This window comes from Panthera uncia, unplaced genomic scaffold (assembly GCF_023721935.1).
Source record: "Panthera uncia isolate 11264 unplaced genomic scaffold, Puncia_PCG_1.0 HiC_scaffold_1541, whole genome shotgun sequence".
NCBI lineage: Eukaryota > Metazoa > Chordata > Mammalia > Carnivora > Felidae > Panthera > Panthera uncia.
The window spans coordinates 1-55,725 of NW_026058186.1; the positions used below are offsets into that span (position 1 = coordinate 1).

Genomic DNA, 55,725 nt, shown 5'->3' on the forward strand with positions numbered 1-55,725 from the left:
CCACTGAATACTTAGGTAATCTCCACCTCCATTTAATTCCACAAAAAATTTGATGGTTTGTAAATTTGTAAAGAAAATATTTGTTAAATGTTTGGTTAGATATTAAGTGCACATGGTATACAATTTCAAAGGCACAGAGTGTGCAATGAAGTCTTTTCCATCCCCAACCCATTTCCCTCTTCAAAGGTAACCACTGTTATACTATATAAGCTCATTGTTCTTCTGTCTTTGATAATTTATCTCAAGCAGATTTCAATGGCTAGCAGTGTAACTGGCATGTGAAGGGCATAAGCAGTAAGTAGTAACCCTATTAACTGTCAGGGTTTGTAGTCACTTCTTACCTTCATTAGATAGGTGAATGCATGTCAGCCCAGGTGATGTTAGAATTCAAGAACAAATGACTTAAAGAAGGTTTGATTTCTTGCTCATATTCTGTGTCCTTGTGGGCTCTATCTTTGGCCTTTGCCTCTGGAATGGAGGCTGAGCTGCTTTTGGGGACTGCTGATGTGGCAGAGGCAAAGAAGACTGGTGGAACCCCACAGTGCCTTTTAAAGCTTCTGCTTGGAAGTAAGCTTCTATGTTACTTCCATTCGTGTTTCATTACATGGCTGTCAGTGGAGTGGGAAGTCTCATCTTTCTAAAGGAGCAGAACCAGTAGGGATTGGCCTGATAGGGAGGAGCAACAAGTATTTGACATTAGACAGTCTATCTCAGTGTTTGTTGAAGGATCACAATTGTGATCCCTGAGAATTGATCTACACCAAGACACTTGTAGCCACTGATTTGATAAACCAGAACGCCAATATTTTTTCCCTTGCAGTCAATAATAGATCTACCCTGAGTACTAGGAATAAGAGCTTGTATGAGGCAAACTTTTCTTGGTGGCAAATTTGCTCAAAAGAATGAATTCTAAGTTCACAGGTTATATAAAGAACACAAAACAGGGGCACCTGGGTGGCTCAGTCAGTTGAGCATCTGACTCTTGATTTCAGCTCAGGTCATGATCTCAGGGTCATGGGATCAAGCCCTGCATCAGGCTCCACACTGAGAATGGAGCCTGCCTAAGATTTTCGCTCTCTCTGCCCCTCTCTCCAACTTGTTCATGCATACTCTCTAAAATAAACACACACACACACACCAAAATTTGGGTGTAATTTGGGTGTTACCAAAAGATTATATCAATGGTTTTGAATCCAGTTCTCCTTTCGGAACTGTTATTGTCCAAAGTCCGAGAATGAACTAGAATGAGGGCAATGTATCCTAGACAAGACTGAGATCATGGACAGATTCTTGCTTTTCCTTTTATCTTTTTTGCTTGTTAACAGCTAATTGTTTTCTTGTCAACAACTAATTGCATCATCTAATGATTTGTTATAATTATTCTTTTTAATGCTGTCTGCTTCTTGAATAATGAGAATTTATTATCATAATTAAAGTATCTTCAAATCACAGTGTAGGATCTGTTAACCAATTCTGCCCATTGTTGGTTAATTGTCGCTACATTGGTTTCATAGTAATTTTTACTATCTTTGACCCATGATTTTAAGGGTTCAGGTCACTTTTTCTGCTTATAGCTATGCATCTCTTGTCTACTTGGGTAATACAATATGATGTAATAATGTCCAAAAACAATCTATTACAAAAAGTAAATTTAAAATTAAAGAGGGGTGCCTGGGTGGCTCAGTTGGTTAGGTGACTGACTTTGGCTCAGGTCATGATCTCGCAGTTTGTGAGTTCGAGCCCCATGTCAGGCTCTATGCTGACAGCTCAGAGCCTGGAGCCTGCTTTGGATTCTGTGTCTCCCCCGTCTCTGCCGCTCCCCTGCTCATGCTCTGTGTCTCTCTGTCTTTCAATAATAAATAAATGTTAAAAAAAAATAAAAAAAATAATAAAATAAAGATATATTTCTAAGTCAATAAAAAAGAAATTTTGCTTAGCTATATCGTTTGTTGAAAAATGGAATAAATTGAGAGTTTTGATTTGTAGCATCATAACTTTGCAAAATAGGAGGAAAGATTGTATTTTAAAAGTAAATAGCAGCAAGCATAGAAAGAAAAGGAAAGCATTTTTTTTAAATCAGCATAATTCTGATACCAACATTTAATATAGATGGCAAACAAAACTACAGACCAACTTCACTCAAGCTTATTGATTCCCAAACTCTAAACAGTTTTTAAGGAATGCAGGAAGTGCTCAGGATCACTCCCTCGGTATTTTTTTTTTTTTTTTTTTTTAATTTTGAGAGAGAGAGAGAGCACGCGAGCGAGTTCTGGGGAGGGGCAGAGAGAGAGGGAGACACAGAATCCAAAGCAGGCTCCAGGCTCTAAGCTGTCAGCACAGAGCCCGACATGGGGCTTGAACTCACAGACCACGAGATCATGACCTGAGCTGAATTCGGATGCTTAACTGACTGAGCCACCCAGGCACCCCCCTATTGGTATAATTTATCGCCACACTAGTTTAAAGGAATTCTGTGTAGCTGTTCAAATGTAAGATGTATTTACATGTGTGGATATAGAAACAAATCACCCATTTGTATGATTAATTTAAGAATGCAAGGTTTAGAACTAGATACAGTATGTTCCTGTTTGTGTAAGAAAATGTTTTCTCTTATGTGTAGAAACATAGGTGTTTGTGTCTGAGCATACACATAGTTAAGCTGCTTGTGTAAAGAACATTTCTGTAAGGATAAAAGCAACTCTTACAGTGGTTGGCTCTAGAAAAGGAAACAAAGGACTAAGGTGGAGGGAAGATACTCTTTTTAAAATATTCTTTTTTACTGTGTCAATTTTTTAATCATGTGCATGCAATCCTTTTAAAATAAATTAGCTTTAAAATGGCAGTTCTGTGTGAGAATAAGCTCTCAAAGATTTTGGCAATTAGTTCTCCTATTCTGTTATACTACTTTATTGTACTGATTATTAAAGGTACATATAAGGCAAATGTAGGTGGAGGGCACAGTGGGGCCAAGAGCTCTTGAGGGACACTCTTAACTCTTAATGGCAGTTATATTGTGGTTAATGTCAGTTTGTCCAGTCATTAGGAACCATTGACAGAAATAAATAATTCCAGGAGGAGTACAGACTATGATATTTAGAACTAACTTGTGGAGATTTTTTTTTTAAGTATGTAATGTCTAATTTTAAAATTATAAAATAAAATAAACTTTTAAAGGATTCACTGTTTTTTTAATGTTTATTTATTTTTGAGAGAGAGAGAGAGAGAGAGAGCGAGCGAGCGAGCATGAGTGGGGGAGGGGCAGAGAGAGAGGGAGACACAGAATCTGAAGCAGGCTCTAGGCTCTGAGCTGTCAGCACAGGGCCTGACACGAGGCTTGAACTCACAAGTTGTGAGATCCTGACCTGAGCCAAAGTCAGAGGCTTAACTCACTGAGCCACCCAGGTGCCCCTATGTATAGTTGACCTGCAACATTACATTAGTTTCAGGTGTTCAGAACATGGTGATTCAGCTTCTCTGTACTTAATGCTTACCACATAGCTACCATCTGTCACAATACAATACTATTACAGTATCATTGACTATATTCTCTATGCTGTGCCTTTTATCCCTGTGACTTACTCATTTTGTAACTGGAAGCCTATATCTCCCTCTCCCCTTCATTCATTTTGCCCATCCCCCTACTTTCTTTCCTCTGGAAACCATCAGTTTGTTCTCTGTATTTGCAGGTCTTATTCTACTTTTTGTTTGTTCATTCATTGGTTTTTAGATTCACATATGAGTGTAATCATATGGCATTTGTCTTTCTCAGTCTGACTTATTTAGTTTAGTATAATACCTTTTGGGTTCATTCTAGTTGTCACAGATGGCATGATCTCATCCATTTTTATGGCTGCATAATATTCTTCTGTGTGTGTGTGTGTGTGTGTGTGTGTGTGTGTGTGTGTGTATACCACATCTTCTTTACCCTTTAGTATTCATCTATTGATGGATACTTAGATTGCTTCCATATCTTTGCTAAGCATTTATTATATTTAACCCTTTTCCTACTAGAAATCTAAGTGACGATGTTAAGGGATAAATGTTGGAATTATTTATTCATAACTTTTAAATTTCTTTAATCAGGTTTTACAATTCATAATACATCTAATTATAATTTAGTTAATAAACTGTAGGTTTTCTTTATGTGTATATTCTCTGAAGGCATTTAAAGCAAAGGGATTATTTATTCCCGATTTTAATGTACAGCTGTCATATTTTCTCTGAGCCCAAGTCATTCTATTTAAATGAGAAAGGAACTGAAGTTTCTTTTTGCTCCTGCCAGATCACTTTATTATCAGCAGGCATTCCTTATTATTGTCTAGACTGTATGTATGGTCTTGTTGTCAAACTAGAAATGAAAAATAGAGATAGAAAAAGTAATACACCAGATCTCATGGGGCTTGGTGAAAATTTTCACATTTGTACTAGATAATTGAAAGTATTCTATGTATTCATCATCTTCTTTTTTTTTTTTTTTTGGTTTATTTATTTATTTTGAGAGAGAGAGAGAGAGAGTGCACAGAAGGGGCAGAGAGAGAGGGAGAGAGAGAGAATCCCAAGCAGTTTCTGAACCATCAGTGTGGAGCCTGATGTGGGCTCGAACTCACATGCCTTGAGATAGAGACCTGAGCCAAAGTCAGACGCTTAACTGACTAAGCCACCCAGGTGCCCCTGTATTGTCTTCTTAATTTAAAGTCTAAATAAATGACCTATCAGTAGATTTTCATCAAAATATTAGAATTAAAGATATCAATGCCTGAAGTATAGGAGTGAACTAACATGCTGTTTTGATTGTTGCAGGCAGGTCAGATCCTGAGACACATCATGTCCAATTTTGAAGATGCTGACACGGAAGAGACAATAACTTGTCTCCAGATAACTGTTTACCATCCCGTCCAGCTGCAAAGTGGAATATTCCAATCCATAAGGTTTTATAACCGAGAAAAACTTCCCTCCAGTGAAGTGGTGAAATTTGGCCGAAATTCCAATATCTGTCATTATACCTTTCAGGACAAACAAGTTTCCCGAGTTCAGTTTTCTCTGCAGCTGTTTAAAAAGTTTGATAGTTCAGTTCTCTCTTTTGAAATAAAAAATATGAGTAAGAAGACCAGTCTGCTTGTGGACAACAAGGAGCTGTGCTACTTAAATAAAATAGACCTGCCTGACAAGTGCATGGTCAGATTTGGTGACTATCAGCTCCTGATAGAGAAGGAAGATGGAGAGTCATTAGAATTTTTTGAGACTCAATTTATTTTGTCTCCAACATCACTCTTGCAAGAAAACAACTGGCCACTACAGAAGCCCATACCTGAGGATGGCTGTTACTCATCCTGTTCTACCCAAGACACTTTTCCTACAGAAATGGATGAAAATGAATTGTGAACACAGAGGGCTAAGAGGAGAATCATGAAGGATGAAGAAATCTGTAGACATTTTATAGATATTTCACAGTTTATTAGTATATTACTGTTATCTGTTATCAAATTTGGGATCTCTTCTTATCATTTTGAAGTCTGTAAATTGTATTAGTCATTGATTTAGTCGTCTGTTGCATTCCTAGATGTATGAAGAATTCTTAAGTGTATTTAAGTGTACCTCTGTGAGCATTAATGTACAAAAAGCATCCTTGGTGATGAAGGAATAGTGTTCTCAAAATAGTTATATTATTTTCTTTATATGCTTGATTTTAGCCCTATGTTTTGCAAGGAACCACCTCTTAGTTTGGTCATATTATTTCACAAGCAGCTCTTTGTTTTCAGTGTCAAGGCCATGGTTGAGTTGCTCCTAGTGGTGTAGCCTGTTGGTACTTGCAGTGCTAGAGTACTGCATGCAACACAGCATGATGTGTTTTGGAGCAGTGTCTATGCGTCATTGTGGTTTTATTATAGGAAGCCTTATTTGAGCAATAATACCTTTTCTATGATTTCCTTTTTGTAGAATTGTGGTGTTTATTTCCAAAAATACTTCTCCGTATCTATATTCAGTATCTAAAACCAATATTTTAGACATTTTAATAAACTATTGCTATGTTTAGAATTCTTGTTTTCTTACCAAATATTACATTGATTTTTATGTACTACACACTTAAAAAAAATTTTTTTTTAACATTTATTCATTATTGAGAGAGAGAGACTGAGCATGAGCCGGGGAGGGGCAGAGAGAGAGGGAGACACAGAATCTGAAGCAGGCTCCAGGCTCTGAGCTGTCAGCACACAGCCCGAAGTGGGGCTCCAACTCACAAACCGCGAGATCATGACCTGACCCGAAGTCGGACGCTCAACTGACTGAGCCACCCAGGCGCCTCTACTACACACTTTTAAATTGCACGAATTCAAAATTTTAACAGCATCCATGCAATAATAAAGTTGAAGTTTAGGGGCACCTAACCGATTCCTCGGTTAAGCATCAGATCTTAATTTCAAGGTCAAGATTATCACGGTCATGAGGTTGAGCCCCGTGTCGGCTCTGCACTGAGTGTGGAGCCTGTTTAAAATTCTCTCACCCTCTGCCCCTCCTCCATTCTCTCTTTCTCTCTCTCTCTCTAAAAAACAAGGTCTAAGTTTAATTCTAAACATTTTTTTGAAACGTTTGAGATTTTTTTGAAATTCTTTCTGAAGACAGAACTGTTCTTAGACTGCTTGCTGTAAGGGAGGAGTGCTGTAGGCCTCAGGCAGAGGAGGCTGTGGCTGGGGATTAAGTCACCACCATCTGCCCCTCAGTGCCTATTGGTTCCAATTCTCGTCTTCCTCACTTCACATGGTGGCACACGGCCACTAGTAGTTCCTGTGACACCACATTCTTTGGTTTCCTATATTCTTGTGTTTGCTTCTGATGGCTGTTTTTCTACCCCTGTTCTCTAAATATCAATAGTTGGGCTTCTCTGCCTATATGCTTCCCCAGGGTGATCTTACCTAGTGTAATGACTTCAAATACCATTTACCTACTTATGACTCCTAAACTTGTACCTTGACCTCTTCTCTGAGCTGCAGACATATATCCCATCACCTTCTTGAGACCTTCATTCAGATTTCTCATAAACATCTCAAATTTAATTTCCCAAAACAGAACTCTTAATTTCCTCTACCTTCCTAAATCTATTCCTGCCACTGCATTCATTAAGTTAGAAACCAAAAAACTATTGACAAGCATAGTTGCAGCTCTTAGGTTGGCTGTCACACTTCCCTAGATTTAGCCAGCAGGGAGACAATGAGCTCAAATAGACTTAGTCTATTACTTACACAGATAGCAAAAGGAAGATCAGCATGGAGTCAGTGTCCCACATCCCTGGTCCCTACGGATGTCTGTAGGACACTGGACCCCAGAGGCTAAATGACACATAAATGGAGGGTAGCTCTGTTGTTGAAAAAGCCGTCTCTAATGAACTCCAGCCAAACAGTTTTATTAGCCTACATCTGTAGTGAATGGGGGTGAGGTGGAAATCCCATGCTTCACTAGAACCAAGGAGTTGGGTGAGAAATTGCCTCATCACGGCCTTCTGCAAGACAGGGAAGCAGATGATAAATGGCTTTGTCACAGCTCCTCTAAGACTGCCTATCTTGCCATGTTCCAGGAAGGATCATAGGGCTTTGTCAAGACAGGCTAGACTGGGGTTGAGTGTTGCTAGGTAGATATGCAGTGAGCAAGGTCACCAGGTCACCGTGCTGGAAGCACTATCCTACAGTTATCTTGGATTCCACTCCTTTTTTGCCCCCATATCTAACCCATTAGAAAATCTTGTTAATTCTTCCTCTAAAGTTTATCAGCTCTGCATTGGTATCATCATTATCAACCCAAGTCACACCATGTCCCATTGCAGGTATCACTCTTGCCCTCTTATAACCCATTCTCTATACGGCAGCTAGGGGAATTTTTAAAAAATGCAACCCTAATCACTCTACACTCTAGCTTACAAGAAGTCAGTGGCTTTATACGTCAAATAAAATGAATTCTTAACCATAGTCTATAAGGCCTTACATGATCTGGCCCTAAATACCCTTCAGATATCATCTCATATTACTCTACCTCACAATGCTTCAGTCCCAGTGGTCTTTTCATTCTCAGAACATACCAAACATTCTCCTTCACCTCAGGAACTTTATATTTGCTGTTCCTTTTGCTTATAACCTGTGTCACCAGGCTTTTTACATGGGCTGGTTCCTGCTCAGCAATTAGGTCTCAGCTCAAATGTCCTCTCCTCAGAGAAGGCTCGCTTGACCTACCAAAAGTAATCCCCTCGTCTCCAGCTATCCTGCATCCTCTCGTCTTATATGTTTCCTAATTGTGATCTGTGGTTTTCTTGTTTAGATGTTTACTTGTTACTGTCTTGTCTCTCTCATCAGAATGTAGGCAAAAGAGCTTGGACATTTTATGTCTTTTTACCACGATATCCCTAATACCCTATCAGACACAGATTCTCTAATATCTGCTGAATAAATAAATGCTATTTCTAGTGTTTTTTATAAATATATAAAACAAGAAAATTTATATCCTCTTCTTAGCAGTTAAAACAAACATTTTAAAATTTAGTTCCACCCTGCTTTCCTAATTCACTCCTTTTTGTCTTCACAGCAGATTTAGTAAAATAATTATGCCCTAGGAGTCAGAATTATTGCGTTTTTATAGAGTAAAACTAGTAATAATCAAATAATTTATTATTTTTAAATGTAAAAATGTGTTTATTCACAATCCTTGAGAAGTTACCATTCCTTCAAAAAATTTTTTATGAACAAAATGCCAAGAAAAATTACAATAGTAGCTTATGCCAAACCAAAAATATACATCTGATGTATACAAACTTTAAAAAGCGTAACACAGGCAATGTGAATATAGATTACTTTTAAAATATTTCCAGTGACAAAGCTACAACTTAAATTATGTTCAGACAATCATAAATAACAGCATTACCTAATATATTTACATATTTAAAGTATCATATTTATTTCTATGAGATTAAAAAAGATGAAACTATAGATGTCATTGCCTAGCAGTTCAAATATTGAAAGGGCCACATGATTTTGTTTTAAGTACAGCAAGAACTTTAAGTTACTATTTATATCTGGACCTTCCTATATTTTTGAGAACATGCACTGTCATTGCTGCAAGGAAAAAAAAAAACACACTAAGGAAAAATCAGAAAACAGTCTGCTTACTAAAATCATACTCAATCCTCAGCAAAATTAAGACAAACAATTAGGGAGTGCTTATATCCTTGGCCTTTCAAATTGATACATAAACTTTGGGGAAAAGAAGAGCTCAATGCATAAAACAAAATGCATTTTTATATATTGATATGCTTAGTTCCATCCCATTAAAGCACCTTGTATTACAAGGCAAAGGAAAGCTTAATAAAATCAATGGATCCTTTCACACCAGAAAGGATTTTACTTTGAAATACCCGTATTGCCTTTTTAGGTTTTCCTTTCTTAATAAATCATGCACAAAGAATATGTCCTGTGTAAAATCTTTCTAAGACCATTCATTGGAAATATAGAATTTTTTAAAAATGACACTTAGAAATTTAATATATCAATTAACTTAAAGTCAATATTCATTTATACTGGCAGCATGTAAAAGGAAGAGAAAAACCTAAATATGTATTTTTTCTTCAATATTATTTTTAATTACCAGCTTCAAGTGTCCAAACTCAGAGTTTATTGTAACATATTATCCTTTGTTCAGACTGAATCAACATTATTATACTAGGATATGCAGTAAGTGTAGAAAGAAACGGATACTTCAGCATTTCCTTAGGGTCATCTACTCAATTGTGCTTACTATTAGATAATAAAATTTAAGTAAGTCATAGGAGTAAATAATGCTGGAAACGGGAACACTATTATATATCTGATCTGGCAGTCCCTCCTCATGCTCCCTTCACATCTGCTGAGAATTAACACAAAATGCCCTAATATTTCACAGAGACCTACTGAAATAGGTTTGAGAAGCATCCAAAGTAAAATTAATGAAATTATTTTTAAAAGTGAAAATCTACAAATAGTAAACAGGAATGCTATAAAGATGAGTTAAAATAAATCTAATAACATGACAGAACCATTAAATTGTTTTTGAAAAGCAGAAGGCAGATGATGAAATTGCACTTAATTCTGAAGCAACTCAGATATAGCCTATCATTTCTATTCCTTTCTAATAAGCATTTACAACATGGTTTCTTATCTCCCTCTTACAAAACGGCTCAGCACAACCATCTATACATTCTAGTTGGTTTTTAAAATTTGGTCACAACTGATAAACCGGGTCACACGATTTTACCCTATCGTTTCTGTTGATCTGCATCAGATTGCTTTATGCCAGAATCAGACAGTTCTAATACAGGATTTACAAATCCAGAATACTCAGAATTGCCATTGCCGTCCATTTCGGCACTAACAAAATCATTCTCCCACTCCAGCCCGTTGGAATCCTCAGAGGCTGATGTAGGGTTACTTCCAGTCTTCTTGCTGCTGTACTTAAGTGCTGCTCGGAGAATGTCTTCCTCTGTTTTGGAACGCTCTCTCATCGGAAGCATGCGATTCATTCCTATTATTTGGAGAGTTGTTACAAATCTCAGTGAAAATTTAAGAAGCTGTGTCAAAAGACTTACCAGTTAGTAATACAGTTTTTATTTAACAATCAGACTTGGTTTGTTAATTAACTTCAAGAGTCAGTCCTATGGAGGCCTTGTTAAGGAAAGGTTTCTAGTTGGCTCTCTCTCCTACCTGGTCTAGTTTAGTAACTAACTGTGTTAATGACTAGAATAATAACCTCAAAAGTCATATTATCTACAAATCTGATTAGCATACAGTGTGGATGACAGACTCTGGAACTGAAAGACCTCACAGGCTTTAAATCAAACTTAAAAAGATGCTACAATAAAAATAAATTTAAAGTCTGCTGCTTGGGACCCAGATACAAAATAACAGAAGTACAGGACTGTGGAAAGTGTTTAGCTGAGAAGACGACTTAATTACGTAAGTTAAAGCAATCTTTGGTAAAGTCATTCAAGTCCCTTGTACCTTTGTTTGTTTCTTGATAAAAGAAATGGCTTGACTAGAGGACTAAGGTCCATTGCATCTCAAAATTCTGTAAAATAGTTAATGCTTACTATTCTTCTAAAGTCCTACATTCTATAATTGGTTCTTCCTTTTTGCGGATTACCTAGTTCCTAAAATGAAAATGAAAATGAAAACTTGAGCCTTATTCTGTGAAATAGCCTTTAAAAACCTCCCATGTTTTAGCTACAATTTTGAGTACTTAGTATGTGCTATACTCTGTAGTGGGTATTTTATATACATTTTATTTCATCCTCACAACATTCATATGTTCATTTGTTCAAATATTTATGGACTGCTCATTGTGTGCCTCATTTCATTTCATTTCATTTCATTTCATTTCATTTCATTTATTTATTTTGTGCCAGGCATTTTAGACACTGTGTATACAATGGTGAATAGTCATCCTTTAAAATAGGTTTATTATTCCCTTTTTATGATGAACAAACTGAAGCTGTAAAGAGATTAAGAAATCTCCTGAAAGTACTAGAGCTAGGAAAACATACCAGCTAAAATTCAAACCCATGTCCATGTTACTTACAGCTTTTGAACTACACAAAAAAAACCCTACCATTTATAATGAACCAAAAGATAATAAAATTTTGGCTTTACGTAGACCACAAGGGGGCAGTAATTCTTCTTATTAAGTACTATAGGTTCATTAACATTTATTTTCTAAAGCGCAAGAAACACTAAGAATTAAGTAACTTTCTAAACCATTTATCAACAGATGATAATCACTAATATAGTAAGAGACTAAGAAATTTTTGTACTGATTTTTCATGGTCTTGCACTCATTTCAGTTTAAAGTAAAATACCAAGTAGATTTCTATAAATTAACACAGATTAAAATTTTCAGGTATAATTGTGAATATAAAATACCTTCTTCATCTTCCCACTCTAGATCTAGGGAAGTGCTGTCATCATTTCCACTGGTTGATTTAGTTTTGGTCATTAAATCACAACTGCTTTCTGTATTTGGTGTCAAAACTGTGGCATCTGATGAGAGTCCTAGAATATACATTAAATATAATGTGGTCATTTATATTCTTTTATCACAACCATTTATTTTGTAATATTACCTTTCTCCAAGTATTATTACTTTTAACATCATAAGAAACAATTATTGAGATCATCACGTTGGTTAAGTTTCTATTGGGAACAATATAAGGCTTTTCCCCTTTGTTTCTTTTTATTTTTTTACCATGTAGCATGATAAACATGAAAATTTAAATGAATTATATAGGGGCGCCTGGGTGGCTCAGTCGGTTGAGCGGCGCACTTCAGCTCAGGTCATGATCTCGCGGTCCGTGAGTTCGAGCCCTGTGTCGGGCTCTGTGCTGACAGCTCAGAGCCTGGAGTCTGTTTCAGATTCTGTGTCTCCCTCTCTCTGACCCTCCCCCATTCATGCTCTGTCTCTCTCTGTCTCAAAAATAAATAAACGTAGGGGCGCCTGGGTGGCTTGGTCGGTTAAGCGTCCGACTTCGGCTCAGGTCATGATCTCACAGGCCGTGAGTTCGAGCCCCGCATCGGGCTCTGTGCCTGTTTCAGATTCTGTGTCTCCCTCTCTCTCTGCCCCTCTCCTGTTCATGCTCTGTCTCTCTCTGTCTCAAAAATAAATAAACGTTTAAAAAAAAATTAAAAAAAAATTTAAAAAAATAAGTAAACGTTAAAATAAATAAATAAATGAATTATATAAACTTTTCCAATACAATAAACTCTAGGTAATATTTTTAATAACCAATTATAAAGAGGGACAAAAAAAATAAATGAACAAATAAAATCAGCCCATGTTTTCAAGAGGAACTGCTTTTGGGGTTCCAACTTTTGAAACTTAGAGAAAAACATTTTAATCTTAATCTTTTTAACGTTTAAAACATTTAGTCTTTAATCAATTTGTAATAACTAAAATGAGTATACTTTTGTAACTACTTCTTCCCATCTTCCCTTCTTCTGGGAGATGGAGAGGTAGGACCAGAGTAGAAATAGAAAAACATGTGCTTGACTCTCCATCCAGATCTACAGTAATACCCTGAGATTTTTCTTTGCTCCAATTCCCTTTTGAAAAGGAAAGATACAAATGTATAATACAGAACTAGTTAATTGATATATCTGGGAAATACAATTTTAAAGGGCAGGAAGTTCTTCTATAGAATGAGAGTCAGGATCTCCATTTATCTGTTTGTTGTGGCATTAAGTAAAATTAAAATGTATGCATATATTTTAAAAGACTTACTACTACTTCGAAAAACTTCATACTGTGACTTTACATTTCTTAAACAAGATTCAAAGTCATCTTCTGGTCCTGAACTGTAATAAAAGTAAAAGAATTTTTTAATATATTCATAGTAGATGCAACAAAATGCATGCTTATGCTAATGAAGGCATTTTAGTTTGAAGGTCTATCCCACACAAATTTATAATTACTATACAATTAGAATTACCTAATGAAAATAGGTCCTAATTTTCTTAATGCTAGCAATAAATTGAAAATAGTAAGATTTTGGTTAATCCTGAAGTCAAGGTTTAGTCATAAGCCCATTTTTATAATTTATAATAATGAAGCACGAACAAGGTTCTTTGAATGAGTGGAAAATACAACTTTGGAATGTGTGTTCTAAAAAACAATCATACATAAACTTTGTTATAAGAAAAAGAGGGGTGCTAAGGAAAACACAAACTAGCAAGGCATAAGCAATTTATCCAAAGGCATTTGGTCTGTTACTGCATTATTTTCTATATGGAAGATATGACCACTCTTAAAAACACAATGAAATTAATTTAAATAAATGAGCACTTTCCAATGTAAAGAAAACAAATGCTCTCAGTCTTTTTACAAAGTAGTGTCTCTATTTTTTAGGGAACACATAAACATAGTATGTATACAAACATCCAGAGCTGAACCGTGTTCTCTTTGTAAATAACATTTTCTACTACAAAGGGAAGTATTATGTTTCACTGTTTACCTTTGACATTCTCCATTGTTGGAAGGATGGTATCGCTGCACAACTCTCTGCCTTTCTTGCTTTGGAAACATAATGCAATACAAAATCACTCTGTTGTAAAGTTATATTTAAAAAAAAAATCTTTCATGTAACACCAAAAGGTAATTTTTTCCTAGTTCCTAAAAAAAAAAAACAAACTTAAAAAGTTATTCCATTGAAGTTTTTTTTTTAAAAAAATGTATCACTGTTCATTTCTATATCCTCTTATTTATGGATGGAATCTCTATCCTTGTATAATCCTTGAGGGCTCAGAATATTTACAGTGTTATTAAAAATAACTTTTAAAACAGGTATATATTGGTGTACTCAACATTCTTATTATACCCAAGAACTTATAATAACTGGAAGGATGAGGGGTAAGAAAAAAATAGTTAAAACAGTGGATGAAGTTCTATTTTGGCTGAAATAAATAGCAATAAAACAAAAGATCTAGAAGACCTGGCTGAGCTGACTCAGAAATAATAAAAACAAAGGATTTAGAAAACCTGTCAAGAGTTAGGGCTTTGATAAACTTTAAAAAAAAAAAAAAAGTGGTGCTTGGGCGGCTCAGTTAACCGTCTGACTCCTGATTTTGGCTCAGGTCATGATGTCAGGGTTTGTGAGATCGAGCTCTGCATTGGACTTTGCACTGACAGTGCGGAGCCTGCTTGGGATTCTCTCTCTCTCTCTCTCTCTCTCTCTCTCTCTCTCAAAAATAGATAAACTTTGGAGGAAAAAAAGAGTTAGGGTTCTGATGCTTAATTAGCTGTGTATCCCTGGCATGGTCTCTACTTTCTGTTTATCTGTAAATTACAGATGGCTGTAATACTGCCCTAACACACTCATAATGCTATTGTGAAAATTGAATTGATTTGCATATATGTGTGTATGTTTGTGTGCCAGTGTATGTTGTACAGACTATTATGTGTTTCTGGAAAACTCAGAGAACCCAAATAGATGCTGCATATGGAATGCTTTTGTCTTTAAAAGGTGAGCAGTAGAGATTTTATTATAGTAAGAAGAGTTATCTAAAGTATAGCCAGAAAAATATTTTTATTTCCTAGTAGGTGAGTTAATTTTTAACCTTTTTCACAAGTTAGAATATATTGAAAAACAAAAACAAAACCAAAAAACCCCATTTTCCCACATAATCTAATTAATCTGCTGAAACAATTTAATAAAAACGGGAGGGGAGCGGGAAGAGAAAGAGATAGAGACAAAGAAAGAGAGAAAGGGCACTGGTCGCATATAAATTCATGGCAATATGACACATGATTTTTCAGTTTCTCTGTTACAATAATTCTTATGTGACATGATCTTTGTACTACTTCAGTTAATATTACAGCACAGAGTTCACACAGGCAAAATATGGAGGAAGATGCTAAGTAGGATAACTGACCAAGCACTGCTGTGCTTTGAACTGCGGCTCTACCATTTATTAACTGCAGGATCTCAAGCAAGTTACTTAACATCTCTGTCCCCTAGTTTCCTCATCTATAAAATGAGGACTGAAAATGCTACCTATCTCCCAGGATTGTTGTCAGTATTAAACAAGGTAAAACATGTAAACTAATTAAAACACTTCCTGACATAACAGGCTCCGTAAATGCCTGTTATTAATAGTGGTCTGGCAATTACAGTAATGCCATATTAGCATACAGCATGGTGAGATATAATAAATCTGTTGCCTTCTCTGATAATATGCCAAAGATTTCTCAAGACTCAAACTCCCAGTCTCCCAAAGACACAAGAGTAAAGATGAGAAATATACAATATCTGAAGATGAGGCAAACTGTCTAGCTTACCAGATTCAAAGAAGTGGAAGAAATTCTAGCAGTTCAACGATTGGTCTAAAAAATACTCACAAGAGCAAACTAAAAAGTGCTGTAGAAATTATTTGATGCTATTCCTAGTTGTTAAAGACGAACTAATTTGCCTTTAAAATTCCTACGAATGGGGGTGCCTGGGTGGCTCAGTCGGTTAAGCATCCGACTGTTGATTTCAGCTCAGGTCAAGACCTCACGGTTTGTGGGATGAAGCCCTGCATAGGGCTTCTGTGCTGACAGCGCAGAGCCTGCTTGGGATTCTGTCTCTCTCTCTCTCTCTCTGCCCCTCCCCTGCTTGTGCGCTCTCTCTCTCAAAATAAATAAACTAGAGAATAAAAATGAAAATTCCTAAGAATATATGCATAAATACATTTGCTGTTAAACAAGAAGCCCTTGATTCTGGGGGGTGGAAGAAGTCTCAATTGAGATTTGTCAGAGAAAATCAGGAGATGAGCAGCCCTGACATATGTTGGGGTCTTTTCCCCTCACCTCCAAGAGCTTTCGCTGCTTTGCTGCCCTGGCTGCTTCACGCTGTGCAGCGTATAAAGCTTCTTCTTCTAGTCTTAACTTCTCTTCTTGTAAGGCTAACTGTACATGAACAAAACAATAAGGATTAACAAAAACCAGAACCTGTCTGACTGCTCTAAAAATAAAATGTTTGTTTGTAAAATTAAAAATAAATTATTAAAAAAATAAATGACCTCTATAAAGCATAACAGAATTGAAATTTTTGTGATTTCTCATTTCAATTTCTCCTCTTACAAAATAATTCAAATGATATCAAAGATATTATAGAACTCTTTAGAAGCTGAATTATGAAGTAGTAGCATTTAATTTGCAGAAATACAAAATTGTTTCTTTAGAATATATAGTGATCTTCATGCTCAACAATTGTTCCAATGCCTATCACTCTGACTAGTTTAATGGTTTTGGCTCTCCTGAGTCCAAGGTCTTTAAACTAAGGCCAATCATACCACCATCTATCAAAGTGAAGTAAGCTTTCACAAAGTTCATGTCTCATTGATGCACGTGTCCTGAATTTTATTACCACCAAGCTATTCAGCAATTAGTTTCAAATTTAAATTCTTGCTATTCCTAATAGCATCCAAACTGCTTTAGTGATAATTCATTGCATGTCAAACCAAATTTAAAAATCAAATTTCAACGATTTTTTTCTTTAGCCTAATATTAACATCTATTTGCATAGCTTAAATTAATGCTGTTGAAATCAGTAATTGGTACTAAACAAACTGTTCTTAAATGTATAACAGAATATGACTAATTCCACTTACTGATTAGCAAAACTATAATTATAGGCCATTTCCATCAACACATTAAAATAAATATAACATTTAGGATTATAGTTTATGGTTCACTTAGAATTCACTTTATTCACTAAGAATAAATAAATCCAAGACAAACAAAAAGACTTAAAAAATACTTATTGTGAAACAGAGTAGTTTTTAAAAGTTGGTTTTAAACACAAAAATACATGTATCTTGCCAGAGTCTCTACTTGTGAATTAAGATGTTATTTTTTAGAAGAATGTATTATCTTCATTTTTGGCAGCATATGATTTCTGATCAATTAAATCAAAGTAAAAGAAACTATAATAGACTGGAACATTATTCTTTTACTTTTTGTTCTTCTCTTACTTTTAAATAATTTTCATCTGTATAATATCTAAATATAGGTTCAGTGACTGTTCATATGCCCTATATTAATGACAACTTTCTCCATACTATAAACTGAAGCTTTATGAGAACACATACTTAAGCAACATAAAAGACTATTTACCTCTTTTTGAATTTTCATATCAAGATCTTTCTGTTTTTCAGCAATAGAATCATAATGCCTCTCTCTTAGGTTAACAATTTCTTCCTCAGTAAGAGGTCTACAGAGAAAAATGAGGGAGAAAAAGAAAGAAAAGAAAAAATACTTCTGACGAGTTCAAGTCCAAATAAAAAACTCATAAACTAGAGAAATACTAAAATTTTACTGTCCAAAATGTATTAAAGCAATTTAATGCTATAATTTCAATTGTTAAGAGTAAAAAGGCATACATTCTAACACTTGCTATAATTTGGTATATATGTTGAATAGGATGATATATTATCAGATTATTTTTTAGCACTACAACCACTTTTAAGATATGTGGACTCCATTTACCTTCACTTTGGCTCTGCTTCAGCCATCTGACCATATCCCAAAATATTCACCATAAAGCATAAAGCTATGCTTTGATAGCCCTCTTACCATTCATTCTAGGACTCTTAACTCTCATACCCAATACCCTCCCGATTTATCCTGGCCAGTCAGTCTGGTCACCATAGGCCCTTGATCCTTCCCTTTTCTCCTCGTCAACCTATGCTGATTACCTGGCCATACTTCACATACAACCAATGTGGACACCATGGCAAATTTGAAGTACTTTCTTACCAACATACACACCTTCTTGCATTCCTATCATAATACCATATTCACCCAGCTTACTTTCTGACCTTGGATCACTTCCATGATTAGCCCTTTCTCCTGAGAGCTGCTAAAGAAAATCTAACACCTATCTGGTTCTCAGTCCCTAGCAATAACCCTTTTCTTAGACATGATCAACTACCTCTCACATCTTAAGCTATACTTCAAATCTTCAAGTACTCCTTAAGTTCCGCATTTAAACTCTTTTCTCTCAGAAGTTAACTTCACCCCACTCTGAGATATGAGGATATCAACCAGCAATTCCTTCAACTTCTTGCCACCTCACCTCTTACTTAAGTCTATCCTCTCTATTCTTCCCTCAATCCTCTGAAGAGCTGGCATTCCTTAACTTGTTCAAGGTCATCTGCTATACTTCTACTCTTGATTCATTTGACATGGATGCCACCCTCCCTCCCCCAATCCAGGGCATTCCCTGGGACATTGCCTATTAATTAGCACCTCTCTTTCAGCTTCACCCTACTTTTTATCTGTCTTTACCTTTCTTCCATGTGAAGGGAAGAGGGAAGGAAGAAAAAAAAAGAAGACGGAAAAATCTTCATTTTACCTATATTTATTTCTAGTTACTGCTCCCTCTCCTTCCCATTTCAGCCAAAATTCATGAAACTAAATGTACACTGATAGCACATCCAGCACTTAATTTGTATCAGGTTCTCTTCAATGTGCTTTATGTATATTAATTAATTTCAATCCTCACATCAACATTAGCAGGTAGAGACAGAGATGATACACACGAGGGAAATGAGATAAAGACAGATTATGTCCACCATGTTCTTTTAATTGTTTTTGCCCACTGAGTCTTGGTTGTCTTCAGAATCCTCTTCTAGTGTTTGCCTATTCAGTTCTCAGACCGTTGCTCTCTTTCCACACACTCCAACCAACCCACTTCCTCCTGGTCCCAATCTCGGGTTGGTGATCTTGATAATGATCACGGTTTTAACCATCAGTATAAGGTAATGTCTCCTACTTCTGTTCCTCTAGCCCTAACTTCTGCCTGGGGCTTTTTTTTTTTTTTTTTTTTTAAGTTTTCTTTTTGAGGTCTCACATAAAATACAAATTTCAGGTGTTATTTCACTTAAGAGTTTTGACAACTGTATACACTCATATAACTTCAACACAAAGGAAGATACAAATATATCCATCCCTCCACAAAATTCTCTTGTAACTCTTTCCTGTCAACCCCTTTGTTTGTGCAATTTCTTCTGTCTGGAATGCTCTCCTCCTCTGGATAGTTATCACTAGCCAACACTCCCAGGATTGACCTAAGTGTCATCTTAAAGAAGTCTACCACAACACACCTCTTCTCACACATTTTAGGCAAAGGGTCTCTCCTGCATTTCCCCTGTGTGTTTTATAACTGCTAATTAATCTCTTTCCCCATCTTATGTTGAAATTAGTCATCTACACAAACTACCTCCTCGACCAGGATATTCTTTCTTCTAATGGAGAGAACCATGTTTGATTTTTTTAATCCCAGTGCCTGGTATAGTGCCACATGATAGTTGCCTAATATTTGCTAAACTAAAAAAAGATGAACATTCATTCAAAATATGAAACAGTATATGAAAATATTCTCTTGATATGAAGAACTCTTGAGTTAAAGACAGATGGTTCTTTTTCAAGTAGCTCAGGAAGAATCTAAAGAGGCTGTTTAAACAAATTGAAGTATCAAGGTTCTAGTTAACCTCATTAGTAAAACAAACTTTAGAATGTCATGAGGAAGAAAAAGGGCGATCACATTTTAAAAATTCAAGGAAATGTAATTATTAATATTAAATAGTTTATTAAAAACTACAATATACATGACTTAGGTTCAATAGGAGAGCACTAGGCAATCATGTACATTCAATTCCTTAATGTTCAAAACAACAGTTTGAGACATTATTATTTGTCTCAATCTTACAGAAAGAGAAAACTAAGGTCCTAAAATGTAAACTGTTCAATCCCTCAAAGCAAGCAAATGACAGAGCCTCGCTTCTTAGGGAGCTTCTTATGGTTCACACAGACATTATATTAAAAAAAAAAAAAAAAAAGCTTTACTTACCTATGACTGCTTCCTGGACTTTCCCCCTGTATAAAAATTAAACAATTAAAGAAATTTCACTAGGTGAATTCTATGCGAGGCAATTCAACAAATTTTTTATTTAATCAAAATATTTTCTGCTTACCAATTTTTATCATGTAAACAAATTTTATTATTAAGAGTGTTTTAAACAAAAAGCTTTAAAATTTTACTATTTCTCAAAAGCAAAATTAAATATTTAGCTTAATTTATATTAACTAATTATTGGACATTTCTTAACTTTTTTTTTTTTTTTTTAATGTTTATTTATTTTTGAGACAGGGAGAGACAGCATGAACGGGGGAGGGTCAGAGAGAGAGGGAGACACAGAATCCGAAACAGGCTCCAGGCTCTGAGCTGTCAGCACAAAGCCCGACACGGGGCTCGAACTCACGGACCGTGAGATCATGACCTGAGCCGAAGTCGGATGCCCAACCGACTGAGCCGCCCAGGCGCCCCACTTAACTTTTTCTAACAAATATATATTCTATACCAAATGAACTTCTGGGGTCAGGATGGTACTAGACAATATACTTTCTATGCCCTCTTCATTTACAGTTGATCTTCATACTTTGTAGATTCCATATTTGCAAATTTACCTATAAGGCTAAAATGTATTTTAACAAAAAAACTAATAACCCCTGCACTTTTGTCATCATGAACAGACTTTCACAGAGCAGCAAAAAACTTCGAGTTGCTCGATATGCACCTTCCCAGTTGAGGTAGAACATAGCGATGCTCTGCCTTCTTGTTTCAGTTCTCCTACTGTCCTCTTTACAGTCTACTGAGTGCCATGTTTTTTGCCTGTTTGTGTATTGTTGGTGATTTCACTGTATGGTGCTGAAGTGCTGTCTAATATTCCTAGTCACATGAAGACTGTGGCAAGCCTTATGGAAAAAATGTGTGTGTTGGATACGCTTCTGTTCAGACATGACTTACAATGCTGTTGGCCATGAGTTCAATGTAAATGAATCAGTAATATATATTAAAATAAGGTGTAAAACAGAAATCTAAAACAAGGTAATTTACTGATTGGGTGATGAAAATGTTGTGGCTAGAAGCTTACAGGAATCTAACTCTCCATTTTTCCTAAGAGTAATTTCCAGTTGGTATTCAATAATTCAGCATTTACGGCAACTTTATAGGACATAACTACCACAAATGATGAGAATGAATTGTTTTTGTTTTTTTCCTCACACGGTTATGAAATTACCTATAGTTTTTTTTTCCTCCAAAGTAAACCAGAACTACTTACGAAACTGATTTGAATTTATGCATCTTTCTTACACACTTAAGCTATTCACATGTGATAGTTAACATATATGGCCAAATAACAGCAAGAAACAGGTGCTGATAAGAAACAGCACCACAAAACAGGGTGATGTTCAACTAAACCAAACACAAAACATGACACAGAAGGGGAAAAGACCGGTTAGGAAAAACAAAAGCAAACAAAAAACTCAACCAAACAAAAAGCATCTTAGGAAAACACATGGAACCACATTCTTTTGAAAAGCAGTATGATGCAATAAAGGTTGAAAGGACTCTTACATTTAGCACTTCTAGAGTTTAGAAACTTTAAAAATATTATGTAAAGTGTTTGCTTACACTTATTTTAAAAAATAACATAGAATTAAAATGACTTAAAATGGGAAAGAAACTAGGTTCTATGAAACATAAATGTATTTGGGAGAAATTTTACTGGGAAACAAAGGCTATGCTAGTTTCCCAAATGTGTTCTATCAGAGGATAATAAATATGTATTATTATCTGAAAAAAGGAATCATACCCAAATTAATTTGGGAAATGCTGAGTTGAATAGGTTTAAATAATTTTCTTAACAGTTCTCTTAACAGTTCTTCTCAGAACCTTTACCATGTTAATTTACATTCTGAAACTAGTATTCCATACACACTGGGAAATGTTGGGCTAAAGGATAATTTAAATTTAGTTTGATACATTTTCCTTTTTCCTTAGCAACAAAAAGTGATAAAAGGTCAGAGCTCTCAGTGTCCTTATAGTAGAACTCATTTTAGAGTTGTATAAAGTTTGCCCAAGGTTGGTTTAGTAACTTGCACAAACTCGTATAATTAGTTTAGTGAAACTGAAGTTTAGCTCACGATCTAAAGCTCTTCTAACTATAACCAGCGCATAAGAAGTATACACCACAGTTCATTAATTCTACACTGTACTTTTTTCATATTTTCACACTTCTGTACTTCGAATGCATCTTAAATTTAAGTTTTAGATGAGATGAAATGCAAAAAGTCAACAAAAGAAAATAACTGATAAAAAAGACAATGGCTAAAGTCAGAAAGTGATTATAGAATGGGCATGTATAAATTCTACCCTCAGAAATCTATAAAAACTATGGTTAAAGAATGGATCTACCTTGGGTTGTTGAAGAATTTTACCTACCTAATGGCAAGAGGTTAGAAATATCCTTTTTAAAGTTCCTTGAGTTCTATAGCATGCTTTAAAATATGATATATATTTATATATATAAAATACATGAAATGAACATATAAAACTATATGTAATATACCATGTATATAGTATTATATATGTTATACATGAGAAAATTCTGAATGATATGCTAATATAAATTGGTAAAAGGACATAATTAGGGACTAAGAAGTAAAAATAAAAACCAAAAAAATAATAATCCTGAAAGACAATAAAATAAAAATTTTTTAAATAAAACCTAGGAGTAATGCAATGATTCATGAGAACAAATATGGGTTTTGCACTACTGTGGAAATACTTACTTCATCACTTTCTACTAGATTCTCAAACTGAAAGAACAAGAAAGCAAGTGTTAGGGGGGATATTTTTCTAAGGTACATACCTCATAAAAAATTGTCACTTTTTCACTTCAAAAATAATATACCTTTATACTTTTAAGATATTTGAGTCATGTGTCCCTTTATACACTAGTTCATTTGATATATTCAACAGTCCTATAAGATAGCCAAGATAAGTATATACTATTATTTATGATTTATATGAAAAAGAAAAAGGAGAATTATAGCAATTTTCGTCATAAATCAGAAACTTTTAAAACTTATAAACTATTTCACCTGAATTATTTCATAATAAACCCTACTACCAGAATTTTCCACTTGAATTCAAAAAAAATTTAATGTTATAAGAAGGAGAATTTACTCAAGAAACAGGGCCTTAAAAGATACCCAAATAAGAATTTATCTTATAACGTTTATATTTATTCATCTATTCATTAACTGTTTACTGAAAATCTACCAAATGGTAGTCACTGCTCTCAAATATAGTGTCTGTCTTTCTACAGACAGGAAAGTAAACAATTTGTTGATGATGTGATGAACAGTATTATATCCAATGACTAAATGAAAGTCATTACTACTAAATTGTATTACTAAAATATTTGTATTTAAAATATAAATAATTTGATAACCACCAAAAGAAAAAAGTTTTATTGTTAACATTATTTATTATTAAATATTAACATGATTAAAATCAAGAAAACAATGCATTTAAAAGGTTTAGAATGACAAGAGTTTAAAGAAGTGACTTGGGGCACCTGGATGGCTCAGTCGGTTAAGTGTCCGACTTCGGCTTAGGTCATGATCTCGCGGTTTTTGAGTTTGAGCCCCACTCTGTGCTAACAGCTCAGAGCCTGGAGGCCGCTTTGGATTCTGTGTCTTCTCCTCTCTCTGCCCCTTCCATGCTCATGCTCTGTTTCTCTTTGTCTCTCAATAATAAGCGTTCAAAAAAACATTTTTTTTTAAAAAAAAAATTTTTTAAAGAAGTCACTTAAAATTGTTTAAAATTATTATCTTGAACTTTTTGTTTGTTTTTTGGTTTGTAATTTTTTTAAAAAACTAATTTCTGGTTTACTTGCTTCCTTATTTAATATAGAAGGCAGTGAAGTACAGTGTTCAACCTTTGAAGCCAGGCAGTTTTGGACTGGATTTAGGTTCTGCCATTTATGGGCTGTAACAAAGCCCAACTTCTTCACCTGTCTAAGCCTCTCATTCTCATCCATAAAATGGGATGACTGCCACCCATTCAGCAGAACTACATTAAGAATTATGTGTGATGACATTTATAAACTATGGTGGAGTAGGTGGGACATAGCAGGGACTGAATAGATTCTATTATTATATTTTACACACAAAGAATAAGAAACTCAGTGATTCATCTTGTAGAGTTGCTTAAAGTCAGCTTTCTGCTTTGATCCTGCTGTACTTCTTTACTGGGGCAGGCCAACCATCTATGTCTAGAATCACTGTCTACTGAGCCATTGTAACTGCACAAGAGTACCCTCTCTTTGAATTGTGCACTGTGAAAAAAAAAGACAAAAACCAAAAACACCACTTCTTAGTAGAAATAGCAGTTCTATTAGAAGAACAGGACCATAATCTTCTGCAAACTTCTCCCTATTCACCCCTCCCCTCCCCACACCAATTCTTTTCCTTTTCATTGGCATCAATAATATTGAAATATAACAAGTCCATACTAAATCTAGGGCCCTTAATGAAAAGAAAAATGTCCCTTCTGCCTTCCTGAAGGGACTTTTATCCAATCAGATTCAAGACTTACTTACCTCTATAGTTAAGTGCTCACCTCTTGAGCATGTTCTAAAATACTTGGATCTGGGAAGAAAAGCAGAAAAACTTTCAAAATCACAATTAATACTAAAACGGAGCCAATGTAGTGGCATAAACACATTTCTATAAAAACATTTCCCAGATTTTCAAACTTAGTTATAAGTTTAAAAGTGTTCAACCAACATTTTTCTACCGACACCAATATTTACTCAACCTGTAATAACAAATTAATTTATTGTATTTACTACATAGAATACACTTAAATTTTAAAACTCATCTCATTATTGTTATTGTATCAAGGAAAGTATGTTAAAATACTGATGTGTTAAACAATGTATAAGAGTATGTCTCCAATTTTCGAAAACATATGCAAAACAACATAAATCTGGAAAGATATATGCCCATATGCTAAGAGTGGTTGTCTCTGGATTATGGAATCCATGTTTATACAAAGTTAGGCACTTTTTATTCTTTCCATGCCCATATAAATTTTAATCATTCTCTTCTGCTCCTATTAGTGAAATTTACAGGTTATCAAACAAGAAACTCCTTTGTTATATCTGCTCCAAGAACATGTCCACACTCTATTAACTATGTTTCTGTCCTCTATTATAGTATGAAAGTTGGTATAGGGCAGAGGCACCCAAACTTCTTTACAACTGGAAGTGCCAGGAGATTATAAGACTTTCACTTCTAATGTGGTTCGTGTTATAGCTGCTTAAATTAATGGAGGAGTGGACTTCATGCCCCCACAGAGACCAAAAGTCACACTGAGGGTTTTTAATGGATCCTTGGACGGAAAGGATCCTTTAAAAGATGAGAAGAATCCTGGGGTTAGGATAGGTCAGAATGCTTTGTGAGTATTATGTGTTTATGTATGTGTGAAAGGGAGACAGGTTTAGTGAAAGGGAATGAATGCTATATTATCATAAAATTTTTATTATTATAAAGAATAAAAAACAGTGAAATCATAGGTCCCATTTTCCTTAGTACAATCTTTATTTGCTAACAGATGCAAAGCAGTTTTATTGCCCATTAAGAGATAATTAATAAAAAACAGAGGACTTGGAATTGTCATTTTACATATCTAATAATTTATGGAACATACCCAGAACAAACAAAATACCCTTAATTCTCTAAGCATGTAGTGTCCCCATTCTTCTATTTTCCCCATTTCTCAAACAAAAACAGAAATGAGTTGAGCCTTTGAATAGTGCTGTGTTCTGGTATTAGGATATGTACTTCAAGTACTGTATGCTCTCTCCCTGCAACCATCACTCTCTTCCCTGAATGAAGAATCTATCTCTGATTAATCTACTTCTCCTTCCAGGCTTACTGCGATGGTGTAACTGAATAATAAAGTAAAGTTCAATAATACTAAGTATCTCATTATAGACTATCAATGTGACTTCATTGCTGAAGCAAAACCTAAAGCTAAGTGGTATACTGTCCAAACCAAGGGAAGTAATTGTACTATGCTTGTATTAGATAGCAGAACACTGTGTTTTATTCCAATTATATACAGATACACCCCTAACTTTAGGAGAAGCCCAAGGTGCTGACTGTTGTAAATGTCTCACTTTTCTGTGCTTTCTGTCCACATTTAACTTTAGTGAGGATGATCGTGCTTTTGCATGACTCTAACTCCCTGATTTTCTGACCAAACTAGACCACAGTCAAACCCCAGACTCATGTGATTGGTTCAGGGTCATATGGAAACTGAGCAGAGAGATATAATATCTTCCTGAGAGCTCTAGGGAGATGCTAGGAGTTATGCTTCTGAAAATCTTCAAAGAGGAATGAAACCAATCAAAAGAATGTTCTGACAGTGTTGAAGTCATCCCTAAGGATCAGGGGCATCCCTGCTCTGCCCATGGTTTTGCTAGTACTTGATAAATCTAGTATCCTTATAAGAAATTCTACCTTTTGCCTAAGATAGTTTGATCTGGATTTCTGTCCCCACAGTCAAAGTCCTGACTAATAAATAAACATAAGTCTATATGATAGAATGGCAAAAGAGCAAGTTAATAGAAAAAAAAAAAAAAAAACACACCCTAAAACCAAAATAAAACACAACAATTAAGATGAAAGGTATAAAGAAAAGCAAAACAAGTGAAAAAACATTTAAGTTTTCTTTTTAAAAACAGATTAGATTGAAGGTCTCAATCTAATCTGTTTTTAAAAAGAAAACTTAAATTAGATTAAAGGTCTCAATCTAATCTGTTTTTAAAAAGAAAACTTAGATTAAAGGTCTCAATCTAATCTGTTTTTAAAAAGAAAACTTAAATGTTTTTATTCACAAAAGGCATATATTGATTCCTACTATCATAAATGCCAAGATTATACTAATAGATTAAATACTCAATTTGGCAAACTCAGGGGCAACATTTTTTATTAGAAGAGTTTTATCCTGGGATTTATCCAAAAGGAAGTTGAGAAATATTGTCATACACATTTTAAAGTAATTAGAAAGCCGACTGCTTGAAAGTAGCATCTCAGATTTGAGAGAGCTCTCTGTTACTTACGTGGTACATGAAAGAAATTTAAATTAAAATCTTTACATATTATTGGATGCCTAAAAGTCTAATACATCTGGAATATAACTTTTTCAGGGTTTCCTGTAATAAAGTGCCCTGATTTTCTACCTTGAAGTGTTATTTTATTTATTTATTTAAAATATTTTAATGTTTATTCATTTTGGAGAGAGAGAGAGAGAGACAGAGTGCAAGCGGGGAAGGGACAGAGAGAGAGAGGGAGACATGGAATCTGAAGCAGGCTCCAGGCTCTGAGCTGTCAGCACAGAACCTGTCCCAGGGCTCGAACCCACAAACCGTGAGATCATGACCCGAGCCAAAGTCAGATGCTTAACCGACTGAGCCGCCCAGGCGCCCCTTGAAGTGTTGTGTTAGAATAAGGAGTGAGGTTCTTCACAATCCTTTACTACCTACTTCTAGGTAAAGATGATAATACAAGTGAGAGGGTCTGGGTGGCTCAGTCGGTTAAGCCTCCGACTTCAGCTCAGGTCATGATCTTGCTGTTCATGAGTTCAAGCCCGGCGTTGGGCTCTGTGCTGACAGCTCGGAGCCTGGAGCCTGCTTCAGATTCTGTGTCTCCCTCCCTCTCTGCCCCTCCCCTGCTCATGCTCTATGTCTCTCTCCCAAACTAAATAAATAAACATTAAAAAAAAAAAAAGATGATAATACAAGTGAAAGGTAAGTAGAACAATTGCAGAGAGGAAAATCATACCTGTTTTATTAAATGTGACCTCAAGTGTTTATTGTTTTATTTCATAAATATTTATTATGTAACTAAGTGCTTGGCATGGTTCTAAAGTGCTGGCAATACAACTGTCAATAAAACTGATAAAGACCCTACCACCTTGCAGCTAACATTCTTGGGAATGAATGACAATAAGCAAATGGTGGGAAATGCTACGAAAAAGTAAATACTTCAGAGCAAGCAAAGCTAGTGACCAGGAGAGGGAGGTTATTTTATGTAGGGTGGTCAGGGTAGGACTTTCGGTTAAAGCAAAATTGGAACAAAGATCCCCCAAGAAAGCCAGCCAGCTAGATAACTGGAGGAAAAGAATTCTAAGCAGAAGAAAGACAAATACAAACAAGCTCTGAGGCAAATTGTTCTTTGCATATTCTACGTAAGTGGGGGACCTGAATGAATGGCTGGAATGGGGAGAAAAATATATGAGGTCTGAGAAACAGCCAGGGTCAGACCACAGGCCTTTGTAGGCCATGGGAAGGGTTCTGGAGTTTATTCTCAATAGTTAAGAATTTATAAAAAAAGATTTCTGTCTTTGGCATCCCCCCCACACTTTTTTTTTTTTTTTTAGCTTTTATCATGACAATTTTCAAATATGCACAAAAGTAGGGAGGAGAACATATACACCTCCTTGTACCCATTACCCTACTTAAAAAAGTTACCATTTTCCCAAGCAGGCTGTGTATTGTCAGTGCGGGAGCCCGGCCCGGGTTCAGGCTCATGAGCTGTGAGATCATGACCTGAGCAGAAATCAAGAGTTGGACACTAACCAATTGAGTCACCCAGGCGCACCCCAACTTGCAACCCCCCTACTTCCTCTGTAGTCCTCTTTTAGTCTGTAACAGCCCTCCTTGCTGTACCATCACCTCTTCCCATGCCACTCATGTATTGGAGAAATTGTGTCATTTGTCCTGTAGAATTTCTCAATTTCTAGGTTTGGCTGATTGTTCTTCTCTTGGTGCTGCTTGCTTCCTCTATCCTCTGTATTTCCTGTGTACTGATAATTTGATTTAAATTCAGTGCAATTTTTTAAGGCAAGAACTCTTCAAATATGGCACTTGCTGTTGAACTAAATTATGAGGAACTTTATTTTTGTCTGCCTCACTTTTACTGATGCTAAGATGATCTGTAGGTTCAGGTATTGTCAGACTAATTCATTATAAAGTTTCAAACCAACCTAGAAAAGGGGTGACGGGTGTTTTTAGATGCCTTACGCTTAACATCCATACATAGTTAAGAGTCTGGATGAGAATTCTCTATTCAAATTCCAAGTCTAGCACATTAAGATAAATACCAGTCCCCAAACCCCTTATACCTTTTCTATAATTAACCCTGGGCCTACTTCTCAATTCCAGATCACTAAGAACACCATTCTTTTCTTCCTGGCTTCAAACCCAGGAAATTAATCTTTGTTTTCTTTTCCTATCCTAAGGAAGGTTTGCTGTGAACAAAGATACAATGCCAGTGATTTTTCCTCCCCTATATATGCTTCATGCTATTACTAATACATACACAAGCCTATTGTGTTTAAGGAGTTTACTACCAATCACTGTGGAGAAATAGAAGTATAGCTTATTCCTGGGGAAAAAGGAAGAATGAGCTATTTCTCAAAAAGTTGGAAATACAGAAAACAAAAATTAAAACTATAAAAGCAATACACAATGTATCTGTTACCTTGACAAGCTAAATTACCTTAAAGAAAAAGAATCTCCTGGGTAAAGGAAAGAGAAGTAGTTAATATCTAAAAGAAGAATGTGTTAAAGTGGAGGAAATGGAAGGGCAGAAAACAGGGAAGTAAATGTTGGCAGAGTTCATCCAAAGCCCATCTGCAGAACAGTCCCTGGTTCAAGGAACTGAGCTATCTGGACCCAGTGGTAGGTAGTGCTCCATGGTGATGGGTTATTTGAATTGTATAACTTTTTCTGAATTTATGCTAAGAACCTCCACCCTATTATTTACTCATAGTGAAAGAATGTGCTTAACTGAAGCTACAAGTACTATACATTTTCTGGACAGTTATATTTTACATTTTTAATTACCAAATACGCCTTCCATTTTTTTATATTTGACCCAATAAAGCTGAGGGCAAGAGCCTGGGACAAAGGGAAATCACTGATGTGACTGTTCAAACAAAATTACTAGGTGTTAGGGGCTGCTGGATGGCTCAGTCAGCTAAGTGTCTGGCTGTTGGTTTTAGCTCAGGTCGTGATCTCACAGTGAGTTGGAGCCCCACTTTGGGCTCTGCACTGATGGTGCGGAGCCTGCTTGGAATTCTCTCTCTCCCTCTCTCTCTCCTCTCTGCCCCTCCCACGTCTCTCTCGCTCAAAATAAACTTAAAAAAAAAATTACTATGTGCTAATGGAAAAACAAAACTAGCCACAGAAAAATCACAGGACTTGTCACCTTCAGGTCTCCCAAGTCCTGTGCAGGAATATTTCATTACAGTACATAGGTCCTAGTTGAGAATATTTTCTTCAAGAATGAAGTTCTAGTTGTATATAAGAGGCACCATTAAAAAAGAACAGTGGAAAATGAGATACAAAGAAATAGGATGAGTCTAAAACCAGAAATTTGATACCAACCAATTAAACTACATTTCCAACAACCTTAGATGAAAGTTAAATCTTAGAAAGAAAAATAAGAAACAAAATGATTGAAAGTAGCAATGTCTATTGCAAAGGCCTGGCTCTTTTTTTTTAAATTTATTTTTATTTATTTTTGAGAAAGATACAGAGAGCAAGTGGGGGAGGGGCACAGAGAGGAGACAGAATCCCAAGCAGGCTCCACACTGATGGTGCAGAGCCTGATGTGAGGCTTGAACTCATGAACTATGATATCATGACCTGAACCAAAATCAAGAGTTGGATGCTTAACCACTGAGCCACCCAAACGTCCCACAAAGGCCTGGCTCTTGATTACTATCACTTGGCTTAAAGAAATAACTTTTTGCTTTCTTCATTTTGAAAAAAAAAATATTGACTTGAAAATTCCTAGTATGCATAATGTTACAAAAAAACAGAGTATAACAAGCTATTACCGTAATGGAGAGCAAAGAGAGACATTTATTGTCTATAATGGGCCAGGTATTATTATGCATGTATGGACTCTGTTGTTGTTTTTTTATGAACTTAGTTTTTATATGTATTTTTATATACATTTCCTTTCCACAATAATCCTATGAAGTACTGTAATCTTAGAGACAGGCACTGTTCAACACGATAGCCACTAGCCTACGTGTGGCTATCAAGCACTTAACATGTGGCTAGTCTGAAGTGAGAACTCAGTCTGAATATTTCAAATAGACACTGGATTTTGAAGACTGAATACCAAACAACAACAACAAAATAAAATGATCTAACTCCAATAACTAAGCTCTTTCAACATATATTCATGATCAAACATAGATAAATATCTTTTAGATCTTCCTCAATTCCTCTTCCTTCCAAGTTAAACTGATTACAGTCCTGCAGTTGAAAACACTGATGTGCATATTCCAATACTCTGTGTATGGCTTAGAATCTACAAGTATGCTGATTTTATATGTAATGCTGCTTTGCCATATAGGCTTTTAGTACACTTTTAGAAGAAACAAATGTTTGTATTATTCATAAAGCATTTGTTTTATTATTCATAAAAAGTTCACTAAATATTAGGGGTTATTTAAAATTAAAAGACATTTAAATCCGACATTTAAAATGAAAAGAAAATGTGGTCACTTTCATTAACTTCTTAAGAATCTAAAAATAAAGAAGAGCCATCCTACTTTTATAGACCTATTGTTAGTATATAAGTGGGTCATGTACAAAGTTCCCTAAATTTCACTAAAATTTTTTTAAGTAAATCAGAATAATTTAAGATTTTTCATTATGCAAACATAACTGCTTAAAAATAAAAACAGGCAGCTAAAAACCATATTCTCTGCTTTCATATTTGTAACGTTTGACTAAAGTTTTGAATCTCAAATTCATTTCATTGATAATGATAACAAAACTCTAAGAGAAAACTCCCAAGCTCGTAAGACCAGAGATTCTCAAAGTAGTGAACATTGGAGGTTATCAGAGAAACCAACATGCAAAAATGGCAACAGTAAATCTAGGAAGGCATCCATTCCCCACCCTAGGGCAACAATCAATTAATAAGTTATTATTACTGACAGGAAACTGATGTACACCTCTGATAGCTGAAATAAGAAAGAGAAAAAAGTATGTGTCTATGATCTAGACGCAATACATAAAAACATGTCTAATAATACATATTTAATGCTAACAGCTCTGTTTTAGTAAATCTGTCATTCTCTACTTTGGCATGTAACAATCACCTTGTTAAAAAGTGGAGATTATTGGGGCACCTGGGTAGCTCAGTCGGTTGAGCATCCGATATCGGCTCAGGTCATGACCTCATGGTCCGTGAGTTCGTGCCCCGCGTCAGGCTCTGTGCTGACAGCTCAGAGCCTGGAGCCTGTTTCAGATTCTGTGTCTCCCTCTCTCTCTGACCCTCCCCTGTTCATGCTCTGTCTCTCTCTGTCTCAAAAAAATAAATAAACGTTAAAAAAATTAAAAAAAAAAAGTGGAGATTACTGAGCTCTGTCTTTGATTTACAGAGCTGGATATTATATTCTGTTCTACTCATCTAGATATTTGTCTAGCCTTATACCAGTATAGCAGGGTTTTGATTATTAGAACATAAGGCAAGTCAGCTTCCTCAAAATTTGTAGGCCAGATTTGGTTTCTTGTGCTTTCATAAAAATTATTGGAATCAGCTTGTGAAGTTCAGTGCAACTGGTGGAACTGCATTCAATTTATATCTTTCTATCCATAAACATGGCACTATCCTTCATTTATTTCAGACTTTTGTTTTTAAATGTTTTGTTCTTACACATCTATTATTGATTTATTTCTAATTTCTTATACTTTTCATTGCTAACATGGAAAGTAATTTTTAAAAAATGTATATTTGTTTATTTTGAGACAGAGAGAGAGAGAGAGAGAGAGAGAGAGAGAGAGGGAGAGGATGAGTCGGGGAGGGGCAGAAAGAGAGGGAGAGAGAGAATCCCAAGCGGACTCTGCACTGTCAGCAAAGAGCCTGACATGAGGCTTGATCTCATGAACCATGGGATCATGGCCTAAGCTGAAACCAAGAGTCAGACACTTAACCAACTGAGTCATCCAGGTGCTCCAGAAAGTAATTTTTAAAACATGCATTATCTGTTTGTTTCTGGAATACAGGAATACAATAAAGTCTTAGTATAAATATTAGACAGCATTTCACATTAATACATTGGGAAAAATATCTGACAATACCAAATGTTAGGAAGTGGAACAATGAAAATCTACTGTTGGTACAAGTATAACCTGGTAAAATTACTTTGAAAAGTCTGACATTCTGTAATAAATCTGAAGATGTGCATGAGCTATCACCCTTCCATTCCTAGGTATATGTACCTAAAGAATCTCTTATACATATGTACAAAGAGTCATTTGTAAGAATGTTAACTGAAGTGGTTTGTAATACCAAATAAACCTCAAAATAATCTAAATGCTCACCAACAGGAGAATGGATAAATTAATTATAGCCTACTGATACAATGACACACCACTACACAGGAGCCTGAATGAATGAACCAGAGCCACATGTACGAAAATGGATATTTTGAATAAATATTCCAGGTAAGAATCAATACCCTAAAGCAAAGAATTAATCAATCAATGTTTACTGTATTCAGAGTGACAACAGGGGAATAAAAACATCACTCTTTCTTTCAAGTGGGAGGAGTAAACTTAGACCCATATAAGAAGGTGCTCCTGCAAGTTCCAGGAACCATGTGATTACTAGAGAAATGAGTGGAGATAAATGCATAGAGAATAAGTGCATGCATGAATAATGTTTGCAATTAAAGTTGGATCTAGGTAAGAAATGATGACAGATTGTACTAAAGTGGAGTCAGTGAGTGAAATGGATAGGTTAAAGAGGTATTTAGAAAATAAAACTGGAAAATGAGATGATGGGGAGGAGAGTCAGAGAATCCCAATGGGGTTGTAATAGCAAAGAAACAGGAGACAAGAATGAAGTGTACAAGGGGAGAAAAATAAATGTGGCCAATCCAAGTCCTAAGACTTAAATGCCAGAGGTGACAAGGATAAAAAACTAAGTGATGTGAGAAGCTTAAAGAAACCTATAGGAATACACCAGTATCACATAATACAAAGCTGAGCTGTAAAGAAAATGGTTAAAGTCATATCATGTGTGCACTTAACTTTCATGAATTCAGCCATATGCCCTGGAGGGAAAGGGGAGATTAGAAATAATGTAGACAACAATTCCACTATTCTATTCAAGAGCATATATATTCAAGTGTATTATGGTGAAAGCTGAGCTGCTGAAACAAAGAGTCTCCAAAAACAATGAGTTAAAGAAAATAGAAGTCTATTTTCCCTTTGTTAACAGTCTAGAGCTCCCCAAAGTCATCCAAGGACATTCATTTATACATAAGCCTTATGTCCCTATGTTTCTAAACAAAGTAAAGTTTCTGTATGTCCATTCTACTACTGCTGAAGATGTGAAAGTGGACTCAAACATATAAATGATATTAAAGAAGTAGAAAAAATAGGCTATCGTACTCTAAATGAAGGTGTAGTAAAAATTTTTGGAAGAGTTTAAAAGTAATGTTACACAAGTGAAAATTCTTGCATATATATATTCTTGCATATTTATCAATTTTATCAAGGCAGATATCAAGATAATTTATTATTAAGGATAAAATCGGTCTCATCAAGAATAGGCTGAAAATGCAGTTTTTTATGCTTCTGCATGTTATTTTGCATAGCAGATACCCTTTTCACCAAAGTGACTTAACTAAAAGATAACTAAAAATTTTTCATAAATCCTACATTTGTACTGTTCCTTTTCTTCATATCCTGATATCTAACATCTGTTAAAATAAAATAGGAAAGTCTTTCCCTAGATCTTCTGTTTGACATTATAAATAATGAAGAACCATGGTAAATTGTTACAAAGTCTATTAAAAATTAAAAGCTTCCCAAGACTTTTTTTTAATGAACAAAAGACTGGAAAGGTTACAAATCAGATGCCCCACAAAAGCTGTTACAATCAAGATGATAGACACATCATTTTTCAATTATTATCAAGTATTTCAATGGAAGTTTAATAATTCAAATCTCAAAGCATGATCCATCAGTAGATTTTCCAGGTTGGGATAGCATCGACATAGATGATAATAATAAATAATAATAACACTTATTGTTTAATAAGCCCCTCCTGAATGAAGGCAAATTTAGGAAAAATGAATGTGTAGAAAATGTATTTCTCAAAGAGAAAGACAACTCTTTCTGCTAAACATGGATTAAAAAGAGTCATTGCCTTAAAAATTTTTTCATTCCAATATAGTTAACATACAGTGTTATATTAGTTTCGGGTGTACCATATAATGATTCAACAGTTCCATACATCACCTAGTGCTCATCAGGACAAGTACACTCCTGAATCCCCATCACCTATTTCACCCATCCCCCTCATCCACCTCCCCTCTTGTAACCACAAGCTCGTTCTCTGTAGTGGAGTCTAGACGCTTCTTGCTTTATCTTTTCTTTTTTTTTCCTGTGCTCATTTGTTTCCTAAATTCCACATATGAGTGAAATCCTATTTGTCTTTCTGACTGACTTGTTGCACTTCACATTATACTCTCTAACTCCATACATGTTTTTGCAAATAGAAATATTTCATTCCTTCATATAGTTGAATAATATTGCATTGTGTATATACACCACATCTTCTTTACCCATTCATCTATCAATGGACAGTGGGTTGCTTCCACGATTTGGTTACTGTAAATGAAAATAGGGATGCATGTATCCCTTTGAATTAGTGTTTTTGTATTTTTTGAGTAGATACCTAGTAGTGTGATTACTGGATTGTAGGGCAGTTCTATTTTTTAACTTTTTGAGGAACCTCCAAACTGCTTTCCATAGTGGCTGCACCAGTTTGCATTCCCACCAGCAGTGCACAAGTGTTCCTTTTCTCTATATTCTCACCAACACCTGTTGTTTCTTGTGTTGTTGATTTTAGCCATTCTAACAGGTGTGAGGTGATATCTCATTGTAGTTTTGATTTGCATTTCCCTCATGATGAGTGATGATGAGTATCATTTCATGTTGTCTGTTGGCCATCTGGATGTTTTCTTTGGCAAAATGCCTGTTCATGTCTTCTGCCCATTTTTAACTGGATTATATTTTTCGGTGTTGAGTCTTATAAGTTCCTCATATATTTTGGATATAGCCCTTTTTTTGGATATATCAGTTGTAAATATCTTCTCCCATTTTGTAGGTTGCCATTTAGTTTTGATGATTGTTTCCTTTGTTGTGCAGAAGCCTTTTATTTTTATGTAGTCCCAATGGTTTATTTTTGTTTTTATTTTCCTTGCTTTCGGAGACATACCTAGAAAGAAGTTGCAATGGCAGATGCCGGAGAAATTACTGCCTGTGATCTCTACTAGGATTTTTGACTTCAGGTTTCACATTTAGGTCTTTAATCCATTTTGAATTTATCTTTTGTGTATGGTGCAAGAAAGTGGTCCAGTTTTTCCAACACCATTTGTTGAAGAGATTGTCTTTTTCCCTTCAGATATTCTTTCCTGCTTTGTTGAAGATTAATTAACCATATACTTGTGGGTTCATATCTGGGTTTTCTATTTTGTTTCAGTGATCTATGTGTCTATTTTTGTGTTAGTACCATACTGTTTTGATTACTACAGCTTTGTAACCTGAAGCCTGGAATTGTGATACAGTTTTGCTTTTCTTTTTCAAGATTGTTTTGGCTATTTGGGGTCTTTTGTGGTTCCATACAAATTTTAGGATGGTTTGTTCTAGTTCTATGAAAAATGCTGTTGGTATTTTGATAGGAATTGCATTAAATGTGCACATTGCTTCTGACATTTTAACAATAGACATTTCAACAATATTTGTTAACAATATTTGTTCTTCTAATCCATAAACATGAAATGTCTTTCCATTTTTTAAAGTCTTCTTGAATTCTTTCATAAATGTTTTGTAGTTTTCAGAGTGTAGGTCTTTCACCTCTTTGGTTAAGTTTATTCCTAGGTATTTTATTATTTTTGGTGCAATTGTGAATGGGATTGTTTCTTTAATTTCTCTTTCTACTGCTTCATTAGTATATAGAAATGCAATCAATTTCTGTATATTGATTTCATATCCTAACACTTTACTGAATTCATTTATTAGTCCTAGTATTTTTTTTTTTTTGGTGGAGTCTTTTAGAGTTTTCTATATACAGTGTCATGTCATCTGCAAATAGTGAAAGTTTTACTTTTTCCTTACTAATTTGGATGCCTTTTATTTCTTTTTGTTTTCTGATTGCTGTGGCTAGGACTTCCAGTACTATGTTGAACAAAAATGGTGAGAGCGGACATCCTTGTTTTGTTCTCGGTATTAGGGGGAAAAGCTCTCAGTTTTTCCCCATTGAGTATGATGTTCGCTGTGGGTTTTTCATATAAGGCCTTTATGAGGTATATTCCTTCTAAATCTACTTTGATAAGGGTTTTTATCATGATATGTTGTACTTTGTCAAATGCATTTCTGCTTCTATTGAAAAGACCATACAGTTTTTATCCTTTCTCTTATTGATGTGCTATATCACATTGATTTGTGAATGCTGAACCACCCTTGTAACCCATGAATAAATCCCACTTAATCATGGTGAATAATTTTTTAAAATTTATTGTTGAATTCAGTTTTCTAGCATTTTTTAAAGGGCTTTGTGTCTATGTTCATCAAGGAAATTGGCCCGTAGTTCTCTTTTTTTTAGTGGTGTCTTTATCTGGTTTTACTATCAGGTTAATGCTGTCCTCATAGAATGAATCTGGAAGTTTTCCTTCCTCTTCTATATTGTGAACTAGTTGGGAGAACAGGGATTAACTCTTCTTTAAATGTTTGGTAGGGGGTGCCTGGGTGGCTCAGTGGGTTAAGCATTTGACTCTTGATTTTGGTTCAGGTTTGTGAGATCCAGCCCTGAGTTGGGCTCTGCACTGAGAGTGTGAAAACTGCTTGGGATTCTCTGCCTCTCTCTCTATCAAAAATAAACATTAAAAAAAAAGGTAGAATTCCTGTGTGAAGCCATCTCGTCCTGGGCTTTTGTTTGTTGGGAGGTTTTTTGTTTTTAATCACTGATTAATTTCTTTACTGGTAATCAGTCTGTTCAAATTTTCTATTTCTTCCTGCTTCAGTTTTGATAGGTTATAGGTTTCTAGAAATTTATCTATTTCTTCTAATTGTCCAATTTGTTGGCATATAATTGTTCACAATAGTCTCTTACAATAGTATTTCTGTGGTGTTTGTTAGGTGTTATATCCTCTCTCATTTGTGATTTTGAGTCCTTTCTCTTTTTTTCTTCATGAGTCTTGCTAGAGGTCTATCAATTTTGTTGATTCTTTTCAAACAGCTCCTGGTTTCACTGATCTGTTCTATTGTTTTGTTTAGTGTCCATATCATTTATTTCCTCTCGAATCTTTATTTCTCTCCTTGTGCTGGCTTTGTGTATTGTGTATTGTTCTTTTCTAATTCCTTTAAGTGTAAGGTTGAGATTTTTCTTGCTTCTTGAGGGGAGCCTCTATTGCTATAACTTTCCTTCTTAGAACCACTTTTGTTGGGGTGCCTGGGTGGCTCAGTGAATTGATCGTCCAACTCTGGATTTTGGCTCAGGTCATGATCCCAGGATTGTGGGATCAAGACCCACGTTGGTTCCACATTGAGTGTGGAGCTTGCTTGGGATTCTCTCTCTCCCCTGCACAAGCTTTCTCTTAAAAATAAAAATAAATAAAAATAAAAATAAAAATAAAATAAAATGAAATAAACCGCTTTGGTGCATCCCAGAGATTTTGGACTGTTGTGTTTTCATTTTCATTTGTTTCCAGGTAACTTTTTATTTCTTTGATTTCTTGCTTCACTCATTCACTGTTTAGTAGCATGTTATTTCACCTGTATGCATTTGTGGTCTTTCCAGATTTTTTTCTGTGGTTGATTTCTAGCTTCATAGCATTGTGGTAAAAAAAGATGCATTATATGAGGGTCACTGCCCTTTAAGAGGGGCCTGAGGAAACTAATAACTAGAAGGAGCATTATTGGTCTTTTGGTTCTTTCTCATTCATCCTCTGCAATCTGTATACAGCATGTGAAATTGCTGACCACCTTCTTCTTCAGTAACTGTTGCTACTTATGTATCTATGATATTGAATTTTCTAATTATAATTGAACCTCCCTGGGTTACTGAATGATAGACATAGCTTTGTAGTTAAAACACAAAAGTGAATAAAAACTTACCCATGTACCCAAGAGGCTTAGGGTCTAACAGGGTAGATGCACAGGTAAATTAACAACTGCCATGCTTTGAGAGGGATATGTTCAGATGAGGGGCATCAAAAATCAGCTGGAGGAGGGATCAGCCAGGCCCCAAGTAGTGAAAAAGAGCGTTTCAGAGAGTAGCAGTTACCAAAGGCAAGGGGGAATGAAAGAGCAAGATATATTTAAGAAACATACTCATTAATTCTGTCAACAGGTATTTAATGCCTGTATACCTTCTATCCAAGGCATAGAACTTGGAGCTAAACTGTCAATGGTGAGCAAAAACAGACATGGACTCCTTCCTTTACACTGAAAGCAGAAAACAGGTATTAACCAAATAATCACACTATTTCAGGTATAGTAAAAACCTGAAGAAGTGCTCAGAAGAAAAGGATGATGATTCCATGATGGTGTGAAGACTTATCCACTGAGGGTAGGAAGTGGTTTGGGAAGACTTCTGTGGGGAGAATCCTCGAGCTGGCGTCTAAAAGATGACTGAGTAGGAGCTACCTAAGTAAAAAGGGAAGAAATGGATGCAACGAAGTGTACGACACAGATGAGTACCACCTCCCCCCAAAAGCCTTGAAGTAATAATGCAAAGCCTTGAAATCTACATTAAAGATTTCAATGTTTATCCTAAAAGTATGATAAGCCACTGAAGAATTTTAAGCGGTGTTTATTCACAGATTTGCGTTTATCGTTACTTTGACTCCAAAATATAGGAGCTACTGAAAAGGATCAGGAATAGATGTGGGTAGACCTGCTGGCAGTCTACCCACTCAGTTAACAAATATATACTGGGTGCCTAATATGTGGCAAGCACTGTTTGTATACTGGATGTATAGGAATAAACAAATCAAAGTCCCTGAGTTCATGAAATTTATACTCTGTTAAAGGGGAACGGATACTAGACAGACAGAGTTTACAAAGTCATGAAGTGGTAAGTGCTATGAAGGAATAAAGAAGTGTCAGAAAATGATGAATTAGGAAGAGTGTTGTTTTACCACATGGTACTGAAAATCTAGGCAAGAAATGATGAAAGCTTGGACTAAGGTGGCAGTGGTGAAAGAAATAGGTGCGTTGAAAAACTAGGAGGTACAAAAAAATCTGGTTTGGGGGACGGACTAAGAAATGTGAGATGATGGGGGAATAGTGTCATAGATGCTCCTAGGTTAGTGACTTTAAGGAAGGTACAGAAGAATCTAATTTAATTTTTAAGGACTCCAACATTTAATGACAAAGGTGAAGAAAATGAACATTCAGGGGCACCTGGGTGGCTCAGTTAAGTGTCCAACTTTTGATTTCGGCTCAGGTCACAATCTCACAGTCGTGGCATTGAGCCCCACACTGGGCTCCACACTGAGTATGGATCCTGCTTAAGATTCTCTCTCTCTCTCTCTCTCTCTCTCTCTCTCTCTCTCTCTCTCTCTGCCCTTGTCCCCCACTAGTACTCTCTCTCTCTCTCAAAATACATAAACATAGGAATAAACAAGAAAATGAACATTCATAGGATATAGGGAAGATAGATCAATTTAAATCCACTACCCAGGGAGGTAGATAGAAAATATGGTATGAAATTACAGGAGTTAAAGGAGGAGCAAACAGCATCAAATGCAGCTAAAAGGTGAAGTACAGCAAAGATTACTAATACCCACTGGATTATGATGGCTGTTTTCATGTTATGGGGCAGAAAGAGGCAACAAACACAGCAGTGGCAGGGAAAGTGAACATTTAGCTTGCCTTGAAGACTGAGTGAGAAGTGAGGAAATTGAGATACCAAGACTGGATAATTCTTTAGGTTGTTAAAGGGAAAGAACAGGAAATAGGGTAGTAGCTAGCCGGAGATGTAGGAGTCTAAGTAAGGTTTAGTGTTTCTTTCTCTTTGTTTTTCAGATTAATGAGACATAGGCTCAAAAAGGTATCAGCGAGAGGGTAGAGGTACAAATATCCAGAAGATAGAATGGTCTGTTCTAAGGCAGGGAGGCTGTATTAGTTGGAAAGATGTAAGGGCAATTCAGAAGGTATCATCTACAGAACATGACAACCCATATTTGTAGGGTGATTGAAAGGGAGGAGTTGAATATGATTCTTAGATTCATGGCTTTAAGTGACGATACAGTGTTTACCACTCACGAGGTAGGGCACAAGGTAAAAGAAATGATTGGGGCTTTAAAAAATAAAAAATAGAAAATTGAGGAAAGGGCTGTGAGAAGGGAAGAAAGATGAGCTCAGCTTTACAAACTGAATTTGAAGTTATGTTTCATATCCAAGTGGAAATACTCAGTGGGTAATTACGTATTTCAGAGCTAATACTGAGATGACTGGGCTCATTAGTATGCAGGTAATAGGTAAAGCCATGTGTCTTCATGCCATCACCAAGGAAAAGTACATTAAAGACGGAAAATATATTAAAAAAGAATAGAGTAAGGTTCAGAGCCCTGGGGAGTCTTTAAGGTAAAATACAGAATATTCAGGAAATTCATATCCATTTAAGTCTACTACTGTTCTCCTTCCTAACTCCTGAAATTTCAAAAGAAATGTCCTATACTTGTATATTTTTCTGACAAACATGCAGAAAACCAAACGGAATCTCTCAATGACACTATTGATTACTATTTTAGCAACATGTATTATGATGAAATATTCTCATTAGTATTCTCTATGGTCTTTTTCTTTTTTAATTAATCAATGTAAAACTGGTAGGATATGTGTTCAACTCTGTGAACGAGTGACATTTTTGCCAAAGTTAGACAGTTACCTAAAAGAAAAAGGATAAGAGAAAACATTGTTTTCTATATCTTACAAGTACATAAGTAATACTCCCTGGTTATTTATTCAACAAACATGAGACACTGAGAGTAGACAGAGATAAAGCATATCCTTGACCTTGAGGAGCTCTCAACCCATATCACCTTTTATGCTAGAAGTCAGACAACTATGGTCAATGGGCCAAATCTGGCCCAGTGCTGTTTCTGAAAAATGAAGTTTTATTAGAATACAGTCACATGCAATTTGTTTACATATTATCTATGTTTTTGTGCTAAAACCGCAATGCTGAGTAGTGGCAAAAAAGCTGCACCTATGGCCTGCAAAGCCTAAAATATTATTATCTGGACCTTTACAGAAAAAGCTCACCTTATAAAGCAGATTGAAGCCTAGAGAAAATATTATTTCCTCAGGGAGGTAACATTGTCTCAGGGGGCTGGGCAGGTTTCATAAAGACAGCAATACTTGGGGCACCTGGGTGGCTCAGTCGGTTAAACGTCGGACTTTGACTCAGTCATGATCTCGCGGTCCGCGAGTTCGAGCCCCATGTCGGGCTCTGGGCTGATAGCCCGGAGCCCGGAGCCTGGAGCCTGCTTCCGATTCTGTGTCTCCCTCTCTCTCTGCCCCTCCCCCGTTCATGCTCTGTCTCTCTCTCTCTGTCTCAAAAATAAATAAACGTTAAAAAAAAAATAAAAAAAATAAAAGACAGTAATACTTAAGAATAAGTAAAAGCTCACCAAGAACAGGAAAAGAAGAAATAACACACACAAAGGCAAGGATGAGAGAACACTGTAATTTAAAACAGGAATGCATATAGTCCATCTAGTATCTAGGAATTTGGGGATGTGGCAAGTGAAAGAATGGCAGAGAATACTTTCATTGGTTTTCCCTGCCTATGCTGCCAAGGTCATGCATGCAGGAAGTAAAATCTACAATTTTAATGCATATTTTAAGAAAAATATAACTGGAAAACACAATTAGGCTGGTAAAATAGATTAAAATTATCTTGTTGGGAGTTTAAATTTGATACTACTCTCAATGGAAGGTTATCATTTTTCAAAAAAAGTTAAGATATTAAGGCTTATGAATGAGTTGTTTTTTGAAATTAATTTATTGTTTTCCTTTTTATATTATTCTCACTGATTTCTATTCTGATATTATCTTCTGAGTGAGAGAATACTGAGATTACACTCTTTACGCAAATGCAGAGACTACATATAATCTTGAGCAGACGTTATGTTGCACATTTGAGCTGTTGCCATGCATCTCATCATCTCTCAGAGAAGGGGAAAAAGGCTGAGCAATTTAGCTGTAGGAAATAGGACACACAGGAAGTGGTTAAGTAAGGGCCTAGTATGATCCAGTATGAGTTTTAGAAAGCCTAACTCCAATGACAAAAAGGGAAGATGGACTGAAGTATGACAGTATGTATGTATACAACATACAACAGGGAGAACCATCAAGAAGCCAGTGACCTGGCGATAAAAAAGACAAAGTTTAAGGCAAAGTACCAACAAAGGAAATGGATTCAATATGTATAAAGAAGAGACTGACTTAGCTGATGAGACAGAGGTAGAAGACTGTGAAGTTTAGTCTGTGGCTTGGAAAACTGTGAATGCAGCTGTTAAAGGAATTAATTCATAAAGCAGTGAAAGAAGAAACCTTGGGGGAAAGAAATTATACTATTTTAGATATTTCCTGCAATATTAGATATTTTAGATAGGCTGATTTGAGGAGACTTCACATATCCAAGTGTATCTGTTCACTTAGCAACTGAAAATACAGTGCTGAACCCTTGAAAAGAGGTCTGTTCAGAAGACATGAGATTTGGAAGTGTTGGTGGTTGGGAAATCATAGGAATGGATGAAATTTCTTCAGGGGTGGGTTTATGTGTAAAGAGAACTAAATAAAGCACAGAAAACAAGGAGAAAAATCCCATACTTAATAGGCAGAGTAAGAACAGCCAGCAGAGAAGCAGGAAAATAAAAGTGATGTTGCAGAGGTCAAGTGCATAGTTTCAAGAACAGTTTATCATACAGAATAAAGAGTCAAGTTGTTAAGATATATGCATACATTACCTACAAAATAAAAAGCCATGAGCTATTAGTGATTAAGAGTAAAGGCTCTGAATTCATAGGGACCTGGGCTCAATCCCAGTTTAGCTATCTTGAGTAAGATAAACTTGCCACACTTCAGTTCTCAATCTGTAATGTATGTAATAGTACTTACCTTTGTCACAAGAATGTGGTAAGGAATAAATGAGATAATGTAAAGTTATTAGAACAGAACCTGCACACATAGGAAGTAATCAGATGTTGGCAGCTATTATTAAAATATTTTTTACCAGGAAAGAAAACAGCTGATCATTGTAAACTATTGCCTGAATTGAGGCAACTTTGTGGCTGAAGCCAAAAGGCCAACAAATATTAAATATAAAGGATACAAAACATGATCATACCTTTATATAAAACCACAGCACATTTTGGAGCACATGGGTGGCTCAGTGGGTTAAACGTCTAACTGTTGATTTCAGCTCAGGTCATAATCTCACGGTTTGATTCATGAGTCTGAGCCCTGCATCAGACTCTATGGTGAGAGTGCAGAGCCTGCCTGGGATTCTCTCTCTCTGCTTCTCTGCCCCTCCCCTGCTTGTGCATGCACTCTCTCTCACTCTCTCTCAAAATAAATAAATACACTTTAAAAAATAGTTTAAAAAAAACCTATTGTACATCTTAACTGGAACCACTGTGCGGAAATATATGGCAAGATAAAAATGGTAATTAAGATATAACACAACAAAACATAACTGGATCTTCAGTTTGAGAAAGAAACTAACACTAAAAGTACATACAAAAAAGATTTCCAGTACTGCCCAAGAATTGACCAGCAGGTGGAGCCCTCTGGAATGTGTTGGTGGGCAAAACTTCCTACAGTGAAAAAGGGTGACTCATTAAGATGTCTAAATTTTATTCCTTAAAGATATTTTACTCCCTCTGCTTTAATCACCAAATAATTTTATTAGTAGCAATATTTATGACATATCTTAACGCTGATATTAATATTTTGACTAGTTGACAGATATCTTAGAATATAAAATACTAGAATTCCCTAATATTTTATAAACAAAATCAGTGGTATTCTGGTTTTGAAACTGGGTAATGAATACTGAATGATCTGACTTTGAGATACCCTTGGGGAATCTATGAGGCTAAGGCCCTAGGTCATAAAGCATCCTTGTGATGTCCAGCTTAAAATAGTCTAAGAAAGCCCAGTTTTTTCCTACCTATGACAACTACAGTGACAAATATAAATTAAATCAAGTTTTTGCGATCACTCCCTAAATTTTTCATCTTCAGATGAACTATTAGTTAATTATCTAAACCTATACCAAAAAGAAAATCAGAATTACCAGGGGATTAAAAAAAAGCAACTAAAACGAGAGGCAAAGTGCAACTTTATTCTGTAAATAACAATTAGCTACATCCACTTGTCTCTGCATGCTTACTAGAAGCTTCTAAAACAATGTGAAAATTAATGTAAAACAATAAGTTATCAGTATACTCAAATAAGGGTACTGTCTTGTCCAAATCTACGTTTATGGATTGATAGAAAAAGTATTGATATCACCATTATATGGTTTTAGATGACAGTGTCCACACCCACAGAAGTTCATTCCTTCAATAGGACTTGCTTGTTCAAGGAGTTTTGCCCATAACAGAGGAAAACAGATCAAACCATTATGTTTTTATGGCATATCAACCGACAATTAACACACTGATTTCACTGATTTCCCCCAGCCCCTTCCCTATGCTGCCAAGCTTAGGTGCTTGGGGAGTAAAATCTACAATTTTAATGCTACACTCTAAGGAAAACATAATTAGTTTGTAAAATCATAATGAAAGATCAAAACAAAAACTCCAGACACCACAGTGTCCAAAATCAAATACAAATGATTTCTGCTTACCCAATTAGATCATAAGACCCTATTTCTACAATTAGACTTTAACACACCACAACACAAATACAAACAGAATATTAGCAAAGCCAGAGATTTTGTGGCTTCCAGTCCTTACTCAAACCTAGTTAAGCATATTTAACTATATTGGTGCACTTGCACACAAAAATTAGGAGTAAATTAGAGGATTAGGTCTGACATGATAAAAACAGCTGTCATGTTCCCCTTTGACAGTAATAGCCCTTAAGTCAGGGAAACCAAGATACTAAACTAGGCACAAAATCTTTAAATCCTAACCTTTCCATTCAGACTACTTAGTGCACAACCTTGGCTACTTTGTATGTGGTGCAATGAACACAAAGAATATGCACCTGACGAACCAATGAGTGAATCATATATAAATAAGATCTTCATCGCCAAAAGATCCAAATTATAAATCATGTGGCTTCCCGTTCGTGTATTCAGAACACCCTATTACCTAATAATGTTGGTTCAATGAGACAGAGACTGAAAATTTAGCAATCTGTTCCATAAAGTGCAAAAAGGCTTATTCCTTACATAAAGCGTCTTGGTTCATATTTTCTATTCTAAGTTTGAATTTCTGGGAAACATTTAACAACAACAAAGCCAACTTCAAAGGAGTTTGTTCTAATTTTTTTCCAACACTGTAAGAAATAAAAACACAAAAATGGAATAATGAAATTCTAGTATTCTATGGATGGTGTGAATAGAAAAACCTATGCATATGCCAGTTTTAATCAAGAGACGTGAGGTTCAGAAGGACTGTGATTTCCTCAGTATTACAGAGTTTATAGGTAGCAATTAGGGTCTAGCATTCCTCTGGAAATAACCGAAAGAATTAATACGGAAAAGCCACACACTGCTCCTCTTGTTATCAGTACCAAGAATCCGAATGCCTATTGGGAACCCAGCAATTCGGCAAGTCTTTGTACATGTCAAAGAGTTACTCAATGTCTGGAACCTTATTTTACTACATACAGCATCCAAATGACTTCTACTAACAATCCCTCTGAGATATCAACTTTCTGGAGCCAGATTCTCAGCGGCTCTGTCACAGCCAAAGGGAGGATCAAATACACAGCTATTACCCTTGGCATCAGCCCAAACTCAACGTAGGGTGTGTCCGGGTTGTTGTGAAGCCCGTTCTACTGCCCATTCGTAGAGAGTACCCCATGCTTCCCAGAGAAGACGCCTACCACGACTCCTTCCCCGCGTGACATCGCGCCCGGAGGGAGTCTTGCTGGAGGCGGCAAGAGCGACACCCGCCCCCTTCTCTAGCTTTTTCCCTGGGGGACACCTCTCGACCAGGGCCTCCACTACGACAGCCCGCTCGACGCCGAGCTGAGGGGCTCCCGGCCTACTTGAAGACATAGGGGGAGGGAGGAAACGGAGACAGTGAAGGGGGTTCCCCGCAAGGGGCAGAATGGGAGGAGCCAGTGGGAGCTCGGCCCTTCCCCCAGCGGGCTTACCCTCCACCGCCTCCTACACGTTGCAGCCGCCCCGCTTCCTTGCGGAGGAGCCCGAAGCACTGCGTCCAGCAGCAGTTCCCCATCGCATGCCGCCCAGGCGCCGCCGCTCCTCCTCCTCCCGCTCAAAGCCCACACTCAGGCCCGGCAGCCGCATCCGCGCGGCACGAGCCGAATGAGGCTTCGGGGACCAAGGGCGGGCCGGCCGGCGCGCAACGGCGTGAGAGACTGGGACAGGCGCTCGGAACAAAGGCTGCGGTTACTCCAGCAGCCACCGAGTCGCTGCCGCTCGAGGGAAGAGTGCCGGGCTGCGCGATCTGGACTCCCTCGCTGTCCGCATGGCCCCTCGCTCGCCTCAGGACCTCAGCCTAGCACAAGTGACCGCCTCCAGCCGCTGAAGGAAGCCAGTCCCCGCGAGTCGCGCACCCAGACCCCGCCCTCCCGAGCACCCAGGCCAGCGCCTCGCCGCCGACGCTGCCACACCCCCGCCCTCTCCCGGGCCCCAATAGGGTGCCCTCCCTCTGCGGCCCCGCCTCCTCCGGCCACCGGTTCTTACGTCACTTCCACAAGCTCCCGCGTCCGCAGCCTCTGCCTTGGAGCTAGTTCAATTCCTGGGTGTGGATGTTTGTTTTGTTGGACCTTGACCTAACTAGAAGTCTCCTTTTCTCCTTGCGTTTCCCGCGTCTGGGTCCCGAGCGTCTCCGCGCGTCGCAACGGTCAAGGCTCAGCCTTTGAACTTTGTACCAAAGCCTTGTGAGCGGCTTACCTAGAGCCCAAGGCCAGAAGTCATCGGGTATGAGAAGGGGCACTTCTCTGTGTGTTGTGTGCTTAGGTTTAGTTAATATTGCACCGTAAGTGGCAAATAGAGTCAGGGGACTGAGTGAAATAGTTTTGAATGCACCAGGAATTTTTTCTTTTCTGGTCTCTAGTTTGCGTTTCTATCTCCGTACTGTCAACATTGTAGAGAAACTTTTTAATGGTGCCCTACCGGCCTCTTTTTGTTTTGTTTAAAATCAGAATTTCAGATCATTTCGGAGAGGTGGTAGTGGTCCAGAGGAAATCAGTTCGAGGGCTATGGTTTTTCAGGGACATCAATCCACGCCTTGCCAATCCAAGCGTGCTGCTGGGTTCTGTAGTAGATGCGAAGAGATAGCTACTCTGACGCGACTTGGCCTGCATTCTCCAGTGTTCCTGTACAACTTGGTTTTTCATTTGGGCCTTAAAATCGCATCTGAGGCGTGGATTAGTAAACTCCCAGTCCATTGCATAAAGTGCTTTTTTAAAACTATGTCTATTTTTAGCCTGTTGTAATTTAATCTAGGAAAATTGTTACGTTTTGGAAAATTGTTACTAATGAAAAAATCGTTTCTGAGCTATTCGTTTTCTTGTTTCCTGAAATCTAGACCGACCTAGGTTTCAGTTTTAGAACTGCCTCTTAAATAATTGTGACCTTATTTGGGTCTTGGTCGTTTTTTGTAACCAAGTGCATGAAGCATATGTTTGGCCTATTAGTTTGCAATCAGTGAATATTGGTGGAATGACTGAATGACTTATTGAATAGCAACCATACTTTCTATCCCTCTTTCAGTCCCCATAATCAAGCAAATTTATTAGTGAAATAATCTTTAAAATTCAACTATAAATGTTTAAAGAAAGCTATGGACTACTACTCAGCAACAAAAAGGAACATACTATTGACACACACATATTAAGTGAATCTGCAGAAGATTATTCTGAATTGAAATGCCAGTATCAAAAGCTTACATATTGTATAATTCTAGAAATGACAAAATTAAAGAAACAGAGAACAGATTGCATGGTTGCCAGGGATCAGGGAGTAGAGAATGGATTCTTGTGGTGATGGAAAACCTGTATCTTGGTTGTGTCAATGTGAGTATCCTGTTTGTGATATTGTGTTATAGTTTTGCAGAATATTACCATTGAGGAAAACTGGGTAAAGGATACATGTAGTGATTTCTCTATATTATTTTTTTACAACTGCATGTGACACCACAATTAATGCAACTATAGACATTTTATAAACCTCTATTAAAAGTAGATCTGGACTCAGTTAAGGATATGAACGATCCTCAGAGTCAGTGCAAATGATTAAAACATTAAAAAATGGGCTTCACTAATCAAAAAAAATACAAATTAAAACACAAAGGAAAGTCACTGTTCACTTGTCAGGTTGACAAAATTTCCTAATAAAAATGTTCACTTTTTGAAAGGGTACAGTGAAGTAGTATTGTCCTGAATGGGGGACAGTGAAATTCGTTCTGAAAAATCATTTGGAAATATTTGTCAAGAGCCAGAAAGAAAGTAAATGCTCAACAATTGAAGGACGGTTAAATTTGCTGGTATGGTCTTATTCCATAACCATGTGAAATACTTTTTGAAAAAGCTTTAATAGCATGGCAAAATGCTGCTGATGTATGAAAAAAATCAGGATAGAAAACTATATATATAGTGTGTTCCAAATCATATTTAAAACAAAGCACATATGTTTTCAAATACATATATACATTCTTTCTTACATATATTCCTAGGGGAAAATAAAAATTGGTAAATAATATTAGCAAGATTGTGGATTTGGGAGATTTTTTTCCTTGTATTTTTTTCAGTTTTTTTAAATGATAATTTGAAACACCTGTAATTGGAGAAAAAATTTTTTAATCTGGCCTGTCAGCAGGAAGGATTAATTAATAGCCAATTTGGTTAAGTTTGATAACAAATGCAGACATTTAGAAAGTGATGAGGATTTTAATGTAGGTGGATTCCAATAAAATGAGCACAAGTCGGGGCGCCTGGGTGGCGCAGTCGGTTAAGCGTCCGACTTCAGCCAGGTCACGATCTCGCGGTCCGTGAGTTCGAGCCCCGCGTCAGGCTCCGGGCTGATGGCTCGGAGCCTGGAGCCTGTTTCCGATTCTGTGTCTCCCTCTCTCTCTGCCCCTCCCCCGTTCATGCTCTGTCTCTCTCTGTCCCAAAAATAAATAAAAAACGTTGAAAAAAAAATTTAAAAAAAAATGAGCACAAGTCTTGTTGTGTTTCTGCCATGGCACAATATTGCATTTCCAAACCTGCATTTGAGAATGGTTATGGAATCAATGAAGACAATAGTCAAGTATATTCTGGTAGGATTTTTATGCTTAATTATCACAGCTAGAGAAATCATTTAAATGGCAGTTTGCCCAGCAGACTAGTCAATGTACCAGTAAGAGACACACAAATTACCTACAGTGATGGCCACTTAATATCAGCTTGCTAGAGACGCCATCTACCCACCTTCCCGGTAGCAGGACTTTTCTCCTTTCTCATCCCTTGCAAAGTTCCTTTCTCTCTAGTGGTTTATTCTGAAGTCAGAGGAAGAAGTTTTTCTCATGGAAACTGCAGTCGATCAGGATACAATCTGTACCTCTAGTTGTCGTCTGGATTGTGAAGTTTCAAATTTGAATCTCTTTGCTCAGAATTCCTCTATTGGCTATTAATTGCTTTTTGCTTTTTTGAGATCAGCTGCTACAATCATGTTTCTCTGGGGGTTAGGGGAGCATTCTGTGCTCTCTGTTACCATAGTGGTCCAAACATGGACGTAAATCCATTCTTTCAATTCACTGGAACAGAGTTTAGATTACCAAAATTTACACAGGATATCAGATAAGATGGCTATAAAATGTAGATAATGAGACAATTAAGTTTACCTCATGGGTTTGTTGTCAGTATAAATTATTTAAGCGTTTAAAAAAATATTTATTTTGAGAGAGAGAGCACAAGTGGTAGGGGGGCCGGCAGAGAGGGAGAGGGAAACAGAGAATCCCAGGCAGGCTCCATGCTGCCAGCGCATACCTAACACAGAGCTTGATCTCGAGAACTGTGAGATCATGACCTGAGCCGAAATCAAGAATCAGACACGTAAGTGACTGAGCCACCCAGGTGCCCCTAAGTGATTAAGCATTTAATCGAGTGCTTAGTGGAATATTAAAAGCAAGTGCTTAGTATAATGTTAAGAGCTTAGTATAATATGATTACACTATACTTTTTGGAATGTACGTTATATGCCATACTATAACTATAATACCCTAAATATAATATAAATAGTAGCTGTTATTATTATACAGATTGAAGGAGATTTTCTTCAACAAGTTTTTCCTTTGTATCTATATCCCTGGAATCTTGTGAAAAACACTAGGGTTTTCAAAATTCTGCCTCTTAGACCTGCACTTAAATGTACTCCACACCACTGCTTGAAGTAAGGCTCCAGAATATTGTGGCCTACATAGAGGAACGTGTTTTCCATCTCCTAGGCCTTTCTGTCCCATGATCTGCATCTTTTCAGGATGACTGAAAATAAGGCCATTCACTGGCTTATGGGGAGAACTCACTCCCTACCAATTAGGAATATTTGCCTTAGGAACATAAATAGAACGGTCTCATAATACAATAATCTGGTATCATTATGGGTCCTAAAGTCCTATATATTCGATTTTAAATAATAATATGTGAAAGAATAGTCCAGTCCAGGTTTAACTTGATCCAGCATTGCCTAGTTCTTTTGTACATTATTTCTGTACATTATGAAGTGAAAATGTAGGTGTATTAAATCTGGTTACAGCTCCTTAGTGCTCAATAATGGCTCAACAAAGAGCATATTTCCATAATGATAAGTAACACTTTGTAGGCACATCACAGCTTAATTTCATATTAAAAAACAAACATTCCTATAAACAAACAGTCCAAGTGAACCAACTCTGCCTATAATACAAACAACCTTTGCATTGTTATACAGAGTGAATTAGCTCCTTAAAAATCACTGCTCTCAAATGCTTTTATTTCTGTAATGGTCTTTTACTTTACATTTGTATAACTAAATTGAACATTTAAGTGATTTTCCAAGAACGAAGGCGTGCAAGGGTACGCTTGAAGATAAAAGGGAAAGTCAAGGGGAAATTACTTAACTTATGGCTCAATCACCAATGTCCCATTCCTTCTGACTTTTGGATGTGTGATGAGCTTCATTAGTTGGTCAGTGTCACTGACTACAGTATACACCAAGTAATTTGCTTCCTTTTTTGCTCACCCTACATTTACATTTCACAAAGAGAGGAACTAATAATAACAGTTATATAATTAATATGGAGTGTTTCCAATTGGCAGAATTTGTTTCGGGTCTCTCTTGCCTGGTCAGAAACTGAACTAGTAACTTGAACAGGGAATATGAGAGATTATTAAACAGATAAATGGTGGTTAATGCTAGAAGGAAACCAAGTTCTAACAGATGTAGGTACTGCTGGGAGCAGCCATCACCCCTGGGACTGAGGGGAAAATGAACAGAAGAGGAATTTAGCCATTTAGAGGACAGCCCTACAAAGTGCACATTCAGACCTCGGAGAAGACTGTGGATGCCATAGAAACCTGCCCTGCTCCTCTGGTAATGGAGAAGCTAGATGGAAGGTGTCTGCCTGTGAGTGAACCCACCTCTGTGGACTGGGGGGCACTTACCACTGGAGTAGGAGGGCTGTGCCACTGTGGTAACCACTGCCAGGACTCCTTCCTGCTGATCCACTTGCCATTACATGGAGAACAAAATAGCAAAAAAAGAATTAAGTTGCCTTTTCGAGTCTTGCGCTGTCTCCTCAGCACCCTTATTGGAAGATCTCAACATAGAACCTGCCAGCAAAAGAGAAAGGTATTCTGCTGAGTCCAGTTCCACCATCAGAAAGTAGGGCTAGGAAGGGTAGGAGATAAAAAGCAAGTTTTTTAATATTGATGAAAGCTGGGTTAGGAAAAAAAATGGCTCTTTTTCTATTAAGAAATTGGGATTTACAGTAACCTCAGTCTTGGAACCCCAGGCTAAGAAGTTAACATAAAAAGTGGTTTTGAGGCATTGATACTCTTGATATTTCTTGCAAAGCAAAAACATTCACTAGGGGAAGGAGAAAGACATACATACTTTCCATCTAAGTTTCACAGGATTTCCGTAGATATAAAACCACATTGAAAATTAGCTTGCAATCACAAATTACAAATGAACTACTATGGTACAAAGCAGACACATGGAATAGCAGAGAAAAACAAAACCATGAATTTTATACACTAAATATAAAAAGCAATCATGCTATAAGCATGTTAAAAATTTTATTTTGATATTTATTCATTTTTGAAAGAAAGAAGTACAAGCAGGGGAGGGGCTGAGAGAGAGGGAGACACAGAATCTGAAGCAGGCTCCAGGCTCTGAGCTGTCAGCACAGAGTCCGAAGCGGGGCTCAAACCCACAAATTGTCAGATCATGACCTGAGCCCAAGTCAACGCTTAACTGACTGAGTCACCTAGGCACCCCTAGCATGTTTAAAATAGTTAATGTCATAAAAAAGAAAACAAGGAAATATGAAAGGATAGTTGATTAAAACAACTAATTGAAATGAAAAATAAAGACCTTGAAATTAAACATGAATGAAGAGATTTCTGCTTCTAGTTAAAATATAGGACACGAAAGGCATGTGGTAACAAAGACTTCAACAAAATTAAACTCATTTTTTTATGAAGTCAGCAAGGAACAATGAATAGAAGAAAGCCTAGATGAACTAATTTTCAGAGAAATGAGATGTTCATACATGAACAAAAAGCTTCAGTAGCTTCCTACTTGGGAGTAGATACCTGGGCTAAATATGGACCGTTGAAGAATTGGTCCAGCAAAGATGGTAATGAGAAACCAACCAAGGTTTAGGCAGCAGTGTGGGTTTGTGAGAGATACCAGAATCTGGAAGAAATCTGACGCATCTGATGACATTCTCCCATCAAGTGGTAGTGTCCATGATCCCTCTTGAATTTCATCAGGTTTGCAACAATAGTGGAAATAATATGTGAGTTTTGAGACTAAGTCATAAAAGTGATACAGTTCTGTCCGGTCCTTTTAGGACCCATGATTTTGCAGCTGTGAGTGCAGTGTATGGAGTCCATATATGACATGGTGTGTGGAGATGGTCTGGGTCACCCCAAGTGATACCAACGGTTGATATCAACCAATAGGCCTGTGATTGGAAACACCTCAAGATAATTCTTGAGGTTACTTGCAGCCAGATCCACATAATAAAATTTTTTTTTATTTCAAATATTGTGGGGCACCTGGGTGGCTCAGTTTGTTAAGTGTCTGCCTCTTGACTTTGGCTCAGGTCATAATCTCACGGTTGTGGAATTAAGCCCCATGTTGGGCTCTGTGCTGAGCATGGTGCCTGCTTGGTCTCTTTCCCTCTCTCTGCCCCTCCCCACCCCAAACAAACATTCAAATATTATTGTTTTGTTTCAACTCAAATATCTTCATTTCAAATGTTTAAACTGTTAAATTTGGGGTAATGTGTGATGAAGCAATAGAAAACCAGAATAAGCTCCAGATTTGAAAATAAATTACCTTTGCAGCCCTCTCTCCACATGCCACTTACGCCCAAATATTGCCAAGAAAGCAGCAATGGAAGAAAGACTAGAAAACTGTGACAAACTGTGTATTTCTCTGCATCCTTGCAGTGCTTGGACTCTGGGTCCTCCTAAAATTGAATCTGAAGATGAGCCAAAATTTTCTGAAAGTAACCTAACTCCCTTCCAGCTCAAATACTTTTTAAAAAAATCAAAGGCTAATTACCGGTGAGTTAAAACTTTATATACAGTATATACATGGCTTGACTGTGTTCAACATGACTCTTGGAAGAATCTGAATAATCACTCTCACCCTAGCTGAGGAAAAGCCTTGTACTCTGGGAATGATCAAAATGGAACAAAAGTTATACATTAGTTTTCACTGTTGTTTTGCACACATTTAATATAAATTAATTTTTTTTTAATTTTTTTTAACGTTTATTTATTTTTGAGACAGAGAGAGACAGAGCAT

General features: G+C 36.5%; 2 protein-coding genes across 2 annotated transcripts; one reads left to right on the forward strand and one right to left on the reverse strand.

The window, feature by feature from the left end:
• Positions 1 to 4,791: 4,791 nt before the first annotated feature.
• On the forward strand, positions 4,792 to 5,908 carry LOC125917156 (TRAF-interacting protein with FHA domain-containing protein A-like). Its single transcript, XM_049623424.1, has one exon. The coding sequence runs from the start codon at positions 4,825 to 4,827 to the stop codon at positions 5,380 to 5,382; it is 558 nt and encodes a 185-aa protein (XP_049479381.1). The 5' UTR covers positions 4,792 to 4,824; the 3' UTR covers positions 5,383 to 5,908.
• A 2,980-nt stretch (positions 5,909 to 8,888) lies between these two features.
• Positions 8,889 to 48,300, reverse strand: LOC125917155 (AP-1 complex-associated regulatory protein). Its single transcript, XM_049623423.1, has 10 exons — positions 47,853 to 48,300; positions 24,996 to 25,044; positions 23,179 to 23,205; positions 20,393 to 20,418; positions 17,656 to 17,752; positions 16,348 to 16,446; positions 14,015 to 14,073; positions 13,285 to 13,358; positions 11,931 to 12,059; positions 8,889 to 10,536 (listed from the first exon to the last, which is right to left on the reverse strand). The coding sequence occupies exons 1-10, from the start codon at positions 47,933 to 47,935 to the stop codon at positions 10,271 to 10,273; spliced, it is 909 nt and encodes a 302-aa protein (XP_049479380.1). The 5' UTR covers positions 47,936 to 48,300; the 3' UTR covers positions 8,889 to 10,270.
• Between the last annotated feature and the right edge of the window lie 7,425 nt (positions 48,301 to 55,725).

Bases quoted from the DNA above. Each gene is read 5' to 3' on its own strand.
- LOC125917155 (XM_049623423.1), bottom strand. From the start codon at position 47,935: ATGGGGAACTGCTGCTGGACGCAGTGCTTCGGGCTCCTCCGCAAGGAA. The intron at 17,753-20,392 runs GTAAGTAAAGCT...TTTTCTCTGTAG, and splicing joins AGTCCAGGAAGCAGTCATAG to ACCTCTTACTGAGGAAGAAA. The intron at 10,537-11,930 runs GTATTTTATATT...TCCAAATAATAG, and splicing joins AGAGTGGGAAGATGAAGAAG to GAATGAATCGCATGCTTCCG.
- LOC125917156 (XM_049623424.1), top strand. From the start codon at position 4,825: ATGTCCAATTTTGAAGATGCTGACACGGAAGAGACAATAACTTGTCTC.